General features: G+C 39.6%; 1 protein-coding gene across 3 annotated transcripts; it reads right to left on the bottom strand.

The window, feature by feature from the left end:
• Positions 1 to 26,461: 26,461 nt before the first annotated feature.
• Positions 26,462 to 67,563, bottom strand: ccser2a (coiled-coil serine-rich protein 2a). 3 transcript variants are annotated; one of them, XM_061040029.1, is made up of 11 exons: positions 65,697 to 67,563; positions 65,400 to 65,611; positions 52,907 to 53,000; positions 49,827 to 49,935; positions 49,506 to 49,686; positions 47,009 to 47,074; positions 46,757 to 46,879; positions 43,726 to 43,872; positions 36,155 to 36,239; positions 34,643 to 34,682; positions 31,633 to 31,827 (listed from the first exon to the last, which is right to left on the bottom strand). In XM_061040029.1, the coding sequence occupies exons 1-11, from the start codon at positions 67,138 to 67,140 to the stop codon at positions 31,767 to 31,769; spliced, it is 2,562 nt and encodes an 853-aa protein (XP_060896012.1). In that variant the 5' UTR covers positions 67,141 to 67,563; the 3' UTR covers positions 31,633 to 31,766. The 3 variants fall into 3 exon arrangements, with proteins under 3 accessions (XP_060896011.1, XP_060896013.1, XP_060896012.1); XM_061040030.1 differs by lacking the exon at positions 34,643 to 34,682 and having other exon boundaries at positions 31,591 to 31,827; positions 65,697 to 67,559; XM_061040028.1 differs by lacking the exons at positions 34,643 to 34,682; positions 36,155 to 36,239 and having other exon boundaries at positions 26,462 to 31,827; positions 65,697 to 67,551.
• Between the last annotated feature and the right edge of the window lie 4,526 nt (positions 67,564 to 72,089).

Raw genomic sequence — 72,089 nt, 5'->3', positions numbered from 1 at the left:
CTTGTTCCTCTCTCCTCGTTCCTCTTTCCTCCTTTCAGTTATAAGAGCTTTGGGACGATCCTTATCATGGCGGGTCTAGAACTACTTCCGGTTCGGCAGAGGAGCGAGGAGCGAGGAGATAGCATTTAAGAGAACTGAGATGCATGGAGTGAGCGGCCAGAGTGATCTCCATCACAAAGGAGAGAGAATCTTCAGTGTTCACGTAGCGGTGACCTTTGATCCAGACAACTTTCTGTCTGTTAATGTGACTTTACAAACAAAAGTGATACATTTGGGCTCCATGGAAACGGTAATCTGGGGGCCTTCAAACATCCAATTTTCGAAAACCACAAGATAAAACAAGGTGTTTTAAAAACAAAAACGTCCCACCACTTAAAGCCATCAGCGAAAGGTAAAACTCCAATAACATTTAATGCTTAAGGTCAGTTGCTCTTTTTGTCTTAAAGGTTGTTTTAGTGTTTCCCCTGACTCTATTTTTTTGTAATTCATCTCACATAACCTCTTGTTGAAAACTTTATTAGATATTTGTATTGGCCTTAAACACAGCAGTGTTCATTTATTCAAAATGCTCTTGGGAAATCATTTTTTGGGAACCTGTTCTCATATCATGTGAGGTCTGCAATTAAAGTCCCGCTCCAGTCTTTTGGGTGTTTCATATTTCAAAGATCTCCGAGTTATTTCCTCAAATTGTGGATAAACTAAACAGTTTAAGAACTAAATTAGATAAAATTGTTTAATATATTTTACAAAGTTGAAAATAATTATGCCAACACTACGTGGAATTGCAACTGTTTTTTTTTTTGTTTAGTGACCTTATTTTAGTGGGGGCGGGACTTCAGTCATTGCTAAAACTGTATGACTTTTTCATTGATGATTTACCTGGACTAAATTTGATTAATCAAACATTTTCTGGTTTCTCTGTTTAATTTCATGATGATTTACATGATTAGCATATGTTTCGTTGCTGTTAATGCTAGCTAGTTAGCTCAGTGATTGCCCAGACTAGGGAGACAGGGTTTCAAAGCCAGGGTGGGCCAAAAGCAGGCTTTAATGTCTCAAACATTAAAGAAACAAATGAGCTTCAGAGTGAGTTTGTGCTGTAGCTAGTTGGAAAGTTCACCTAGAGGAAGACCAAAGCAAAGTGACTGCTGCACAAAATGACAACTACTGTGCTGAAGACTGACCATTGGTCTACCACTCAATGTGCAAACCAGCCTCAAGTCAAGGAAACACTCACATCAAACCAAAAGGGCTGGTGCTGTCTTATTATGAGCAAGTGGAAAAAAACTCGACCCTCTCAAACCGCTCCCTCTGTTTCATACTGAACATACAAAATGCAACAGAGTCACAGTGGGTCTCTGTCGATCATGCCTTGTGTCACCTCAGCAGCCACCTGTCAGATATCTGCTGCAGTCAAAGATACAGCGAGTTTGCTGGAGTATGAGAAAAAGAAACAGATAGCATACTTCACATGTCAGTGTCGGGCCCACTGTAAGCAGCATGTGTCCTACATCCTGTGAAAACCCTTGTTGATGATGAAGACCTTTGTCAGAGGAATAAGTGAAAAGAAGCCCATCAAAATGCCACAAAGTGCAAGCAAGAAAATCCGGACTGTTCCCATCAAAATATCTTTAAAATCCATCCCAAGTCCCAATTATAAGATTTTGACAACCTGCATCTGCTTGTTTTCGATTAATTAAATGATGCGTAAAGATCTCTGTCTGGAGGCAGTTCAGGGATTCAAACTTTAATCCTATTATGGCGGATGAAACAACGTTAAAATCTCTAAAATAATATTAAGACGATGTTGATTGAAGATTGTTGGTTAAATGAAAAATAAGATTCAATAATTCAATTTTAATCCATCCTACTAGGGCTCCAGGATATTTAAACATTGTTTTATTTTGTACTTTTTCTGGGATCCTTGCACATGTTGGTTACTTGACCTTTCACAAAGCCACAGGTGCTTTAGCTGCTATTTGCACATGCAGCTGAACTTTATAAAAGTAAAAGTTTCTCTCCTCACAGTTCTTGGTAGTATTTTGAACAATACGTCTCTGACTTCAGGTGGATGAACAAAAGAAGATTTCAGATATCTAGCTGGCTACAGTAGCTTTTGAATTGATCATTTTGGGGCAGATTTTAATCAGATATAGCTGGCCTATAAAAGTTGTATTATCTACATGCAGCGCTTTTGTTGAATGTGGCCTTTTTAAGCTTTAATTATCTAAATAATTATTTTTAAAAGGGGAACAACAAAGCATTTGAAAACTTTAGTTATTTCGTGCTCGAAAAAAACTGAGGATCAAAATACTTAACGTTTGCAACCCAACAAATTTGATTTACAATTGTTCTTTTTTTGAATTGAAGAGTGTGGTTCAACTGGTTTGATACAGTAGCGAAATAAGAACTAGTGTTGAGTCTGTTACTTCAGATTTACATCACCCCATATCACATATGACACAAAAACTTCACTGATATTATGAAACTTTAATGTCATGCATGAGATGCTTCAAGAGAAAAATGAGAGAAGGGGAAAAAAACAGCAATGTGAGAGTTGTTCCAAAACCTTCAATACTGCAAAGAATTTTAATTTAATTTATTTAAAAAATATATAGATTGACATACTTTATTAATCCCTGAGGGAAATTCTAGTTTAAACTCAGTTACTGAGAGACATGCTTCTCACACATATAGGCCCCAAATACACACATGCACAAACAGGACCTATTGACATGCATTAATAGATGTCTCAGTCAAAAGCTGCTACACAGGGCCAGCGCTATTGGGGGTTTGCGCCTTGCTCAAGGGCACCTCGGCAGTCTATACTCAGGAAGTGACCTGGCATCGCTCCAGCTACCAGACCAACTTGTGGAATGTGGAATGGGGTATCATCCACCATCATTTATTAGCCCTCCAACAGGTTTCCGGTAGGTTCAGAGCGTAATGTTAGGACCAGTCAGCAATCAGTGTTTTTCCACCAGTAAGTTGATTTTTCAATTCCACTGGTCTTTGAAGGAAACTCGGTGTCGGCTGATAATCAAGTTGGGGTAGCAGAATCCCATCCGGAAGAATAGTGAAGCACAAGTGGATAAATAAACTATAAATGAACCATTGGCATAAATGATATTTTGTTCCCATGCAGGAGGGGAAGATATACCACTTTTAAATTGAATTACCACTTTTTCATTCTTACATGAGAGGAACAATCTGATCTGTTACTTCTCCCAATTTCCCCAATTAAATGTCTCTACTAAAACTAACTCTGGATAGGTTGTCACTTATAGTCATTTGGAGATCGCAATGCGAATGTGAATCTCTTTGCCGAAAAATATGCATGTCACAAAACACTTCATTTGGCACTCTGAGAATGACAGACAGCCAAAACACTGTTGCCTACAACCATCTCATTAACTCACTGGTGATTTAAAGCTATAGTTTGGTTATAATTACCCCGTACTTTTGCAAGGCACATTATCTGAGCCAGGATTAGATTTATCACCCCGAGTTAAACTCCCTGGGTTGAGCGATGTTGCCCCAGCAGCACATTATTTCCAATTTCTGCAACAAAATAGTCTGTTCAGGGTATCAATAATTTGTCAGGGAGCTGTGTTCTGTGTTACAGTGACTCCCAAATTATTCCTTTGAAGTGCATTGTGAAGCCGTTGCTTTCCAGGTCCCCTGACGATACTCCCCTCCATCTCCATCTCTTATTGTCTCTTTGTTTCTCCTCCTCCCTCTCGCTCCCTCTCTTCACAGATCATTATGTTAGAATTATTGCTCACTGGTGCTCCGCTCCACATCTGTCCTTTCGTTCGAGTTCGGGTGGCCAACAACAGGAGTGTTTGGAGTCCCTGCGGGCATAGCTGTGCTGGGGCAACTGGCTTATGGCTCACCAGCAAACCCCTCCCTTTGTGTTCTTTTTTTCTTTTCCACACGAGCGCCACAATCTCCCACTCGCTCCTAGACACACATACTTCACTCATTAGAACAAAAGGAAAAACATGAGGCAAGCGTTGTTAACTGGCAAAGCATTAAATTATCAGCAAGAGCCATAAAATTGGAATAAGCTGACTTACACAGAGTGGTAATTAAAGCGGGAGGCTGTCATTTGAAGTTTACTATTTCATTAAACAGCAGCAGCAGCGGCACAGTCACAGAGGCTGAAGGAACGATGAGGGGGCAGCCAGGAAAGACACAGGCCAGAGACGACTTCATCTGAGGGCGTGTGTGTGTGTGGGTGAGAGTGTGTGTGTGTGTGTGTGTGTGTGTGCAGGTTGTAAGGAGCTGCTCCAATAATGGTACACTGGTGATTCCTTGCTGCTGATTAATTAGTGAAAAACTGCACACTATTTCATTAAAGCAAGTTTGCTTGCCCTTTGTCCCATTAGAGAGCTGCTGCAAACTTAAATGGGTTTTATTAGCAGTTAACTAAATGTTGTGCCTGGACTGTAATTAAACACGTCCATGTTTATGAACATTTGTTGCCAAATTCGTAGAAATCAGCATTTAATCTGATGCAAAAAAAGTTCCACATGCCATCTTCTGTTTTAGGTTACCTCTGCACCTTGCGAGATGAATACTGACAGTGAGTCATCTGGTTAGGAGATTGCTGAATCATGAGAGCAAGTGTAACATCTCTTATTTACACAGATCAACAGTAGAGAAGGGATTATAAATCATTGTGCATCTGCCGGGTCTTGAGCTCACAACAATAACTTAGGGATCATTTCAAGATCCTCAGAGATCTTACAGCAAAATTCAGAAAACCAACATCGTTTAGTTAACTGCTGTCAATATTCAGCGTATTTTTTTACATCATCAAGATGACATAAGTATGTCATGTATGTAAGAAATTGATGTTCTAAGATTTTTTTTTCCCATCGACAACAAAAATGAGGATAATAAAACAAGGTTATTAATAATCCTGTCTTTGACATAAAATACTAAAATCAACCTCAATACAACACAATGTGATGCGATACGATCAAATACGGATGCAGACACACTGTGATAAGCTAAGATAAGCTAATATGCACAAAGATAAGAGAAGATAAGATATACACTTAATAGTGCCTGTATGGTCATGTGTCATTGCTGCATACATTAAGTTGCTTCTACATTATTCGTCTACCATGACATGTTTCACATTTTACTCCTGACGATTGGAGGTTCATTTAGAAAGAATTGGCAGAAGCTGATTACAGTGACACCTTTTGTGATCAGTTTCTAAGAAAATAAAATGTCCACATTGATTCTTTTCACATTATCTTGTGAGTTTGAGGTCAAATATGCAAAAACAATTGCATGAATTGGAAAGTTGTGAGACATAAAGCTGGTTCTAAATTATAACGAGTACTTTCAACTTACTGTAGTCACTATCGGGAGTCTTGATCCACAATTCCAGTAGAAAAGTTTGTTTCAGGCATGATAAGGCTGATTTTCTGGTAGGAAAAAGAAAAGCAACTATTATTTGGCAAAAACAAGAGTCCAGCAGCAAAGCTCATTATGGTTTGGCTGCATTTCATTCATATTAACATTTAATCCTTTTTTAATGGTCTAGGAATACTACAGAAAGTGTTTACTGGCTGATGTTTCAGCAAAGAAAGTTTCTCAACTTAATGTTTATTTTTCATTCTCCTCTGTATTAACGGCGAAAACAGTCGTTTCACAAATAATTGACCAATTTAATTATAATCTTTTTTTACACGTTTATCAATAGAGAAATTTAATTAGCAACTTCATGTATGGCGTCATGCATTTATAATTGGAGCGGAGCCCTCCGGTTGCCAAATCTATCTTTGTGAAATAGCATAATATATTGCAAATACAAAATACTCTGAAAATTCTAGCTTCTCCATTTGACAGTTTGCTGCATTATATGTCTTAGTTACAGGTTATCTTTCAGATGTGAAATGGGAGGGGAAATACGAAAATGTAACAGTGGGCCCTTTGAGATTTGCCTCAATTTTAGAGACAGAAATAATGAAATAACCAGCACTTAAATCGAGCAGTCAGTTAAGCCAGTTTTTAAAGGAACGGTGTTTGTTTTTTTCATTCCTTACAATTCTTGCCATCTTTTAGTTTTCGACGATAGTAAACTAAATAATTCCGGGGTTCAGGATTGCTTAAATGTCACCTTGGACACTCTGATGGGGAAAAAATGTTCCCAAAAATAATTTTAAAAAGTTAGGATATTGATGATCAGTTTTCAGGTGTTCTCAAATGTTTGGGGTTTTTGACCATTCTCTTGAAATGTATTATCGTGGACAACCTTGGGGTTAATCAGAAATTGGATAAAATTGTGCAATTGGACAATTTTAATAGGCATTGTTATTGTTTTCTGACGTTTTTTAGACCTAAACTTAATTCCATTTATCTTGAAATTTCCTCCACAAAATGTAATTCTTTAAGAAATCTTCTGTACTTATTTTTGTTGAAGCAATTACCAGAACATAAGGAAGCAAGTGTTGTGTAAATAGTTAAGTCAGTGCAGTACAATGGAAACAAATGCTGCTCTGCGAACTGCCTCTTCAGGGGAACTCCTTGTCTCAGGTTTTTTGAGGACATATACTCTTTAGAGGTGAGAGAAAATGTTTTATGCAGAGTCAGACCAATCAGAACCTTTTACTTCAAATGAAGCACATTATTTGCTCACATTTCTGGTAAGCTGTTATGCAGCAGAAGTTATGTTGAGTTGATACACTCTTAACCACCGTACACTTGAGTCTCCTTTCCCTTTTTTTAAGTTCCGCTTTCTCTGTCAAGACAAATATTTTCTTTTAAAGATTCAACACAACTGAGCGAAGAGTCGCTGGATTGGAAGACATAATTTAATGCACATGCGGCCGCTACATCGCCCCTTTGCCCTCTGTGGGAGAGGCTGAGTGTGAAAGTTAGGGAGATGTCGTCCCAGACCTGCGCTGCTAAATATTTCAGGGACAGAAGTTCGCCTTGTCTCTCTGCATCAGTTCACAGTGGCCCCTCGTGCTCTCGCACACTCGCACTAACAGTACAGACAAAACAGGCAAACACACTCTGGAGGACAAACTGTATTAAAAAGCTGCAGTCGACAGGTAACCTTTTTCTGCTGCCTGCTGTTGTTACAGCAACTTCACACAGACGCTCCTGAGACGCAGTTACGGTAAGAGCCAGAGGGAAGCAGCCAGGGAGTTAGGGGAACGTGAAAAACAAACTATTTCATACAATGTGAAATGAAAGGACAATGTGAGAAAGTAACTTAACAAAGTGGAATTCTTTTGACTTATAATAAAGAGTTAAGAGAGTTACATTCTTACTCTATTAAACATCCAAAACTACTGGTGCTGCCTAATTTTTCCAAGCACACAAAAAAAAATGCAGGTCAGAGAAACTAAGATGGTATAGGGTTGCACATTTTTTTTTGAGTAATCAACCAAAAATGTATTTACAAAAACAGATTACGACATGGGGAAAAAGTATGCAGTCCTTGAAAACTTCAGTATGCTTGAATCCATATAAGATGTTGCACAGCTGCTGCTGGCCTGCAGAACATCTGGATATGTCAGTGTATTTTCTTAATATTGTACAAATAAATAAATAAATATAGTCAAAACGGATTTTCCCTATGTCTTTTTTCTATTTCACTTCCAGCTCCATCATCAGAGCCAGTGATGCGTGTAAGAGTAACACGAACAATAATTTGCACGGCATCTGTTTAATTTTTCATATTTAATAAGAAGAGGCAATACTGTGCTAAACAATTAAACTGCACTGTTATTAATAAAACACAGCATAATATCAACAACAAGACAGAAACAACTGCTGCACACTTGTACATATAATCTTACACACATAAACATGTCCAAGACGCTTCAGGAACATGTCCATTGGAACAAGAAGTCAATGCTGTGCACAGACGTTAAATTGAATCTGAAAAATTACCTTGTGTAGTTATGTGGAAAAAACAAATACTTATTTTTCATATAGGCCTACTTCATTTACAACCAGTTGATTTCTATATCGCAAAAAATGGTGACTAGCAAACCAGGCTGGGAAGACAATTTGGCTCTGGCATTCTTGGCTCAAACCAACCCTCCTACAAAAGGTGGAATATGACATTTCTGTACACCATCCCTGTGTGCACTTTTAATAGGTCCTCCACAATACTCCCCCTAATCGTTAAAAAACAAGTGCCATAGACACTTTAAACGGTGTGTGTTCACTCTGTTGACTGACTCTGTTGTGGTCAGAGGAGACTATGGAGTTCAAGGTACAGTATGGTGTTCTTTGAATGACTTCTTTTAATGACCTGGTAGGTTGTGAAACTGAATGGCCCTTCTGGGATTAATAAAGTCATCTGAATCTGAATCTTTCTCAAATATTAATACGTAAAATGTAAGCAATCTTTTTTTTAAATCTGCCAGAATTCATTCTATTTTCAAATGAAATACATTTAATATGTATGTATTAGGGCTGTCAGCATTAACTAGTTAATCGCAAATAATAAAAGTCTAAAATGTATGCTTTAGTTTATCGTGATTACCGGTAATCGCTTTGCTATTTTGTCCCTTTTGGTGCACCGTGGATAAGCCTCTGCATTGTCTCCCTGTAGTCACAAAGATGGAAAACAACAACACTGCTGCATCTTTAAATGTTTACTTTCACTTAAAAGAACTAGACTGCTCAGTTGACGCATCAAAAGTAATACCATATTCACTTTATTCCATCAAACATTTCCCTTTTTTACCCGTCCTCTTGATCTGTAATATGTTCCTAATGCCGTACCCCTTCAATCTACCAGAAGGTCCTTACTTTCAAAATAAAAGCAAGTTTACATTCAAAGAGAAAGTACTCGTATCTTAAGACAGTACAAACATTCAAAATAAAAGCCAAACAATTTTTGGCTGGTGATGGCAAATGTTTTTGGATAAATCATACCGGCCCCAAAGTATGTCAGTCTGAGAAAATGCCCAATCCAGCCCTGCATACAGCCATGCTAGCTGTTCTGTAAGGCTGCTTAGTCACAGATGCACTTTGAGTGAAATGCTAATAAATAGTTTATATGTGTTAGCATGATAATATTCAAAGGATAGCTTTAAACACAAACTACAATCTGTGATGATTGGAATCATTTTTTTTTTTTTACTTCCTGGTTGAAAACCAATAACCATGATGACAAAAATAAAGTCTGTGTGATTCTTCCTCTGGGAACCATGAATGAGTAAACCAGAGTTTAAATAAATAAAGAGTCCTTTAAATAAATGTGGAGATATTCCAGTCTGGTACATTGTATCTACTGATACCGTCAAGTAATTAAACTAATTTCACAATATATTTGTTGTTATTCGAACCATTTTAAAACATTTGTTTGAAAAATTACTTAAGTCACAAATGAAATCACAATAGCTGAGGACTCCCTTTTCATGCTCTTCTGAAGCTTCCCAGGATTGTGACAAAATCATCTGCTGCTTTGTGAAGCGAGCTGTCCACTTCATATTATGTAAGAGAGAATGACTCACAGACAGAAAGACAGAAAAAAAGAGACTGAAATGGAAAGACACAGGTGCTGAGTCATTGTGACCCAGGCAGCAGAGGTCATATCAACGAGTCACTATAGCTGAGTGACTCCTCTGTCACTCCACATGCCGACAAGGAAGATGCTGAAATGTCTTAAACAGTCTTGATAGGGATTTCCTCTGCAGCCTGATGGAGTTGACACTTTTCCACCTCCGTGCCATTTCTGTGAGGGCACTTTTACGCCAAGCGTCAGTCTACATCAGTGGCTCCAGCTTTTGCCGCACAGGCCCCACCTCAACCTTTCCAATGTGTCCTAGACCATTGGTAGTAATTGACAAAAATGTGGAAGGCCAGGGCCAATGTGACAATTGAAAAAGTCTGCCTAAATAGGCTGTCTGGGGTGAAACTGGAGCAACTGATTATTAGAAATTACAGCTATTTCCTCTGGAACCCATTTCAGCTTTTTTCAACCCGAGCTGAATTCTAAATTTGGCACTCGTTGAAAAACTATGAATACGCCAATAATCTGATATTCATGGCCTTTCTTACAAGACATAAATCCAGCTGACAAGCGACTGCATTTATTGGGGTGTTCATGATGTCTCCCTGACCCGATGGAGGACATCCAACTACATCCTCTATATGTATATGAATGTGATGAAAAACTTTGCTTGTACTAATCCTTGACAGAAAACTCTTTTCACCGGAGTCCAAAATAAGAAATATGTTGCCTATCTGTCATTTGAGTCTTTTAACTCGTTAAAAAAAGATTTTTGTGTTGATAGCTTGCTCTCATTGAAACACAACCTCAAAAAACCTTACTCCTTATGTCTTTGTAAACACTTTCAAAACTTGTTTTCTGCTATACAGCCATATAAGACTCTCACTGATTTTGTAATGAAGTATTTAAATCCAAAAATATTTAACCACCATAATTGTCAAATAATTGTAAATGCATTAATATCCCTAATGCTAGGTTCACTGCAATAATCAGTAATAAAGGTTTGGTATACAGTTGAGCAGAATAGCCGCTCAGTGGATGAAAGAAACAGGCAAGGTCTCCTGCTTTTTAAAAAGGTGGTTTTACTTTGTACATGCCTGAAGAAATATATTCATACACACTTTGTTCAAGGATGTATGAACTCTTAGATTCTCAGTGTTCCACTTTTTCAAGCCATTGAAGTGAGAGTTATTTTCTTTGCTGGCTCAGGCAGGGAGTCATTTGCTCCCTCTACATCTAGCAGCTTTATGTTTTAGCCTCCAGGGAGGCAGAGTTTCATTATAGCCAAAGCCCAGTTTAGCATGTTTGGAGTGGCTCCCATCGATCTGTTTGGCCCTGGCAGACCAGTGTCCGATCCTTTGCGTTAGAGGGTCTCAGCTAGGAGCTAAATGGTTGCACCTGCTAGGTAATGAGGGACGCTTGAATGTAACTACTTTTATTTAATTCAGGAGGGCCTTTGTGTGAAAATATTTTGATCTCAAGGACCTTTTAATTTCCAACTCTCTGTTTCTGGATCTCTTTTTTTTATCTCCTCGCCCCAATCTCTGTAGCTCGTTAGATACAGATTTGTTTTATTGCTGATGCTGATGAGTCATAACCTAGTAAATTTCAAATGACTCACCTGCAATGCATAAAAAACAAGTAGTCATTTGTACACATTAAAATATAAAGGCACGTTGTCTTATTTTGTTCATCAAATACCCTCAGACACGAAAAAGTATCAACACTGTGTCAGTAAGAGCAAAAGACCATATAAGTTCTTTCCCAGAAAAGCTATTTTTAACTGAGGCCTGAGATTCTGTATCACGTCTCCTGTCAAGCATTGTACTGATTCATCTGCAAAATGGAAAGGTGGTTGGCAGATGTGTACCAGCAAGAAATCACTCTGTGATTGTGTATGTCCATCACACAACACCTTGTTTCCTGGTCTCACTCAGGAGACTAGAGGAGAGCAATAGAGTTGCTGTCGGAGTGTGTTAGTGAGTCCTGGAGCTGACACGACAATGTCTCTGAATATTGGACAAGTCTATTATGTGCTCTGAGACAGAGGAGGATTGTGCAATGACATCTGGCACTCAGCAGACAGAGAGGGAGTCTCTATATCACACAACAGTGTCAAATTTTGGAGCCTTCTTCTGATTGCACTTGCTTTTTTGGGGGGGGGACAGATGCTCCCCTGTGAGCCTGGAAGCTAGAGATTAAGCACCTGCACTTTTTGAAAGCTAAATAAAGTCATCCTTATCGTGGTTAGCAAAGAAGTACCCCAGGAATGTATTCTGGGGCCACTTCTATGTACAGTGTAAATAAACCATATTCAAAAAATATTTTAAATTTGTAAACATTTGTGTCTTATGACAAATTATCACATTGTATCATCAGCATAAAGACGAACTGCAAAGGAAAATACTTAAAACTGTTTTTAAGTGTGCAAAGGACGATGTGTTTGTATATGTGTATATGTTTATGAAGGTATATGTTATACATTTTTTGTTTTGTTTTTATGTCTATATTTGTGTTTTTTATTTCATCGTGTAGGGAACCACTGGAAAAGAGATCTCAGTCTCCTTGAAACAAAAAGGAAAGAATAAAAAATACTCAATCTGAGCTATGGGCCAAGCCTCCGCAGGGCTTTAACTATGGATCACTAATGAGTTCCCAGCCGTTCAATGGTCTCTCAGGCAGCAGATGTGTTTCCAGACCCCACTTAGACAGACACAGGGAGTTGATCCATGGAGGGGAGGAAAGGCCCCTTGGAGGTGATGGAGATACCTGCCACTGCAGCAGCACCGTCTGATCTGTTACTGACAAATACTCTCCGTGGGACATGAATCTCCTCCTGATGCCTCCAACAGAGCTAGGCTGGACGAAGAGAGAAAGACAGAGGGGGAATGTCCCAAACGGATTAACATGCAGAGAAAGTGAAAAGATATCCTGATTAATCCAAAGTTTCAAGGTCAGAATCATCTTTTTTGTAATGTGGCCAGTTAATCTCTAATAAACAGCTTTTATCATTTCAAAGACAATTAAGGGGTTGTTACATGGATAAAACCCATGAAACTTACTGTAAGATAAAGCTGACATGATCTGTAACAGTTTGTGGCTGCAAGTGGCTTTTCTGCTAGCAGGGTGCATTTAAGGTTAAGCGTTTCAAATAACCGTCTTGTTGTAAAGTATTTTTACCTTAATGTTTGAATGGGACTTTGTCTTTAACCCTGCATGAACATACATAATGCATTCATTCCTGTAAAAATTGCAATCAAAGCAACATAATCATTTCTAGCTCCATCTACAGTATTACTGGAGAGTACCAGTATCACATACACTGCACTAAATATAAACACAACACTTTTGATTGCCACTGTCCTGATGTTACAGAACATTTTTTCATGAGTTGAAATCACAGATCTAAGACTTTTCTTAGTAAACAAAAGTACAATGTCTCTCATTGTGTCCATAAATGTGTTTAAATTTTGTTATCAGCTGTAGTGGAAAAATACTATCTGTCTGTTGCCTTCATTTGACCTTAAAAGATTAGGGTGTTCGTGTGTCATTTAGCAATTAGAAACTGTTTCTCTGTATGGCCTCGGTCTGTATCTCCAACAGGAACACTCCTCAGGATCTGGGTACAGCATGACCTTAGATCAGTGCCCTCCTGACAAAGGAGTTTCTGTTGGTGTTCTTCCGTACCAGGTGCCTTATAGAAAGAAGCTTGCATAGATAAATCACCAGGAAAACTAGCAGAAGGCGTAGTCACTAGGGCAAGCTGAAACCAATGACGATGTATCACTCATGTATATGCAAAATACCTACACCCTGTGAAAGTATAAATATGCTCTGCAACCGGGACTGCCCCAGGAATCTGTGATGCACTTGTGACTGATGTTACTTTTGCAGCTGATTTCCCCTTTTTTATTATATGCAATAAAATACACAAAGACAAAAGACTTTGACTTGAGATCTTTTATTACCAACAGAAAAATCCACAACATAGCACTCATCCTTTGCCAAGCCACCAATCTGACAGGTGTGGCAAATCAAAATCAAAAATCAAAATGCTGCTTAGACAAAATGATTATTGTACAGGTGTGCTTTAGGATGGTCATGGTAAAAGGCCACTCTGAAGTGTTCAGTTTTATCTTGAAAAGAGACACTTATAATTAGGCACTGAACTATGGATTTCACAGATGCAGGGTGGTGGGAGAGGGGGGTGGGGGTGGAGGCAACCACCAATTGTGCAGTGTCACACATCTCCTGTGCAAAGAGTTGATCAGTTGGTTGATTGTAGCCTGGAATGTTGCTCCGCTTATCTTCAATGGCTAAGCCAAGTTGCTGGATGTTGGCAGTGTTGTCTAGTGGTGTACAGCAGGAGGTGATGAGAATGCCATCACATTAAGTGCTTAAATGTCCTGTGAGGAGCTTTCTGTTTGTGCCAGTTTGTGGCGCCCCCTGCGGAAAAAGCGACACATCCTATGTCTTTGCTCATCTTTTGATGTACATCTGTAGTGTTATTTTTAACAAAAAAGTCAAATGTATCCTTTGACTATCTCTTCTTTGAAGTGGAGATTTTTAAAATACAATAATAAAATAATAAAATAAAAAATTACTCCTACACCATAGCAGCGATTTCAGGCATTCATTACAGACATATAGACACAATCAGTCCTGTAGCTGATTTCCTTTATAGCTCTTATAGAGACATCAATATTAATTTCAGTCTGTTTCATAACCATCTAAAACTCTTCACAGGAGCTTTAATCTGTCTCAAAGTTAGTACTTGAAAAGACAAGGGGTCCTCAAAGATGCTTTCAAAATTGCTTCCAAAGTTGCTACTGAATAGGACATGAATGTTTGTAGTCATTGACAAGTCTATCCATACCACAGTGATGAGAGATTACACTCACACTTCAAAAGTCAACCTCATGCTTATGCTTTGGAGAAAATTAGCAAATTACTGAGGATTTATCATCCGGTAACCGTGAATGTCTGTACAAAATGTCAAAGTAATCTATCAAACAGTAAAGTTCTGCTTGCACCAAAGTAGTATACTGACCAAGTAAAGTCATTTCCATCTCTTAGAGACACGCTAAAACATACACAACTGTACAAATAGGGGAAAGCTCTTGATCTGTAACAAACAACAGAATGTTTAGTCTCTTTGGTTTCATGCTGGCATCAGCGCCATCATTGATGTGATCATTAAAAGAAACCAAATGCAGACCATTACTCTTGGAGCACAAATGACTCAAATGCTGCCAAGTCCTCCCACAGCCAGAAAAGATTTCCTTTCATTGCTTCTCTTATCAAAGACAAAAGTAAACACCTTGCGTTTGTTTTGTTGTCACATATCCTAATCTTCAAATCAAATAGTTTTCCAATAGAACTAATCCTCTATAGACTCTAAAGCCACTTTCACACATGCACTGCACTCCTGAAGATTCCTAACATTTGTCTGGGCTATTTGTATGTGTGTGTGTGTGTGTGTGTGTGTGTGTGTGTGTGTGTGTGTGTGTGTGTGTGTGTGTGTGAAAGTAAGCGTGCACAAGAAGTCAGGGTGAGCTGATGTGTAAACGCAGCAGGTAAGTAAGTGTGGAACATTTAATGTATTAGGAACAAGTGGGTGATTAATGACGTTCACATTGAGGTAAATGTCATCATTAAGCCTGGTCCACACTAAAATATTTTTTAAATCAATCAGATGGTGCTGAAATATGGAGGGTAAATTACCCTGTAATTTTTAATTTACAAATTACAGTTCACAGAGGATTAAAAACACAGATGTCCTCCGCATTCTGCAATATAACAAACTACCAGAGGTCCCATGGTAATACTAATCCAATGCAAATAGGGTTTAAGACTCCTCCATATGCTTTACCCACCACCAAACCAAATGAAGTATTTTCACTAGTGTGAATGTGTCTGACTTAGACAATCTCTGTGAGGTGCATGTGTGAAAGGCATTTCCAGAAAATTTCAGTTCCTAACTGTCCTAAAATTACGTTGAAAATTTCCTGTGTGAGTCCATGTGTAAAAGAGGCTTTAGGGTGACCCACAAAGGACAGGTTGATGAAACTGAAATCAAAGCTATCCAAATAACTTTAAAATAACTTTAACTATTAAAGGAATGAATCGATTGATGACTAATTTACCTACTTTTTACTGCAGGTTCTCATCGCTGCATTGGTATATCAATACCATCCTGTTCTGTGGTTCTTTTACATAAACAGTGATTCTCTTTAAAGCTCAATGTGCTTGTGCTGCACATCTTTTTGTGTTTTTCTCTTCATGTGGTTATAGTGTCTGCATGTCTGTAATCTTAGCTTGTGTGCGCTCCAGTGTCTGTGGGTGGCTGTGTGGGTGAGTTTAGTTATATTATCCTCAAAATAGAGGAAGAGGAGTTTGGGTTCATAAATGCAGGTTTGGAGCTTTAGATTGAGACATCAGAAGGATTATAGGCCGAGACTGTAAAGCTCCATGCAACACATTTACTCACATCACAGTCATTCACTGTGATCCATTTTCAAAGTGAAGGTTTCAGATACACGTTGGAATTTAGAGATATGGTCGATGTGATAAAGAAAAGTGAATATGTTCATACACAGTCATCTATATATAAGGTAGAGGGCACACAGTTTGATTGAAATTGATATAAAAGACAGATAAATTACAAGAAAGTCCTTCATTTCAATCAATGATCGATGGCTACTTGGCAGCAAAAATGTCAAAAGCTTTCTATATTTCTGTTTGTCAATGAAGGTTCCTTTATTCTCTGTTTACATGAGGGCCCGATCAATCCTGTTGCTGATGTTCTGGTTTCCTTTTGTAGCTCTTATAGAGACATCTCTTATAGCCTGATTTTTGGGTCCAATACTGATATCGATATTAGGAAGAGAAAAAAATCTGATACCTTGTATCCGCCGATATCTTTTTTTGATCTATCTTTGATCTGTAGAGATTGATAGATAGGCTAAAGATATATACATTTTTGCATTGATCCCTCAAATGCAGTCATCAAATACTTGTGGAATAGATATATATATGAATAAAAGATGGTCTCTCAACAGGAAAGTAACTGCCCATGTTCTTGTTATAATCCATATTGCGCACTCTGCTGGTATCTGCGATAAAATTAGCTGATACCGATAGTCAGTGGATATGTTAATATCGACCTATATTATCGGCTGGCCGATTAATCGGTCGGGCTCTAGTTTACATTATTCTAAACTACATTTCTTTAGGGTTTGGGCTGGTTGTCTGAAAATGTTCTGTGACATTTTATTTGACCAATTGATTCTCTGACTTGAGGAAATTTGCATATAAATCAATAGTGAAAATAACGGTATAGAGTATTGGAGCCTTTGATTGAACTTACCCAGGTACAGAACACTATATAGTGAATGATATGAAGGGCTGCTGATCAGTTTGATGCTGAAGGCAGGTTTCATCCTATAGAGAAGCCTTTGTAGTCCCAATAACAAGTAATAAATGATTTACCAGTAATAAAACACATTACTATTGTATAGCTCATTTGTTGTAGAGTGTCGGTTTGGTTTTAAAAGGTGGTTTAAACACAAGAAAGTAAAAATCAGTTAAACAGGATTTAATTAAATCAGGATAAAAATGACATTATAGTTTCAGTATAATGGTGATATAAAAAACACCATAAACACTATGTAAATCATCTATCCTATAAGCCAGATGAAGTATTTACGTTTTTTTTTAACAGATAACTGATACTACAGTATGTTCACATACATTTAGTTTGCAGTCTTTGTTTAACGCTGTATCTAGCTTTACTGTAGCAGCCTATAGGACAAGTCAGAGCAGTCTGTTGTCAGGGGACTGAAAAATGAAGCTGAAACTTGATAAAAGAAGGGGTCTGTATTGGTCTGTTTATCTGTGTGTGTGTGTGTGTGTGTGTGTGTGTGTGTGTGTGTGTGTGTGTGTGTGTGTGTGTGTGTGTGTGTGTGTGTGTGTGTGTGTGTGTGTGTGTGTGTGTGTGTGTGTGCGTGTGTCTCATAAGATGTGTCCTGTGATATCTGACCAATCTGAGATAGATAAGTCCATTAGAGTCTAGTTGATAACAAGGCAGTTTCACATCCATGGAGTTTTGTTTTTTTCATTCCGAAGCCGAAGATTGTTCTTGTGTGAGACAGAACCCTGCCAGGCTTTAGAAATGTGCAGAGTATGTGGCATCTCTGGCAGGTCTTGACGTAACCCTGGATGTGGACACTCATCTAAAACGCACTCGAAGCCACAATGGGTTTGTTTAATCCTCCGAGCAGTCTGACACATTCTTTACAACCGAAGGCCAACAGAGCAGCATCTGGGCTAACATTCAGCTCTCAAGGTTTCCATTTTTTGCTTCCTCTCTTTTTTCTGTTGTTTTTCATACCTGCCCATATTAATTCAGTCTAATGACTGATGTCTTGACGTATGAGCCAGAGTTCTGTCCTTAATTAGCTTCTTGAGACAAAGCACAATTGTTTGCAATTATGATAGTGACAATAAACTGTGAACTGAGTTGAAAAGAAATGCAGCCTTTTTTATTTAAAGACGTTGAAGGATTAATACAGGAATTGTTTTGCTTGAATAAGATAGGTATTTTTATTACATGTGGTTCATTCACCTCACATTCCTGTGTTGCGATTCACGAAGTTGAAATATTTAACAGCGCCAAGTCATGCCCTTTTAGACATTGCTCCCATCATGCTCCAGTGTTACAGACACATCCCTGACCACCTTGTCTTGTTTCATTTTGTGCAGACGGTCCCCCAGCCATCTGTTTTCCTCTCATCAGCCTCCTTCCAGACAGGAAAAGTCTAACACAATAAAAGAAAAGAAAAAAGGAACGCTTGGTTTTTTTTTTCATGTGGTCATTATCAGAGCACGATACCCGACACTCAATTACGGCCTCTACACTCAGCCAGATACTCTGCATAGACTTGTGATTTATCCATGCACACAGTCTGACATAAAATAATAAATTCTAAAGATGAAAATAATCAGACTCCATACTTACAAAAAAGAAGGAGCAGACTGTGACACTCCAACAGATGAGAGAAAAATCCTCTGTAGTATTCAGTAATGATGGAGGGTTTGAGTTTTAAGCTGAAATCGGGGGCTTAATGAACACAGTTCATACATGTTCATTTTAATGGTGAATGTAATAAAGAGATAGAACTCTCCTGCTTGACAAAAGCTGTGGATGTGATCATTTTTCTTTTTCATCTCCTGCAATCCTGGCTTCTGATAACTGTTGAGTAGAAGAGAGTTGAAATACAGTGGGTGGACTAAATCATTTAAACACATTCTAGCCACTTTTTTCAGCTTTGCTTCCAGACAAATAAGGCAGCCAATTACAGTTGGGAAAAAAAACTCATCAAGTCCAGGTCATAACCAAACTGCAGTTAAACATAGTAAAGGTGGGTAGCTGCCGCAAAGCAGGACAATGCAGCCATGCAGAGAGAAAGAGCCAAAAAGTATTGTAGTTCTGCAAGTGACCTTATGAGAGTGACTGCAGAGGAAAGTCCATCATTGTTATTCCCCATATTTAAATGCCAACTTTACAGAAGAATTTCAAAGTAAGACTTAATAAAGACTATTCTGTATCTGTGAATGTGAGATTTTCAGTTTAATAAATAATCCACTTCTGTCAGCTACCAATAAAAAAGACAGTCAGTATTTGGGAAACCCTGTAGGTAAAAATAAAAAGCCAATTATTTTAAACTTTAAAGTTTAAAGCTTTTGGCTAACCCCTTGCTCCCCATCCAGCTCTACCGTCTTTCAAAAAGGCAAACTGGCCCTGAGAACAAGGCTGCACTTGAAGCCTCAAAACACCACATGCCCCTCACAGCAGGAGACGTTCCCTGTCAGAAAGGGAGGAGGGGGGTATCTCAGGAAGTAAGACGAAAATATTGTGTGAATGCAACAATGGATTGAATTCAAGGCCCTATAAGGGTTCAAGACCCCCAAAAATATGACGTTAAAATTGTTCAAGTCTCATCAAAAGGTTGTTTGGAAAAGGGTTAAACAATTCAGTGAAGATGACGAGTTTTTAATAATGTGACTGTGACAATGCAGGGTTCAAGGCCACATCAAAAATAAAGGTTCAAGGCCCGATAAAATGTAAAGGTTCAAGAACCCGTTAAATATAAGGTGAAAAGCGTTCGAGGGTCAATAAGGGCCAGTGTGACCGCTCTGTATAGTGCTCAGGCACGGTACACTTCCTTGGCTTTGGCACACTTGGGAGAGGTGTGCTTCAGCACGGTACACTTCATGCACGAGCACAAGCACGCGGGTAAACAACGCTGACAGCCTTCATTATGAAGAAATCCAGAGTTTCATGGCTGTATCTGACTAAAATGACACAATATAAGACACAAAGTAGCTGTCATGCTCTGTGTTGTTCTCCGATGTGCGGCTGCGGACTCGTCCACGTGTCTATTTTATTTTTTTATTTATTTATTACTGTGTCTGATTAAAATGGCTTAAAATAAGCTGTAAAGTCAGAAAAGTAGCCGTCATGCTCTGTGTTTTTCTCTGATGTGCAAACGTGGACTCGACTACGCATCTCTTTTTTCTCTCTCTCTCTCTCTCTCTCTCTCTCGTCCGCCTGTTTGTAAACTGAGCACGCTTCATAATAACATAAAGCATGCATGTGTTGTATTAAGACGTTATGTACAAGAGGTAATCGTGCTTAGGCACGGATAGTCCTGTGTAGTGTGACCACGGGCCGCGCCGGCCAGCGGGGGAATGGCGCTGTGGGGGGGCAATCGTGCTTGGGTACAGCACGGTACGGATGAGATAAACTTATAAAAAAATAACTTATAGGGCCTACACAAACAAATAAGAACAACTCATGAGTCGACATACAGCGCACTCACAGCAAAGTTGTCCCGTACCATGCTTAAGCATTATTATCCCGCCTCCCCCGCTGGCCTGCTCTCACACTGCGCCAGCACTAACCGGGCCTGAGCACGGTTACCTCTTGTACATAAGGTCGTACTTTAACACAAGCATGGCTTTACGTAATTATGAAGCGTGCTAGTTAGTTAAAGGTCCCATATTATGCTTTTTCTGGTTTTATATGCTCTTTAGTGTGTTTTCCAAGTGTCCTGTGCATGTTTAGTCACATCTATGTGCAAAAATTCAAAGTCCGCGGAAACGCGGCTTCTCCTACGTCCTCCTGTTAGCTGCAGCATTAGCCGCATTTAACGCTCGGTTCTAGCCTCCCTCGATAAAAATTTGTCAGTCCGACGTCATTGTCAGTGTGAGATCACTGATCTAAGCCCATTGGCTCGTTGTAGCAAGCCCAGCAGCTCATGTTGCACGCCCATTAACTTCTGTAGCACGCCCACGATATGCCGTAGCCTGCGGTAGCACAGTAGTGCTAAGGTGCTAATGTTTATGCTCCCCTCGGACGGAGCCAGTGGCTGCATTCCCAATATGGTAAAAGAGGCGGGACATTTCCGAGACGCGTGCTGAGCAACTGACCAATAACGACAGAGCGGATCGGCAGACCAATCAGAGCAGACTTGGCCCACGTGGGGTCTAACAGTGGGGGCTCAGCAGAGCGTAGCTGACGGACTCAGAGCGCAGAGGGAGCAAGGAGGAGCAGTACATGAAAACAGACACTTTTTTCAGACTTTAGCTATTAAAAACATACAAAAGTAGGTACATATGTAGGTACAATATACGAACCCCAAAAAGGGCATAATATGGGCTCTTTAACAAGTCAGGTGGACTCGGAGGAAAAAAAAGGATGCAGGTCAGAGAACAACACAGAGAACAAAACAGCTATTTTCACTGAATTTATGGCTTATTTTAGTCATTTTGCTGTGAAAAGGCTATATGAGTTAAGGCCTGCAGCTGCTGAAGGTAGTGCGGCATTAATCAGAAAAAGAGGGGACATTTTTCCCTCAAGATTAGGTGGAGACCAAATGGAGCAAAAATAAGTGCATTTTGAGCTCAAATTACATCAGGAGGCAAGACAGATGCCTCCAACGGAATGCTAATGTTGAGTCTCTTTATCTAGAAGAAAGAGTGAACAATTAAAAAGGCAACAGTTCGCTCACAAACAAGGTGACAACATCTCAATGTTTTGTTCACAGCCTTCATTCCTCTGTGACCTTAAAACAAAGTTCTTGTGGGTTTGAGTAACCTAAGCACAATCACAAGCATTGCCACATATGTTGACTTCTATTAGTTTGGATGCCAATTAGTAGCTTTTGTCAGCTACCAGACCTGTAGGAAAAAAAAAACGAGGTCTGACATTTTGCTCCCTGATATGCAACTTTTCAAAACAAGGTTCGACAATTACCAGAGATCAAAAGAGGCCAAATCATCTGTGCCCAACTGCAGGAATGTCAGCCTTAAATAAATCAATGGAATACAAATAATGACAATGAGCTGAATACAAACAACCCGTACCAAAAGAGATCAGACAAACAAGTCCTGTTAATGAGGTCATGATGATGTCTAAAGTGAATACCTTATAAAACAGTTTGATTTAAAAAAAATAAAAAAAGTCGACTAATGTGACTTCTTTTTATTCTGATTTGTTTCAGTTGTGTTAAAGTTTTATTTGGTACTGCCATCATAAGACAAAGTTTTGATACATTTAATAATAAGCTAGGGTACATTATTTGTCAAATGAAATAACCCCTTTCCTGCGATCTCTTCCAGGACTTGGAGCACAGAACATTTGATTGGTCAAATAATCAGACTTTTAAGCCTAACTTTTTAAGTGCAGATTACCCTTTGATCCTTTTAAAAGTTGTCCCTGGGACTAAAAGTCCCTGGTGCTTTTGGTGGAAATGCAGACAATGTCATAACTTATATATCTTGAATCTTTGCTCTGAGCAGATTCAAAGACCTCAGAAACAGGTCCCGTACTAACTGTGTTGATATGTTTGTCAGGTAAGGCCGGCCTTCCCACGCAGACTTTAATATTTTACTCCCAACCTACACAAGGCCATCATTTTGTTCCTACTATTTTTTGTTGTTTGCCAAGCCAACAAATCCCCTTGACAGCAGACACTCTGAAGCGGTAGATGGGTGATCTGTAGGTCATTAAAGGTGATCACCGCTGTGTTGTTCTGACTGATCAGGACAGCTATGCATAGCAATGAGCTTCTGTGTGTGAATTAAAGCATCAGAGTGAGAGGGTCCCGTCCTCAAGGAGGCAGAAGTCAAACAGCTGTCAGGGGATCCAATTATGGTCATGTTCCTCTGCCAACCCACGGTGCGCGCTCCGATGTTGTGTATTCCCCTCAAAACCTTCCATCTACACGCAAGTTAAGCCGTCTCGCCTGAAGCATTTTTGAATATTTGAAAGTATTGCCGGAGGAAGAGAACGAGGCTGGCATTTCTCCTTCAAGAGAAGCGGAACGAGTACCCAGGTGGCAGAAATAGTCTAAAAACAAGTCAAATACAAAGAAGGCCAAGACAAAAAAAGGTCCCTGTGTGTCATCGCTTAACTATTTAAGAAACTCTCTTGCAGGTTGTCACAGCTGGTTTAAGATTTTAAGTAACAGTGATAGAATGCTGGATGAAGGAGATGAACTGAAAATGCAAAAACAAATCCTTTATTAAAAGATCATCTGGCTCCAACATCTGGTATTTTCTCATTCATCTCTGTGGGACAGAGCGCATTAATCATCAGTGACAACTCCATGGAGGAGATGTAAAGACTGAAGTCTAATAAAATGCATCTTTTCACCATTAAAGTCCTCCCTAACAAAGCCTTAGGATGCACTTATCCAACATAAGTCAATATACAGTATCTTAAATAACTGCACAAGGACTAGACTTGCATCTACCTCCCACACAGCACAGATAACATAAAGAAGATCTTGCAATCAACAAGGAGATGAGGAACAGGAGAACCTGTGACATACACAGACAGTGAGCTGGATTCATGCAGCAACCCTGTTAAAATGACTGAGATGTAAAAATACCAGCTGCCAGGTTTGGCCTCAGCAAAAGTGTTCCTGAACACAATCAAGAACTGTGAAAGTACTCATTAGACCAAGTATAATCCCCACATTAACCCGGCTACAATACACCAGGGATTCAAATCGCACGCTGTACAGTCATCATTAGCGGTGTCCTGTTTACCTTTTATGCATCACTTGTGAGAAAACACACTGTGTACAGTTACAGAAACAACGGCCCAAACTTTTTAAAGCAAAAAAGTCCCAACTCTCCCAACTACTGTCCATCTTACAAATAGCTACTAAGTACATGTTCACTCCTTTCTAACGTGATTCAATCAATAATACAGTAACATTTAGTAAAGATAACAGTCAGGTTTGAGCAGATTTAACCATGTGACATTCAACACTGCACCATGAGAAGTTGAGGAGACTACCAGCAGGACATGTCTACCTTCCGTATTAGACTGAGATATGGGATTATTTTTCCCAAAAGTGAATCCCCACTAAAAAAAAACGTTCATCCACTGCAAAGTTGTAGATGAGTCTTTTGAACAAGCAATGTTTTTTTTAATCAAAAGAATCTGTGTTTTCTTGTGTAGAATATGAGCTTTAAGGCTGCAGGCTGTCAATATTCGCTATGGTATCACATACAGCACTGTACACCAATGTTTAAACTAGGTTGGTCTACAGTTTCAATTTGCATTTTTTTACCCAAAGTAGGCACTTTCTGGTTTAAGAGAAATATTGAAGCATTATTAAGAATTTGAAGATCACATCATTTTTATATTTAGAGACTACCTTGTGATCAAACCTACTCTGCGACACTGATGCTATGAGTTTACATTGAGTTCCTGGGTCAAGTCAAGTCTGTAGGCTTCATCACTTGTTCAAACTCAGCCAAATTGATACAGTCAGATTTGTGTGAGATAGGCCTACTACAGTCTGTGACTGGAAGTCATGCAGCATTTAATTATTACATTACACACATTAAGCTCAAAAATACTATGATCAAGACCTTAACCAGGCAAAGCTGTGACGGCTGTCAAAGCTTAAGGTAAACAATGAATGAGGCTGCAGTGAACAGCATAAATAAAATTATCACAATGAACAGCATAGCAAGCCGCAACATTGAGCCCTTTTATATATGCAGAATAACTTGTTTTTCCATTGGTTTGATTCGTGTTGAGTGCTCCAATAACATCGAAATAGCAAGACGACAATAGTGTTTACATCTCTGAGGCCCCTATACAGATTTTTCTTCTTCTAAATTCAATAAGCCAATGGAGTATCTCCCTAAACAAATAAAACGACAAAAACAAACCAATCACGAGGCCATAGCCCATGCCTCAAAAATCTATTCAGCACAACACACAAACACTGCATATAACTGGACAGCCAGCAGCCCCACTTCAGGCAACAAAGAAACGTAGGCAATCTATAAAATGCAGGTTAGCACAAGCAGCAGAATCTTACCTTGATGAAGCTGCAGGGTACTCAGTCCCAACTTGAAGATCTGTTTGAGGCCACAGCTTAAAGGCTAACCAAAGCGCCGTGCAAAACAAACATATCTACCCACTAGCAGAGTGGTGATTATGAGGAGAACTGATTGACAACCTTTTTTTTTTCTCTTTTTTTTTCGAGGGGGGGGGGGGGGTCATGTATACATTAAGCAACCAATCAGTGGAAGAGTAGTAATAAACTGAATATCTGTGTAAATCAAAATGTCATTGTAAAGCTGGGAATATCTAGGTCAGGAGAAATGTGATCACATATAGGCTATTGTTTAATGAAATAAGGATATCTATATATCTATATTTTATATCCTTGCCACCAAACTGCTACAAAATAGGAGTAAAACACAACAAAAGTAGCTAATTTGTCTCTTGTTTGAAACCAAGTTAGCACCAAGCTAACTCACTTGGTACTAAATGGACATTTATATAATCTATATACACACAGATGTGAATGTGTGTCTTTCCCGTTCTTCACATTTGTCTACATTGCCTGAACTGAGAATAACTAATCTGCTAAATGTTAGTAGTGGAGTTGAATTGTGGGTAATGTAGGCACCAGTTCTTTGACCATGTTTCAGTAGTTAATCACCAGTTTATCTGTCCATCACATCCACTCACATCCATGACTCTGGCAATATAATAAGTTCAATTAAAAAGCATTGTTTTAAAACAAGTATTTATTGGTAAAATCAAGTCTTCTTGTGTTTAAATAATTCACTCTGTTAGTATGAGGCTTGATTTAGAAAGAAAAATGAGGCGCATAATAAAAATTAGCCTACATATGTCATGATAGCGTGGAAACCATTATTTTTTCATACTACTAAAGGCTGCATGAAAAGCAAACTTAATGTTAAGGGTGTTACCGTGACAACTCTTTAACAGGAGAAATTAGCACTTTCCTCATTATTAATCACACTACTACTCTACAAAACCTCTATTCTTTAAGTAGCACCGTGCGGCACTAGAATAAGAATACTTTTAAGCTTCATATACTGTGTATATATTTAACAGTTTATATTAAGAGAGCTTGGCTTCCTTTAAAGACAAATTTGTGCACTCCATCTCCAACCTGCACATTTCCAAGTTAATGACAGTGTCGTGCTTCTCCTCGCGCTCGGCTGGCTGTCCTCCACCCATGGTCTCTGAAGCACATAACCTCATTAGGAAGTGGACTTAATGCAAGGTGTACTGAGGCTGCATGGTTTTGTAATGCATAGAGATGAGTAATGCTACCTTCTTTTAATTTATTCTGCCACAGGAGACTTTGAGATATTTAACACAAAAGATTCATATCCTTGTCTAAGTACCACATCTCCGTTTGCACTTTTTTTGTTTCAAACTCCCTTGTCAAAATGAATTGTGGTCCCCATACAATCATGCAGGGGACCTGAACATCCCTTAAACATGAATGATTCTGACCCTGTGACACTAAGAGTATTATATGGCTGTGTCGTTGTGAATAAATCTAAGAGAAACACAAATGTTTAACAGAAAAAAGGGTGACTAGTTCAAACTGTTCAATAATCATACTTTATTTCCACATAAATACAACCAGTATACAGTGAAAACAAGAAAAACAACAAGAATGAGGTTCCTCTTTCATCTTGAACTGAGAACAGCAGCTTTAGATTGTTGTGTTTAAGCAATTGTTGGGGTCAATAATGCAGATCAATAAACAGCTCCGACTTTTTACAATTGTACCTCCCAGGACCAACATTTCTACCTCAGACCTCTTTTGTAGAACATTTATTTACTCCTGATGTTTAAACGTTTTTTTCTTCAGCTCAGGATTGGAAATAAACACACATTGAGTTTATTGTTCCGACATGTAATCAACATAGGTGGAGCCATTAAATTAACCAAATATGGTGAAAAGGTGAATAAGCTCCAACAGAAGAAAACACCCTTGCCAGTTTTCGTTCAACCTTTATTGCTTTCTTTCATTGCTTCCTAGAAAAATATCATTTTGCAAATATAGACACACTTTCAAAGAATAACCAAATGTATTCTTATTCTTCCAGTCTCGCTCAGCATCATCTACTAACATCACTTAAAGTGCTTCAGATTAGAATTGACAAAAAGCTTTACCTGCCTTTTTTCATTTGCATAAAAGGTCGCCAAAATAAAGTGTAGCGTTCCCTCATCTTTTTGCCACAGGCAATATTGTACAGAGTGCTGGAGACAGTGCTTATCAACTGGAAGCAGCTGATATTGGAGATTATGCAGTGATAATTGGAGGAAGTTTGCATATTTTGGGAAGACGTGGAAAGATGAACAGTTACACCGTGCTGTGCTGTGCTGTGCTGTACCTGCAAAAACCTTAAGCTTTTAAAAGGAAATTCAGCTATAATGAAAATGACAAAAACTAGAGTAATGGATTCAAAACTGCTGCCAAAGATCATCAATGGACTGCATCAAGACAGCAAAGAATAATTCAAACTGAAGTGAGGAGTTGCTCTAAAAATAGACAAAGATATATTTGCAGTTTCAAACATGTATGCACTTTAAAACTGTACTTGCTACAGACACGTAGTTATAGCAATGGCATTTATTTGTGGTGTGTACTCCAGAGACAAAGATGGAGCTTTGAGTTGTTAAGCCAAAACAATACGCTCAAAGGTGCTAAAATGCAAGAAACAAGGTTTCTCACAATAATGGTGTTTTCACACATGCACAAAACTACTAGAAGCTTGAAACTGCAAATATGACTCAGTTGTTTTTTTTTCAGAAATGTGTCTATATGTTTAAAATGTCAGTGGATTATGTGGTTACAAGTGTCTCAGCTGATGTGCATATTTATTGTGCTGCATTAAAACTTCATCATGGACAGAAGGTTGTAATGCCTATGCTGTTCCGAAAATTACAATTCATCCACTCCTTATGGGGGTTTTCCTGTTTTGCAGTGCAGCTTAATAATTTAGTGTTCTTTCCTAACAAACTAAAGAGAATCAAGATTCTGATTTGATCGATTAAAGTTGGAGCAGAGAGATTTCAGTTGTGGTTTTGTTATCGCGTAGCAAGCGGGCGCGGCTAGGAATGAGTGAGCATTTGGCTAGACTGCTAAACTGAGCGGGTGTATTGATTTGGAGATAGGGATTACAGCACGGGGAGAGAAGGATGGCGCTGCCCTGCTTTGCCTGGCAGGGCTTTGCCTTTGGCCTATGGGCAGATACATCTCTCATACTCACTCACTCACTGACACACACACCACACACACACACACACACACACACACACACACACACACACACACACACACACACACACACACACACACACACACACACACACACACACACACACACACACACACACACACACACACACACACACACACACACACACACACACACACACACACACACACACACACACACACACACACACACACACACACACACACACACACACACACACACACACACACACACACACACACACACACACACACACACACACACACACACACACACTCTTCCTGGCAGGCAGAGGTGTCTGGAGATGCACACACACTCACAAAGAGATACACAAACACATTCAGCGGGCAACATTGATTTCCTGTTTGGCATTACAAAGCATTGAGTGGCACAGCTAAGGGGATTGGGCCAAAGTGCACACAAACAAACATGTTAGGTATTCTCAGTCCCTCTACTCTCCTAGACACACCTGCATGACATTTTGTGGACAAACATTCGAAAGAAAATCTGCCAGAAGCCTCTAGTCACAACAGCGTCTTCATGATTTCATCTCGTCATCTCTTATTCCTTTGCTTTTGCCTCCTGCCCTGTCTCATTGTTTTTCCCTGAGCGTATTCCTCCCTCCTCTGAATGTATCGCTCCGTCTTGTTTCCATTTTCATTAGAAGGATGTTTTTTTTTTCTCTCTTGCTTCAAACAGTGGTGTTGACTGCTTGGCTGGTTTGGCACAATGTTGAACCGTCCGACAGATAAACACATTTTATCAGCAGCACAAATCCACTCAAACACACACAAGACTGTACCACACTCCAGGGTAAATCAGAGACAGCTATCATTTTTTTTTTGGCTACAGCAAATTCATAAAGCAATCAAACCATTACAAAAAAACACACACACTTGTACTGTATGCACTTTGTAGTAACATTCAAAGTGTGTGTTTGTGTGTGTATCAGTGCACTTCTGTGCCAAGTGGGAAGTGAGAACTGATGTGTGTGTTCACTCTGAGTTTTGTGTCTCTTTGAGTTTTGTCAGAGTTCCCTTACATGTGTGTCTGTGTAACTCGGGTGTCCGGATGTATCTGCTTGTTGTGTGTGTGTGTGTGTGTGTGTGTGTGTGTGTGTGTGTGTGTGTGTGTGTGTGTGTGTGTGTGTCTCTCTCTCTCTCTCTATCTATCTATCTATGTAGGGTGCATTATTGGACGCAGTAGACCGGACAGTGCCGGAGGCGTACACCAAGCGGTCACGCGGCGTGACAGAGAAGAGAGCAGAGTTGCTGTCAGAAGGCCTTTTTAACACACTGCTGCTCTCCGTTCGGGGACATTTCGTTTGACTGCAAAAGGGCTCCGCAAAGAGAAGATAAACACAATCCTCCAAAAGTCCCACAGAAACACCGCTAAACCCCCCAAGGCTGCCTACCTGAAAATACAGTGCTAATACCTTTGATGTTCCCGACGAGATGTGCAAGAGAGCGAGAGCAGAGAGCGAGAGCAGAGAGAGAGATAGAGAGAGAGAGGGTTGAACAGGACACACAAACTCAGTCAGCCAACACACACACACACACACACACATTGGGAAGCAGCTTCACTTGTTTAATAAATCTCTCTTAGCTGATGTGTCAGTTGTTGAGAGTGTAGTAAATTTCCTAACAAGTTGTTTAACTGACTTTTTCTTAAACTTTCTTAAAGTGCAATTTTTCTCTGCGTTTGACAGTTGCATTTTCTAACATCAAATTGAGATGATTTACATGAAACACTCTCTAATTTGAATTACTTGCAGATGTTTTTGTGTTATGTTTGCCTTGAATTAGTGGTGTTACATGCTGTCTCCACTTGCTTGCCATACTTTGTTTTTCCATCTAAAAGCACAAAATGTAAGCCAGGAAAAACAGTCACTTTCCAGAGTGTCTGAGCACCCACTGTGTGTTTGTGCATGGCTGTGAGTCCGCCAACATTGTACCTGAGTATTTCCAAGTATGTGAGAGCTTTATTACTCCGCTCTTTTCTGCTGCATGATGGAAGCGAATTCCCGACTTGCACACTGTATAAACTTATATATATCCAACACCAGCGTGGTAATATTTTTATAAGCCTATATTTCAGTCTGGGCTGCAATTACACAGAAGGTCCATCACCCCTTTTGCTAATATGTGCTGGATTCAGAAGTTCACAGGAACTAGAAACACTGATGCACCTCTCTGTATGCCGCACCTCGACATCTCTCATCTCTCAATTTCACACATACACACTCATAAAAACACAAACACACTTATACATATATTTTTATCCTGGACATGACAGCTCCAGCACACTTTGACGCATTTGCTCCTCAGTCTCCAGCCACCACTGCACTTGTACTGTTATTTTTTTTCTCTCTTTCCCACTTCTTTTTCTTGCCTCAATCTTCCCCCTGGGCTTTCTAATATGCTGCAAATGTCACATTCATGTCACCTCTGTGTTTAAAGCCAAATGCACCTGTGTGTCAGAGGGCACAGCTGTGTGAGAACAAGTGAGCTTGGACTTTTAAAATGTGATAACAGCCGCAGGCATTACAAACGAACATAAAAAGTAGACTCTGAATGCTTACACTTTCTTTGCTGTACATCTGCAGCATTTGTGCACAAGGCTAAAGCTGCACATTATAGATAAATACAGCTTGACCTGAAAGTGTATGAACGGCTTTATGTTGACGTGAAGGAAAGATCCTGCTACATACTATATTTTCAGTCAAGTTGAAGTGGTAGAAGCTGACTTAGAAACAAAACAGCAGTTGCACTGAAAGAGTCATGGGCATAGGAAGTCCCTGAATAATGTCTGTAATATAATAATGACTTTAATGTAATGTTCCTTTGACACGCAAAAGTCAAAACAATCACACTGTGTTATGGCTGGGAAAAGAAAAGAATGAATTTAGATATCAGAATGATTCCAGTTTTAAGTTTTGAAGTGTGGGTTGAAGCTCCTCAGGGAATCTTTGGCTTGGGGAGGCACGAGCGACTCAGAGGGATCAGGAACTTAGCTGACTTCAGGTTTTTCGGCGTCCCCTGGTCGGGCTCCTGCAGGCTGGACTCAGTGCTCCATTGATTCCCGCAAGGCTCTGATGCTCGGCGAGGCTGAAGCAGTGAAGTGCGACAAAGACTTGGAGCGTGTGCCTGAGGTCCTGTGTTAAAGCAGGGAAGGCCTCTGGTTGGAGGGGGCAGCTGCTTGCTGTGGTTGGCCAGTGGGCCAGAGAAAGATCCCGAGCTGCCTGCGCCCCCTGGCTTGAGTGCCGGGAGAGACACGCGCTTGTGAAGGCGAGGAGGCTGCAGCATGCGAGGGCACGTCGAACCAGCAGCAGGTCTGGGAGTGATAGAGTTCTGCAGTTTCACAGCGGGCGTTCTCTCCTCATGCTGTGCTGCACACAGAGCTGCTGTTGCTGGACTGTCTCTATCGGTTACCCCCCGTAGAGCCTCAGAGTCTAGGCGGTGCAGGTGGGTGCCGAGCGGATGACTAAGCTCGTCCAGGTCTGCTGTCCCGGGCACGTCCACCATATGGTCCTTAAGGGGACGGTCAGCATCTATCTTGGTTGCTTCCTCTGATCTGCTCCGTGTGAGGTCACTGCGGTCCTCGGTGAGGGGAGGTTTTACTATTCTTCCCTGGTGGAGGTGCTCGCTGAGGCAGGGGTTGAAGGGCTGTAGTATTTGAGGCTGCAGAGAAGAGAAGAGATCTATTAATGTTTTAAAAAATGTGTAATAGTTACAGTCAGGTTCTGAGGGGGGCAGGACATGCTTTTATCATGTTTTAGGATACACTCATTCTAAAAGTCCATTTTTTAGTATCTTTGATCCCTGATGAATCAAAGCTTTTGAATAGTTTGCAGTTGGAGAGAAAAATCTGAACCATAAATCCATTTGAAAAGTTCTGCCTTTTCATTGACTTGTTTATTTACTCTTTAATATCAAAGCCTGTTCCCACCGCCAGCAGCTTAACCATTCCGAGAATTGGAGAGGCAAAGTTACAGAGGAAGCCCTGATTCAGCACTAACAAACAAGCAGAGGAGAATAACCTTGCCTGGAATCTAGTGAAGTCTTTGATTTGTTTTTTTTTTATCGCTGTTTGTAGAAAGGCTTCAAAACATTCAAACTGAGCACTCCGACGCCTGGTGCCAGCATAAGAACGTGCTGAGCTGTTAACCACATGAAACTTAGACCCACCGTGGTGTTGTCCTACATTAGGGGACATACTGTACAGGGTATAAACACAAAGTCATAAACATTTGATTAAATCCTTCAACAGCCCTGCAACAATGACTGTTTTAGTGAAGCTTGTTTTGTCAAATATTTGTGTTAGAGAGCTGCTAATTATCCAGCACAAGACAACCTGTAAGAAAGTTTAGATTTTACAGGTGCTTTTTTTATGATTCCATTTCAATCATGATTCAATCACAGATTACAGATACTTTCATCTGACGTTATCAATGAAAAAAAGAAATGTAGATCACTTTGTTTTTACAAGTTGTAACACTATGTTTCTAGATAATATTTGGTGCCTTAAGATCACAGCTCCACATTTACAGAAAGGCAGCAGAATATGAGATCAACAGTCCTTATTAGTCTGCACAACCACCAGCAAGAGCTTGAGGTGTTCAGGTCAGAAATTGAAGTCAATATTGAAATATATGAATATATTATTTAGTAAAAAAAAGTTCATTTTCTGGATAGCTTATGAACTCAGCATCTCTAAATCACTTGATCCTATTACTAATTTTAAAGACAACATATGTGAGGCGTGCATAAACAATTAGTCGGTTTAAACCATCAGGTTTTTTTTTTTTAAACATAAAAGATCTTCAGCTTCACAAAACCCAGTTTAAGCAGGAACATAAAGGCTGTGAATCAAATGGATCTCAGAGGACATCAGAATATTTAGCTGTGCAGGTCAAGCTGTGTCGCCTGTTTCCACCATCAGTCATTAGTGTTGTGAGAGGGAGTGGATGTTCGAGGCCACAGCTCCATCTCCTGGTGCCGTGCCACAATGCCTCCTCTGAACTAACAACAAAATCCTCCCACAATCCTCTCACAGTCAGTTCTCACGTGCAGCCAGAACATACTGTTTTTAGATTTCAAAGTTTGCCTTTAAAGACCTCTTAAGTAGAAAATGTTTCTGCGTCTTGCAACAGCTGTGATTAGTCTGTCGCTCAAATCAGCAGCATGTCATTTAGCCTCTTTTTTAAAAGCTGTGACATACTGTGTCTTATTCCTGACTCACACAGTTCAAAGCTAAATAAAGACCTTTATTACAATCAACAAACAGTAGGTGTCAAAGTAAATCAACAAAAAAAAGTCTTGTTTTCTCAGAACACAGCAAAGCCCACTGAAACATCCCAGATACTTTAAATTTGTCTGTAAATTTGTGAGGAGAAAAATAAGAAGCTGACATGTCCTTTGCAATAAGAATGCTGGGAGACGTATATGACACCCTTAATTGCAAAGCTGTGTGTAAAGCCAGCCCAGCTGTCAGTGAGGATGACATGCAGTAACGACAATATAGAGTTCCTGTAACAATTATTTACATCAACAGCTGTCTGCTGCAGAAACTAATAATTAGCATAAATTCTTTCAGCTCTTCTTTGCATCGCCAAGGAGTAAATATCTGGAATCTCTCAATCACTTTAACACAACGAGTAAATAACCAAGAAGTGCACCAATTATGAGCACCTGGCAGATGTCAAAGCCTAAAATTACTATTCTCATCTGAAGCCTCTCTCCCCTAGAAGAATGGCGGTGTGATCAGAAATACACCATGCAAGAATCTGAATAAGAGTGTATATCCTCCACATTATGTCTGCTTGAAGACAATGTGAGTGCAGCTCATAAGAGCAGATTTGAGTGGGAAACACTGTTGCACTCTATTTCAAGGCCCGATCAGATTTCATACTATCATTGAACAAAAATGATGTAGGATGTGTGATAACACAGATTTCTCTTTTGCTCGCTGTGCCGCTTGGTCTCTTCCGATAGAATGAGAGTGAGTACGCAGGACAGCAGTAATACACATTCATGTCCAATAGGATAAGGGAAACCTTAGAAACTCATTTGAAAAACACCTCACATCCGAATGTTTCAGGGCAAACACTTTGAATAATAAAGCAACTGTTTGATGAATAAAACATAGAGAGACAAATCCACACAGAGATTTACCACCGCATGCATAACAGTTCATACATTCTTAATTTGATTGAAAGATTAAAAAGAAAAAACAGCACAAAAATCAAACTAAGAAGAAGAAGTCAAAGAAAACACGATACAAAATGACAATTTCACTGACACAGTATCTGTAAGCTCCAGGGTATACTGAATGTCAAAGTAAATGAACACAGGATTAAAACTCAAAATCAACTCAAAAGTAGAAACATGCAAACGCAGATGTCCAAGAACATGCCACATGACGCCAACCCACAGCCCAGCGTGCAGGAGCAGAGAGCTCCATATTGACTCCATGTTAAAGAAAGGGTTACTGTACCACGCTGTGTCATAGAAGTACTGCACTAGGTGCTCCACTCCTTGCAATAGTCATTCATTGACAGGAGGCAAAGGTACGAGAGAGAGAGAGAGAGAACATGGGAGATTCGATTTCAGATTTTGAGAATGACAGAGTAGAGGGAAGTGATGAGGGGGAATGAAGGGTTAAAGGATAGAGGGAGAGATGCAGGGAGAAAAAGAGAGAGTACAATTCCTGCTCATTTGAGAATTTCCAATGTCTATTTTCTACTCTAGAAAGCTTTAATTCCGGCAAGTACCCGTTTCCTGATTCGTTTAGAGCAGCAGCTCCCAGTGGGTGCTGAAATAATTAAAGGCTACCTCCCTTTGTTGCTCATTTTATAAATATGATGGCACATTGTTCTGACTATATCCAGACAAGCTCAAGTAAACTAGCCTTCCCCCCCCTTCTTTTTTCTCTTCCTTTTGAAAGACAATCTTTTGATACTGTGTTTTTCTTGTTGTGACTGATGAGGGAAAAATATGCTTGAATTAAATTCTGAGCTCATATTTGTCTAAGTTGTTGATAAACACAGGAGCACTGCAGAGCAAATAAAAATTCAAGATATACAAAAAAAAAAACCTTGTGCTACTGTTTTCACCTTGTTGATACAAAACTGAGCCCCGCTGGGATAAATCAAAGGAACAATACCCGGGTATTCTTATTTATTTCTTTGCTCTGCACTCTCTCACAGAGGCACATTTTCTGATGTCTATTTATCTGTCATCTTTCCCTCTACCTGTCTCCCCTGATTGCTACCTTGTTGGTATACTGTGAAGCAAAAAGCTTTGTTATGGGACTCACTGAGATAGGTGAGCTTGTTGTGACTCCGCTGTCATTGTTTATGCACTCTTATCTTTCTCAATGAATTCAGTGAGTGAAAGTTTTATAGAACCCGGGAGAATGTTTCATACTTTACTTTTTTGTATCCGTGGCAAAGATAAGATTATAGTCCTATGTAGTATTTGTCAAATACAGAATATACATCCTCAGTGAAAGGAACTATTATGCACTTATATTATGCTTACATTACACTCCTTATACACTCCCCTATTATGTTTGATTGTATAAAAAATATAGGATTGGAGCAATGTGAGGAAAAGAAATGCAGGTTTCTGCAGGGTTTAGAAAATGATTTAGAGCAAGACTTTCTGACTAAAGGCAAACACACAAAGGAGAGCGGAAACGATAAAAGAACAGCATAGGAAACGGAGTTCAGTAAATTACAAGTGAAGGGACAAGAAGTTAGACAATGTTTAGTAGAACAACAAAGAGAAACTACTTTGCGTGACACTAATCGTGTTCCGAATTAATCTTAAAGGAAACAAACAGCTTCTATTATCATGTAAGTGCTTCTATGGTGGAACACTTTTCAGTATTTTAGAGGGTTTGAACGGGAGGGAGCGCTAAACTTTCCCATGCTATCTAGCCACTTGTGACATGTTGTCTTATGAAAAGATGCAGAAGAGGCAGCAAAGGATGTTAGTGACTCACTCTGTCTGCGCTGGGGCATGCTGGTACGGGTCAAGCCCTGGTGCTGTGCCTGCCACGGGGACAGCAGAGGGGTGGGCAGCACACCCTAAGCAGAGAAAAAACACAAAGGACAAAAGGCATGACATACCGCAACACACACACACACACACACACACACACACACACACACACACACACACACACACACACACACACACACACACACACACACACACACACACACACACACACACACACACACACACACACACACACACACACACACACACAGAGGCATGCTAACATAGAAAAACACTCTCACAGGCATAAATACATTGTTAATGAGAATTAAAGAGCAATTACTACAACAAACAGGCCAACATGCACACGTGTACTTACACACAAAATATCAATTCCATGCTTTAATATAAACACATGTAAATGAGAGAGAACTGAACCATAACATGAAGTCATAAATAGGTGGAAAATATTTCCTCCCACACTGTCTGTGTTTCTATTCTACTTCTTTAGGCCACATGCATGTACATAATGCTTTTACTGAGTGAAATACTGAACCCACACTATTTGTGTTTTAAGGCAACATAATTGTCTGAAATAGAAAAGTCATGTTGGGCGGTTCAGGGAACATTTGGAGCTCTACCAGAATTCAAAAAAATGTTCTGTGGATTGAATCGTTTTTGGATGCACTACAATTAAAGCCATACATGTGTCAAAGGACAATTTGAAATTGATCCCAGTCTTTTTCAGGTCAATATCTTCAAAAATGATCACAACATGCATATGCACATATCTAAACCAACATGCTAATAGGTGGTCAGCTTCAGTGTGGTTTGAAGTCAGGAGGGGTGTGTGATTCCTTCATTGATACTTATTCCCTGCAGCCTTATTTGCACCTACATGTGATGTGCACACGACTCTTCTACATACCGATCCAGTGGTTTGTCAGAAAGTCACTAAGAAAAGTTTAACAAATAAGCCAATGCACAGACATAGAAGTGTACTGGTCACACTTTGAAGTTTTTTTATCTCATCATTACACCAGGACATTCTGAGTAGTAATAGAAGATTGAAGAAAAAAAAACGGGTCTCGACACGTTCTGCCATTTTAATGTGTTTGAGTCTATAAGACTCAGGAGGATGTTTTCCCAACATTCACACCCGTTCACATAGATGGCAGATGCTGCTATGTAGTGTCCATCAGTATTAACTAATCCATTCATTCAATCATTCGCTGCCAAAAAAGAAGAGGGAGCAAGGACATATTGGACATGTGGTTGCAGGAGCTGGGGATTGAACCCCCAACCTTTCAGTTGAGAGACAACCGACTCTACCACCTAGCCACAGCCGCCCCAACAAAAGGACACTAATTATCCAATTAAATATCTGCTACCTGGAGACGCTGAATTGTCTTTATGTTGTTTCTCCCAGGGCCAACAGAGTTTGTTTTCCTTCGTTATGTATTTTGTAATGTTTTTTTACAATGAAGTAGAGTCAGAGGTATTTTGAAGCATTCCTAGTGCCTTGCCTTTAATCCAGTATAGAAGAGCACTACAGAGAGGAAAACCGTTTTCATAGGTGAGCTAACTAAAATAGACCACCACACAGTTTCTCCTGTTAACTTTAATAAGCTTAACATTCATTCAGTTCAGGGACTTTTACCTCCAGGTAGAAACACACAGGGTGGCATCCACGCTGTCTTTCCACCCAAGAGTGCCTTCATACACATGCATCATCCCAGTTCAAGCACAACATCGAAACAAACTTCACTGTAAACAACATGGTACATGTTCACATCTCCCATTAATGGGGCGCCAGATAGCCTAGCAGTTATGCGGCCCCATGTATGGAGGCTATGGACGTCATCGCAGTGACCCATGGTTAGAATCCGGCCCCCAGACCTACTCTCCTCCAATCATTTCCTGGCTCTCTTACTGTCCTATCTAATAAAGGCAAAGATCGATGTTAGTGACTCACTCTGTCTCAATCTTTGTTACTCAATCTACTCATGTCTCATTTTACTGTTCAACAAAAACAGTATATTCCATGCCATTTCCAAACACATATGCTCTCTAAATGAGACACTTTTTGTTCAGAAATTTAGTTTTCAGCCTTTACCTAAGCACACAAATGTTTCCCTGAAAAAATACAAGCTCTTTTCTTGACTCCATACCAATCTTAAGGTTAGGCAATTCAAAGATCCTAGACTCCTATTGGAGAGGCAAAGTGGAGGGGCAACAGGGCCATCACGATGGACTAAAACCTTATCAAACGCTAACTTTCCCTCAGCTCTATTGAGAGGGCAGCTGCTCAAATGGGGCTCTAATATATAAGAGAGAGGCACTGAATCTGGAAGGGGGGAGGTGAAAACTAGAAAGTAGATGAGAGAAAACGAGAAGGGGAAGGCAGTAACTTCCCAGCAGGACCAGCCCTAGCTATTTCAGAGCCCTCCTAGTGCGACTGCTGGAGGAGAGAGGAATGAGTTTCCCTGATCTGCTCTCGTTCATGTCCCTCCCTGAACACCAACACTTGTTTCAGCAGGAGGTCTGAGCAGAAGCCTCCTGTAGAGGCGTCATTTGCAGAGAGGAAAACTTGAGGTGATGAGAACAAGAGGGCATTTTGGAGGGCTCTTGAATGATTCTGACAGTGTCTGGCAGCTTTATTAGACCTCTGCAACAACTTAGCCTGTCAAATTGTACAGGTTCCATCGCTGTAAAGATTCTCCAGTGAAGGCTGACAGAGCTTCACGGGGGCAGTGAGACAGAAATTGGGAAAGATAGAAAGTTTTCTTATTCGATCAATTTCAACAAAACTTCATTCATACATTTCTTGCCCACCCTCAGAAAGACCCTGGGCTGGGTGCCTGGTAGAAGTACCTAGATTTCAATAAACACAACTTTTCACTGGAAGGAAAAATCTTCCCTATCCTGTGGTTGCACTCACGGCTACCTTGTGTTGTTCGTTCTTGCACAGTTGGGGTGAAATTGCCTTGAAAACCCAAATATAAAATCGTACAACTTCTTCCCAGTATGAATGTGTCTTTTTGGGTATAATGTTAGTGTCGTCAGACCACTGTAATGCAGTCAGACGCAAGTTCTTGATTCTTCAATACCACAAAACAATCTTTTTTATTTAAATGATTAATATCAAAAGTGAAGAAGCTTTAAAAAAGTTGTTGTTGAAATGAACTGATTTTAAATCCAATCATATTGTTGTTTAAAATCTGGTATCCAACAATCCTAGTCAAAATAAAGCTCCAACTAGTGATCAGCTACCCTCAGATTCATTTGTGCCAATTTAGTAGTGGAAGAAAAATGCTTGTTGAAATTGTTTGGGTTCAGGTGGGACATGTTGCAAACACAGGTATTGTGTCAATTATGAGAACGGCAGATTGACCAAAATTGTGAATTATCAAAAAATAACGCACTTTTTTGTTTTGCCTATTGTGTCTGCATTGTTATCGCATCTTACATATTTATCTCTTATCCTGTAGGCCAAGTCACAATAATGGTTTCCATTTTAAAAAGAAAAGGATGATCAGAATCGCTTTCAAAAAAGAAAGAAGAATTATGTAACATGTCCTTGTTTTTTTTCCAGTGTCTCTAAATTTCACTCCAGTCCTATTCTACCTTCATACGGCTCAAGAAAAGCGAACATTTACTTCATGTAATTTGGTTTTCAGAGGGGGGGGGGGGGTGTTCATCAAAAGGTTGGCGCTTACAAAGGGTTTAAAAAATATATTGAAAAGAACTGGAGTGAAATGTGGCTTATGAAATAATAAGGAATAAAAAGGAGAGTCCAATGATGGAAAAGAAATAAAAAAGAACAGCTGTGTTTGAATTATCACTCCCCAAATAAATAGCAGTCATACCAGTAATTGTATTGGTGGTACGTTCACTGGAGGCCCATCTCATAGTGAAATGGACTCTCAGGATTCGTTAAGCTACGTCGTCTGTGCAGAGTCCCAACAGCAGATGGTGAAACTTGGCAAAGTAGGACAAGTACTTAAAAGTCAAGTTAAAAGTTGTTCTTTTCCATCCTGCAACGTTTTCGTAAAAAAAAAAATAATAATAAAAAAAAAAAAAAAAAACAACAGTATTTAGCAGGAACCAGGATGCTGTGCCCTTAAGACGGCCTCTCCCTGCTTGAATCCGCTAATCCACTACACAGAGCTCCTCGTGCTCGACTTCACCTAATACCGCAAGTATAAGTGCGATGTCTCATTTCACTGACTTTGGCGGTTAAATCCTCACCTGTCCAAGCTCACTCTGCTGTGCGTTGTGTATTAATGAGCGTGCATGTGTAGGTAAGTGTGTGATGGTGTGTGTGTGTGTGTGTGTGTGTGTGATGCAAGGGGGCAGACAGAGGGGATGTGGGTGGAGAGGGAAAAGTCAGGATCTGAGAGGTGAAAACTTGTTCTTTCAACGGGCAGCTTAACACTGATCACTAACCTTCAATCCTTCTTTCTGTCCTTTCCCTATTCTCTCTCTCCTCTTTTACTTTCTCTCTCCCCTCCAATGGCAGCAAATTGATCTAATTACATCTGAGGTAAGAAGAACAGAGGTTATGTCAGAGAAAGAGACAAACACAAAGGGGATGAATGAATCAATGGAGCAAGAAGAAAAGAAAAGAAAAATAGCAGATTTGGAGAGCAGGAGCGATTAAAAGACACGGAGGGAGGTGGGGTGGGAAGAGGAGGAGAAGAAGAAGACGAAGTAGAGGATGTTTAAAAAGCAAAGAGAGAGAGTAGGAGGGGAACTGCAATTATCTTTTTTCCGTCTGCCACTGATGAAACACTGCCTATTGTGTTGCCATTGTCGCACCGCTGCGGCTCATCTGTTTTTGTTTGTTTATCTGAGTTATTAAGAAGGTCGCCTCCCCAGTCCTCAGTCTGATGAACTCATTGTTCAGTCACGCTGAGTGTGCCCTGCACTTGAGTACAAAAGATATGTGGGGCACATCCCACTCACAAATGTACGCACACAATCAGGGTCTCCTGCTCACACACAGAACAGAAAAACCATTAATAGATGCACACACAAACACTGCATAGTTTTCCAACTCCACATCCACAATGACTACAATTATAACGCTCAGATGTATTTGTTGTCAAAGGACGAAGAGGCAGAGAAATTATATGTGCTGTAGGGACTGCTCTGGGGATCTATTCAAAAAAGATGATTTTTCTATATGAGAAGTGTTTTCTGCTGTCATATTACACATGCAGTGTGTCCTGTGTCTTTATCTTGTGCATTGGCAGACAAAAATTATTTCATCAGGCTTTTATTTCCTGAGCATGCTTCTGGACTCAAAATTGAATTGGAGGCAGATTAAAATGGAAAAGCTGTAGGAGCTGGTGCCCAAAGCAGTTGGTCAGGATATGTTGCCAAAGCCTTCCTACAGACTGAAGAGACATTAGGAGATAAGTACAATCCTGGTCTCCAAAGAAAAATTCGATAGAACAGCCTATAGAGAGATAGCCCACAATCTTTTTTTGTTCCTGAGAAAAAGAAGATGGGAATGAATGGCTCACTTGAGGGGAATATATTAGCCTCATGAATTTTAAACTGTGCAACAACAAATACGTTTCCTGAGTGAGAGTCCGGGGCTCAAAGGCCACAAGTGCTCTCTTTTCCCCTGAAGTTTGTGTTCAAGTAGTTGGCAGGACTCAGCCAGGACTTCACCTCTAGACCTCCAAGTGTCAGTGTATAAAGTTTACCCTCAGGGCAACTGATAAGGAAACAAGATATCAGCATTAAAGCTACAAAAAAAAAAAAAAAAAAAAAAAGATTAAAGCTCCTGGCCTCTAACATCGAAAAGTATTCTTGGCTGATCCTTTCAGCTTAGCACTCAAAAATACTTTCAGAGGGCAAGAGGCACTCCAGTTCTGTGATACGGCGGCACTTTAAATGTCAGAGGAATGGAAAAATCAACAGAAAAGGGCATATCAGAGGGCCAGAGGGAAGGAAGCTAGAAAAATGACACTAGGTAATGAATTTGGGCCTGTAAGTGTGTGTCAGAGATGTGCTGAAAAAGTTAGATTAAATGAATTCAGACTCAAGGAATGTTCGAAGAGTGTGGAGAAAAATACTAATACTTTTGAATAAAATGGCAAGAGATAAAAAGAGCATCACCGGAAAGAAAACATTGGAAGATTTTGGTGCAGCTTTGTATGAGAAACACTGTAAACCCAATCTTACTGAGGGTGCAAAACCTGTCAGAGCGACACCCAAAGCTTTGATACCATCCAGGAATAAGAAGAAACACAGAGAAAATAACAGCCCTTTCTCTGTGTTATATGTTTACCGGCTGCTCTCTTTTCTTGTTTGCTTGTCAAAAAGCGAAAACAAAGAACCTAGAGTGCTGCTTTTCTGGAGCAACTGCATGCCCTTCAAAGCAAAAGGTAGCTTACATAATGTGTAAGCTGAAAGACACAGTGCAGGAAAAAGCCCCCAATTGGGTGGTGGAATAGAAAGGGAAGGGAGAAATCAGGGTGGTAGCAAAAAAAAACACATTGAAAAGAAAAAAGGAGAGAAAAGCTCACATAGAGTATTAGTGTATTCAAAGTTTTAGTGAGCTAATATACACCAGGTACAATAGGTCACAGGTACAGTGCATGTTGCCACCATGGAGATGATTCTCACCGTGCACAGCTAGCCTTGCTTTGATGGTTGCCTTGGCAACTGTTAAACCATATGCTCTTGTGGTAAGCAGGGGCCTGCTGTAGTTAGTGAGCCTTGCAATTTTTTCAATTATTATTTCCTCTGTAGTGGATGTGTTCTGAATTTTTTTAAACACTTTATTAACACATTTAATACATCCTACAGGCCAGACCTAATTTCTAACAAGTATTATTACATTTATCAAAACAATACATGAATACTACTACACATCTCTATGGTGTCCTGTCTGTAATCTCCTCATACAGCTCATGCTTACCTCTTTGTGAGAGTGCGAGTGTGTGGAGCTGAGAGCAGGTCAATTAGGGGAGTGTTTACTAGGCACCCTGCCTGTGGCACTCCTGCTACTGAATCAATATTTGGCTGCCACACAGCATGCTATTATGGCATGATACTGAACACATTGAGCACAAATCTACCCATCTCCCACTTCTCCCTCTGCCTCTGTCTCCTTCCTCCCGCCCATGGAATCTCTCTCTCTTTTCTCCCACAATTCTTCTGAACATCTCTCTTTCTGTCACTCCTGCACTATACCAGTCTCTGCTCTTGAGGGTATTAGGGTGTGAGACAGAGAGGAAATCTTACTGACAACCTAATAAACTGTACTGCAAGGAGAAGACATGATGCAGTCAAACCATCCTGACAAGGCAGGACAGAGAGAGGTGGAGGATAAATAGGAAACTGGCTGACTAAATTAGGCAGAGTGACTCAGTAGCATACAGGTCACATGCACCAGTGTGTCAAAATGTGAAGTTATAAAATAATATCCTGAGACAAGGTGAAAGACAAACATTTTAGGTTTCACCAGTTTGAGATTGTAGAGGCGGAACTAATGTTGAAAGAAAGCACTGGTCAGGATATTTCTGTACAGGTGTGGTGTATGTTTGGACTCACAGCATGGCTCATTGGTCTCCAGTACGTCTGGGTGGTCTTGTCATAGTGATTCGGCATCCGTTTGTCCGTCTGTCTGTCGCTCTGTCGCAGTGACGATGGAGCCCTCTGGTGGTGGCACTGACACCTGAACTGCCGGCCTTGACCAGGCTGAGACGGTAACAGTGAATGAATGAAAGGAATCTCATTGGACAATAACTTTGTTCCTTGCTTGCTGCGCTTGTCACCCAGAATAAAATACATCTTCCTTTAGCTCTTCTTCTTTAGATTGAATGTAAATAAAATCTGAAGAATAACATACAGGTTGTAATTTGTACAGGCAGGCATGTTAATGCCAATTCAGAAAAAATCCAGCCCAGGTTATATATGGCTTAATAACCTGGATATGGGAATTAAAAGATCCTGCAGTAAAATAAACTGTGTGACATTTACTTTAAGCACGTTCACCTAATACTGCCTCCTTTTTCATCTGTTAAAACAACTTTGACCGAATACTACATTCGATTTATTGGCCTTTCTCAAACCATTAACTCAATCTAATATTGAACTAGAATGTCAGAGCAGCTAATGGTGTGCCTTTTTTTTCTAAATTCAGTACCAAATCTCCTACATTCCATGTTATAGCAGAGCAACTTGTACTTGGCTTGAAGGACTAAGGCAGAATCTGACAGAAATTGGTTATTTTTGCCAGCCTTTGCAAAAAAAACTTAAATAAAGCTCAAACAAGCAGAGTGCATAATCACGAGCAGTCTGCCTCGACAGCGGTGGAAGCAGCAGTATCCCAAAACTGCATTCTGTCAAGGAAGACTGAGAAATCGGTTTTCTTATCTTTGATGGCTCCACTGTTTTTCTCTTCCATTACTTCATTCTCTCTCCTTCTGTCCTCACACACACACACACACTGTCTATAGCTTGGACTTTCTCTCCTTCACACACAGCTCTTGCATTGTTTGCTCATTACTCCATTATGTTCTACTCCGTCAAGTGTTCCTGCCTTCTGTCTCTCAGCAGTTTCTCTGTAACGCTTCCCCTCCATCTATTCACCTGACTCTTTACCAACTGTTATATCACTCTTAAGTAAAAACAGCACTGTCTAAAATCCCTAAATATCATGACAGATGACAGGCAGTGTTATTTAATTGTTATTTTCTTGCACACACTAAATGTGTTTGTGTGTTGTTGGCCTCATTGTTATTCAGTCCTGAGCTGCAGGGACATTAGAGGCCATGGGAACACAAACCATCCTCTGCATTCCTCCAACAGAACTACGGGTGCCCACGTAGTGATTCAACACGGAGTCAGCAGAGTAAAACTCTTCTTCTTATCTTTCTACATCCCACAATGTCTTCACTCTGTGCGCCTCTACACTCATTAATGTCAGGCACACATCTGAAAACATGTCCTAGCTGTTTTTATACTCCCTGCAATTGTTGAGGCCAAGAGTGCAGCAATATTTTGCAGGACTGAAGAAGCTGCCGTGGGTAGGTGCTAATTCTAATTGGAGAGACATTGTGCAGCAGGGAGGCTGGCGGACAGGCCTCCCTTTGACATTTTGGTATTTTTCAATATGGCGGGGATTTGAATAAATGTCAGTGAAGCACACGGCTGTTTGGCTAACAAGGGTGCTATGTCGAGACACTAATGAATGTTAGAGTGGAGATGGAGCAAGCTAAAAGCGAACAGAACGGAGGTTATTGGTAGGCAGTCGTAGCCGCTGAGCAGCATACAGAGCAGACACTCAACTCCCTCTCTTAAGATGTAAGGACTAGGGAGCTATAATGTGCCTTCACTGACAATGCGGAAGCTGAACAGTGTATAACTGGCCTTTCACAAGGTGTTATTTCTTTACTCCCCCTTTGACTTTCTTTGATTTGATTAATAGAAAATATTGATCCTTGTTCACTTTGTTCTTCCTTCTTGATCCTGTTTATTGTTGGATCTAATAATCCTGATATATGTACAAACAAAAGATATAGGAAGGCAGTACCTGTGGGTCTGATCGAGGTGGACTACCATGACTGAAGCTACATGCTGGCAGCACATGGAAGCTACATGAAAGCAATAAGCACACGAGTATCGGGGTCTTTACAGCCCTTGAGGAACACACGTTCAAGGAACACTGGCCTTGATCTAGTAAAAAGCTTGCATTGATATTTGACTAGTTCGATATGGTGGACGCAAGCCTTGATCTTTCCCTTTCTTTCATTTCTGAGCCTCTCCATCATATTATACTTTTTAGAGACTCATTCATTGGTACAGTACTTCAGGTAGAGTGAGTCTTTTAAAAATGTGTACAATATTTCTGACCTTGATGTTCTCATCATAAAGGTGATGCAGCTATCTATACTACTCAGGAGCTCATTGATGAAAGAAGCGTTTGTGTCCTTTACCCATGTCTCATCTGATCAACGACATGCTATATTTACAGCATGTTTATACTTACTTTGTCGAAAAATGGAATCATGTTTTCCCATGTTCTGATTTCCTTGTCATTCTTTCTATAGATCATATATACCACACTTATTGCATAGCTGCCTCGTTTGTCTTCCTGAGATTTCTATGTTTTACATACTTCCTATCAGAAATGTTTTAATAGATGGGTTTCATTTGGTTGTCTCTGAGGTAAAAAATTATGATTTGTACATGCCACCAATCCCCTCAGCCCTGACCTTCTCTCTGTCTAATTTCACTAATGACTTGTTATTCACTAAACCCTTTTTTTACTAATAACCTTTCAAACATCAAACAGCAAAAACCAGCAGCAAAAAAACCTAATACAATACTTTAATAGAATAATTTTCAGTCAGAATCAAAGCAAGATATCTGGCTAATTTACGAACAGTGAAAATGTCTGAGTGCTTTAATGAGGTGGGCAAATGTTTTGACTTTTGGAATGACTTTACCTCTTAGGTTTTGATCCAGTACATGTAGAAGTGTCCTAATCACAAGGATTGCAAGTTTACACTGTGTATACATTTCCTAGGCATATTTTTTCAAACTTTTTCTAGTATGAGTCCTGTTCTGAAATACTGACCATTTGTTCCTGCTGATGTTGTTGCTGTAGTTGTTGGCACTGTAGTGTGAGCTGAGCGATGGTCTTGTCTCGACTCCTCAGCTCCTCTCTGAGCCCCTGCACTTCCTTAATCAGCTCCCCCAACTGAGAAAACACACATAGGAAACCGTTAGGTGTAGTGGACTTTCACACACGCACACACACACTTGGGTATGGTACCAGCACAACCAATCAATCATCACTGTAATCCTAGGTAAAGGTAAAGTTTCTTACTTGTATTGCTGTGGTATTGTCTTCAATGTCCTCAGGAACTTCAGCTGAAGAGTCTGTATCCTCAAGCTAGACGCAAACAAACAAACACACACAAACACACACACACACATAGGAGCAGGCATACACACATACACAGAGAATACAGTGAGCTGGATCAATGACAATTGCCTAAGGGCGGCAAGGCTGAAAAGCAAAATTTAACTGCGATGGAATAGGATTGCTCTTTAGCACATTCACACAGCTTACCATGAACTGTTGGCCTGCAGTATTAAACACCCTAAGCAGAGTCGCAGAGTTTGTTCTTAAGTATTAAATACATATATATTGCCTCAAGTACATGCTTTTAGATCATGTGTATATAAGTGAAGCACTGGTTGGTTTTCTTTTTTCAAAGCAAGTCCAGATTTTATTGTGTGCATGCAGACTATTCAGTAACCAATTCTCTGTTCAATCTGTAATAAAAGAAATGAAGCAAAAAAATAATCCCAATCACTCTTAATTAGATCCAACAACTAAAACTTAAAATTGGTATAATGAATAAAATAAAATGTAACTGAAAAACCAACATATAAAAGTAATGTAATCAACATATATGTGGATTTATTTCTAATGATTGATGAGCAGACTGGAGGGGATGACAGTTTTTCAGTCTTAAAACTTTTAAAACCAGTCTTTTTTTAATGATGGTAATTGTGATGTTATCAATGTTGTTCTCAACTACCTGAATTTTAAATTGTATTGAAAATCTTTCTAGCACCCACTTTCCATTCAGGTCAGGTAGATGAATTCAGTTCGAACCAGCATTTTTAAAAAGAGTTGCGTTGGCTGTCTGAGTGTTGGCACAATAAAGCAAAGATTGATCAGGACTCGGTAAGGCTGGAAGCTCGTTTTACAGACACTGCCTTGAGCTCGACATAATACTAAAAAAGAAAAATACAACAGAGAACAAAGTAACAAATGGGCCAACAGAAATATTTTTCCCCTTAAGGCTATGCAGCCAAAGTGTTTGGGTAATTACAGTAAGCTCTATGAACATATCTAAAGGAGATGCAAATATCCCTTTTTATGCTATAGAGGGTAAAGTGAGTCAAGGCATTCAAGATAATTTTAAATTACAGAGCATGCAGTGTGAAGGGCTTTCGCTCAGTGCATTTCAGCAATTTCCTTGATTGGGTTGTGTGTTTGAATAAGTGTGGGTTTTGTGTGTTTCTTGCTTATGCAATGGCACATTTCTATAATGTAGCTGACACGTTTTATTTCTCCATTCTCCCCCTATCTCTCTCTCTCTCTCTCTCTCTCTCTCTCTCTCTCTCTCTCTCTCTCTCTCTCGTTTTCCATTTAATTCTCTGACTGTCAGTCAGACAGGAAAGATCTATTAAGTGATCAGTTTCACAGGAGCACAAACACATAATATCTTCAGGCCAACATGCAAGCACAAATCATATAATGTGAAGGAGAAGAGAAACTTGAAAAATCCAAATGTTATAATGGTAGGACAATATAATGGCTACAGAACTTATAAAACCTATACAACATCTGTTTCTTTGTTCAGACTGAATTTATGGAAAATGGTAAATCGACATGAGCTTGTAATGAGCTTTTCTAGTCTTCAGAACACTCAAAGCACTTTTACACCGCATGTCACACCTACCCATTCACACCCATTCACACACTGACGGCAGAGGCTCCTCTGTAAAGTGACCATCAGAAGTAACTAATCCTATTCATGCACATTCATACGCCTCCGACAAAGCAGCAGGAGCAGCTAGGGGTTAAGTGTCTTCAGACATGTGGCTGCTGGAGCTTGGGATCAAACCCCCGACCTCCTGGTTAAGAGACGATTGACTCTACCAACTCAGCCACAGCCGCCCCATGCAAATAACAAATGAACCATGCGAAATAGAAAAGAACCATGCCATGACATGATTCAATTTACCAATGAATTTAAATCTATAAGTAAAACATTTACAGTTTGTGCTTACTTAACACCTGAGGACAGTTATAAAGTGTATTTTTGCAACCATCCCTCCAGCAATACTAATACAAGGCAGTGTCAGGATGCATTCTGACTTTCCTACAGGGCTTTTAGGTCGGTTGGCATTTGGGCCAACAAAAATGTAGTTCAACCAACACATTTAGGGTCTTAGTGGATTCTTAGGCATTTTTGTCTGATGTGGCCTCATTATAAGACAAAAAAAAGCATTGACGGTAGCATGGGCAGCAGATTTTTTGTGTTGAACATTTTCAAAGGGTGATGCTAAATTATTAGAATGATGACTCTTAAAAAAACACTGACCCTAAAATATTAGGATCAGTGAAATATGAACATGCATGTGTTTGTTTGGGTGTTTATTTATGTGCACACCTAACACGTGTTTTCTGTGTAATGTTGTCCTGAGCTACTGTGTATGCATGGATTTATGTCAGTGTGTGAAAGTTTTGGTGCAAGCATGCACGTTTTTGTTGATTCATGTCTTTTTGCAAATATGGGCCTTACCTGCAGCAGCGTTTTGAGCCTGAGCAGCTGGCTCTTCAGGGAGCTACAGTCCTGACTCATATGTTTGAGTGTGATTTCATCTAGCGCCGACATGTAGCTATGCTGCCTTCCTTCAGAAGGAACTGACTGTGAAGAAATCCTTGAAGACCTGAGACCATCATAGTGCTGGAAGACATTGGACCTGAGACAGGGAGAGAAACAGTCACAGAGGGTCAACAGAGTGAAAAACAGAAAGTTGTCAAATTTATTGAGTTTTAACTTACTTGAACTTCTTTTAACTCCTTTAAGGCAAACTTTTTCATCTTTAGAGGCCTAACTCACCTGCTTTCATTGTGGATGTGTTCTGGTCCACTCCAGCGGTGGGGTTTACGCCGCTGTCCCTGCCGACCCGCCCTCTCTGAGCGCTCAATATGGGACATCCTGTCAGAGTCTACAGAGACAGAGTTATATAGTGAGCCAAACTGAAGAAACTAAAGAGAATGTCAGAAACAGAGAGGATGAGATTACTAAATAAAACAGCATATATACGGTGCTATCTGTCCTGAAATTTTAAAGACAGTCTTTGTGATTTACTATAGATGCAGTGTTGAGAATAAAACCCCAATTCTGTTTCTGCTGTTATTTCTTGAAGCGAAACTAGCACATGTTTTTGGTTGAAGATGAACAGTATTTTCCAAAGGTTACAATTTATTTTTCCTCTATTTTTCCCAACCTTCCTTCTGCCAACACTCAAAGGTTCACACACAGAAAAAAAGAAAAAAAAACTAAGAATCAATTTTTCATGTCTTCTGGTAATGAATACTGATGTGTACATACCAAATATATCCAGAACATCTGCATATAAATCAAAATCTGATACATCTCCTTCCCTGTCTTAACTCCTGCACTTTTTCCATGCAAACACGGGCTGCCACACACACAGTGACGTGCCATTTCATTTTCAAGGAGGTAAAAGGACACAATATTTGTTTGCTACACTCAATTGCATATAGCTGTGAAATGAACCAGGACTGCAACAGAATTGACAACTAACAGAGCGCGACCCTCCGGAAATCAAAAAGACCCTGACTTTTATATGCCAGATGGTCTTTGGAATGAGAGAAAGGGGGGAATGAGAGAAAATAAAAGAGGGATCAAGAATTACTGGAAAGATTGGAGGACCCCAGGCCAGGCCATACAGCAAAAGTGGTTAAAATACTTTACCCTTAGTGTCACCACATAGCACAGGAGTTGAACTGTCACATTCCAAGAAACCTGAGTGCTTCCAATAACTCCTTTCACCTCAAGAGAAGTCCTCCAAAAAGAAATATAGCAAAAATATATTCCAACTTGGAAAAAATACATCCATAAAGGCAGATAAGCTCAGACGGAGAGCGGAGAGAAACAATTCCTTGTCCAGTCAGCTGGTGAGCAGTTAAAGGGCCAGAGAGAGTTCCCAGTTCCCACCCTGCCTGGGTCCCTGGCTGGGTCTGTCTTTGTTGACAGCTTTGTTTTTGTGGATACTCCCTAGGAATTGGAACTGGGGAGAGATGACTGTGGTGGAGGGAGAGCAGCTGATGTGGCTGTTTAGTTTCCAAGCTTAAGAGTCACCAGCTGAGGCAGGCATGGGAGAAAAACTGTGGCCTCTTTCCCGTCACGGGGCCTGACAACTGGATGAAAGTATGACATGAGGCCCCTTCTACCCGTCTTTTCTTTTTTTTACTCTTCTTCTCCTCTTCCTCTCTTCCTGTTGTGTGGCAGTGTCAGGGTGTCTTTGGGAAGGAAACACCCTTCCGTATCCCATGTCTCAGGGCCTGCCCCGTGGGCTGGGTCAAGCTGGACACTTTGGTGTGTCTTGCTTTCACCCTGCCCCACTTACACTAACCATGACATAGAGCACTAAAAATACTGCTTCCCAAAAAGGAGTAGGAGGGGACGAGACTCCAGTTCACATTCCTATGGTCTGAACATTCCCATGTGTCGCTCTCTCTCTCTCTTGCCCCTCTCTTTCTCTCTCTCTTGCCCCTCTCTTTCTCTCTCACTCTCAGAAACAAGTAGAACAATGTTTACACACTAAAGAATTACATCAGAGGGGTAAACCTGCCTCAGTAATGTATACCCAGTTGAAAGTTTATTAGCTACACCTAGCTTAAACTAATGCATTCTAATCAACAGGCCCCAGGCAAATTCTGCTTATAAGAAGGTTGTAAAATTCAACTTCTGGGTGTTGATTCAACTTTATGGTCTTTTTTGGCAGTTGTAGTTTATATCAATCAGGGTGGATTGAATAAAAGAAAGATCTCAGTGTGAAACGGATCATTATCCAATGGTTCCACAATACACAGTTTCCAAAATGACCATAAAGAAAAATCAACACCTCTCTGAAACCCTTTCAATGACAAATGAACGTTATGACCTCCATACATTCAGGAGTTTTCCTGCAGGGATGTTGCATCAGACCGCATTGCAAAGTGTATCGTACAAAGTGGCAACTGTGCGTGTACATGTTCACACGAGCAAATGAGTCCTGTACATAATGAATTATGCAGTGTCTGTTTCTACATAACACGTCTGTCAGGGTTGGAGTCATCCCACATTACCTCACACACATTAGCCATGAATGCTTCTTTGATAGAGCTGCCATCATGACTGACAAGAGGAAAAATCACTCCTCGAATTCATTTGAAATCATGATAGGTGAGGTCAACATTCCTCCCTCTTTATTCTTCTCTCCTTCTCTCATCCATGTGACACACACCAACTGATGCATCCATAATAACCTTGTCAACACTATTATTATATGGAAATAATGTGACCTGATTACCTCTGAATCCAACAAAGAAACCATGTCACTGATTGGTAATTGATTGCATTTACAAAGAGAGAGTAGAGGACTGAGAAAACGCTCTTCAACAGATGTGCTCTCAAGATGAGAGTGTGTGATTTGATGCTGGATAGAGAAGCTATTAAACTAATCATGCTAACACCACACTGCCTGCTGTCAAGAATACAAAACCTTAACTGTGCAACTTGTGCTGGTACCATACACTTGTGTTTGTGTGTATGTGTGCGTGTGTGTTAATCTGGTCATATAAACAGTGTAAGATAGCTGGCCTAATGCCTCTCCAACACCCAAAGGCAAAGCATGATTTAAATTATTCAAACCCTTATATGCCATAAATGGATATTGCTGGAAATAGTATGCTCAAACCTTGGTAACACATTAATTTACAATTAAGATCAGAACTGTTTTGCCCTAGGTGTCCGCTTATAAGAAAATAATGGACGGCCTCCAGCTAATGAAACTGAAGCATTTGTCATGGCCATAGAATAACCTTACAAATTTGAATCCTGTGGAGGAAAACTACAGTTCTGTTAGAAGTAGTGTGTCAGTGTGTGTGCGTGTGAATTTGTGTGCTGACCGTGCAGTCCATCTTCAGGGAGGTCCACATCCAGCATGAGGTCATCGTCGTCCAATTCTCCGTTTCCCTGGGGGTCCAGGTTGTTCAGGATATCCTGAGAACCCCACAAAAGAATCACAGGTAAAGCTGACTTCATTGTTAGGCATTAGATAACATAACAGGCACATTATAGAAACATTATGAGAGCATTAAAGTCATTTTATCATATTGCCTCAGGGAGAAAGTGTTTTTCTCTGCTAGACCCACTGCTGGGAGTGAAATATCCAGACCTCAGGGGCCAGATACATAAAACTGGGAAAAGATTCAGAAACAAACAAAATGAGCACACCATGCACAACAGCTCAAATATACACAGTACTGTCTTTCCCTGCATAATAAAGCCTTAAAAGCTTATTTTGTCACATTGTTTTGCAATTGGAGAATACACAAAAAATAAATCCCATTCCTCCAATTAACTGCAAATGAATGTTCACATATCCCTGTACACAATCTTTGTTTTGGCATATTTCAAGATCCGTCTTCTGTTCTGGTTATATAAAAAAAAATTCCAACACAGTCGTTAGAGATATGAGATATTAATATGTGTGGAAATAGAACATAACATCAGGAACAATGTATACAAATGTAGTTTAATATAAACACACTATTAACATCATTCACCATTAGACTAAGTCATTCTCTATCCACTTATTGACTTTAAAGATTGTTTTTATTTTTATTAATTACATTTTTGATCAAACTAGTTGCACCTTGACCTTAAATGTATTTGTTGTTTTTTTTCTTTATTGATTGTTTTGTCATTTACAACAATTAATTAATACAGCAATATCTATTTAATGGCACTGTTTCCCATGACTCCCACACTCCAAAAAGCCAAGCAGCAGATTTCTCCATCCAATAACACAAAGATTAAAAATTGTTTATAGAAAACCATCCCTTTATTATAAATTATACGTTAAAAAACCTTCCAAAACAATTCTCATAATAGCCGCACAATATGCAGTTAGTCTGTCTGCTACGTCGCTTTCTACCAAATACTTCAAAGTAAACCCAAAAGCAAAGGAATGAATCAATAGTTCAAAGCTTTTAGTTTTCAAGGCAATTTAGTGCTTCATGAAACCAGACTGACAGGGCTTTGACTGGAAGACACAAGCATAAAAAAACCTCATTATAGAAATGCTCACATGTTGCACAATCACTGACTGCTACTCAGAGTTTCTCACTGTATTAAGAAGGAATAATGAAGGAAATAGTATAAACAAATATATATATATATATATACATGGCTACTTCTTAATTACACCAAGACGTGGATGGAGTCTTAGTTGTGTGTTCACATCAACCTGTCTCATCGGTTGGATTCTGGCTTATTCTTGTCTCTTATTCCTGTTGCTCTCTTCTCTCTGCTCTCTTCTCTCCAACCTTACAACACCCATCTTCCGATTCTCAAGATATTAAGACATAAGGTCAGACTAGTATTTGATGAGCTGTTTTTCAGAATATTTCTGCATATTCTCACTGGGAGGAAGGCTCTCTTTTATATTCAGGAACAGTCTGCTCCATGCCTATGCAGCTCTGGTACATTTATAAAAGAATAAATAAATTGGCATTAAAATGTGTGATTCTTTCATTCTGCACCCCTTCATTGGCGCCAGACATTTTGAGCCTTGAACCTTTCAGCTGTCTGATGGCTCACCTTTATATTTGTGTTTAAAAGACTCGCACCCTCAGTAACCCAAACACATAACACAGGAAGCGGCACGGCAGCAGCTGAAAGTCTCCCATCAGTGTCTACACTGTATTAGTTTAGCCAGAGAACTTATGTGCACTATGAGGTGTGCGGTAAATCTCACAGCTCAGTACAAAATCATACACAGGTGTGTTACTGGAAAAAACTCAAAAGAAGCATTGATAGGGTCACGCTCCTGCACATAAGCAGGTACAAGGCTGTTGTAGAGAGTGGCTGAAGTGGATCAAATTAAAGCACACATGTCTGTTACAAGGATGACTCAAAAAGAAGCTCTGTAGAAGCCTGTTTGGACCCCATGTGTTAGTATCACAGTTGTCTTAAATGTTTTAGCTAACATTAAAAAAAATGCCAGTAAATAAATGTAGGGTAATGATTCACTGAGGCTGTGTCCGAAATCACGCGAGAGGAGCGACCAGCATGAACACAGAAACTCAATAAAGTATATATTTGGAGCGTTTTTACTTAAATCTATGATCGGTTTTAATAAAGAGTAAAGATCGTCAATGTTAGTGATGTTAGTCTGTTCTAATGATGATGACAGACGAGAGACCAGAGTCTGTGAGCTTAAATAATTTAGTTTTGGTCCGAAAATATGTCTCATTATGTGTAAAATTCAATACTGTATATGTATTTATTATTTGTAAATGTTTCGTGAAGATATACTCAGTATAATATGAGTTATCACTGAAATTCATGCCGTTATTTACCGTTATTTATTGATCCTCTGCTGTTGTTAAGTTGCGCATTTCAGATGCGAGACAACGATGACGTCACTGTCCGAGGCCAGCGAGTGAGCGAGTAGTGTCCGAAATGTTTTTTAATTTTGCTGAGTGAGTGCACTATAAAGTCCACTGCATGAAACTCACTATATAGTGAGTAGGGAGTAGGGAATGAGTGAGTGATTTTGGACACAGCCTGAGATTATTTAATTACTGCTATTTTAAGAGTCTCTTTCATTTCAGTTGTAGACAACGTGACGCATCACAAACGTTTGCTGGTGGTGACTTATTCCAGAATCTCCTGCTTGATGATATCATGACTGTTGCATTCCATTGTTTTCTTGCATTGTCCCCCATAATATCCAAAGCAACTTGCATCTTTGCACTTCTCACTACACATCATGAGTTAACTAATCTTCTGTAGCCCAAGGATCCTTCAGTATCCTTGAACCCTCAGTTCGCTGCACTACTTGAGCAAAAACCAGCTTTTACCCTTGTAGTACTTTATTGTCCCTGCTTCCTCATTTCAATAATATTAGTTCCAACTCACTCAAGATTCATCCTTTTTATCTCAATTCCAGAAACATTCACAGCTAACAGTCTCTGTCCCTGCATTTCTTTTATTCTCTTTGTTACAGTGTGTAGCCTTTGTGAAAATTACATTTCCCACTGGCAGGATGCAACAGCTTGGAGCACCTAATTCTGGATAATCTCTCAGCATAAGAATAAACGACTCAGTTTATGTGCGTACAATGTATGCTGTGGATTGGATATGTCCACTACAGTCCATAACTATTTATATAGTCCAAAGTACCTACTGTATATAAATAAGGAGAAAGACTCAATTGTATACTGGCCAAGGTTAATTACTGAACTGACATTAATGGTCACATATTGTGTAAAATGCACTTTACCATGTTTTTCTAACATTAATATGTGTCCCTAGTCTGTCGTCAAACCCCTCAATTATGAGAAAAGTCCATCCTTCTCCATCCTTTGCCTGCTCCACTGTTCAGAAAATCTGTGCTCAAGCAGGCTGTTTGGAGAGTTTCCCTTCATGACATCACAACGGGAGGAAATCCCTCCCCAAGGTGGGTGACACTCCCAACAGCTAGGTGTTTGTTCTGCCCTCAGAAACTTTTTACCAAGAAACTTCACAGACATGTTTTGGGCAGCTCTGAGACTTATTTTAATGTATTGAAAAGGAGGAGAATATGTGACATTTAAAGTTCAGTGTGTCTGGTGTATTTATTAGTGGGATTACGTATCACAAATCCCAATAGTTCTGATCCGATCACGGATTTTGATCACGGATTGGTTTATCGGATCAAACATAAAGGGAAAAAAATGACATTTATGATAGAAAGCTACACACAACCTAAACTGTGCATTTTAACATCATCAATATACATTTAAAAGCTTTTCCATGAATTTAAATAATGTATCACATCCTCTTTGGTTTTCCCTATAGGCTATACACATTGCTACAATTCCAATATTAATAGCAGCAGTAGTTGGGCCTGAAACCTGAACTCTTTTTTTTATTTGGAAAGTGCTTTTAAAATCGGAGTACAGCTGGCTTTAATATAAAAAACTGTATCATCTTAAAAACAGTATTTATAAACCCCAAGCAGAGACATCAACTTCACAAACAGAAAAAATAAATCTCTTGGTGAGTAACACGTTTGCTGTAATCTACTGGAATCTTTTGTAATCTTTTTTGGGATCATTTTTCTTGTAGGAGCTACAACATTGTTGAACTAGTGACAAACATAACACACTGCACATTTTGTTGATGTGTGTGTGTCTGTGTACCTACAGAGTGGGAATTACATGTTCAGTTCTTGGACCATACACACGCAGTTTATAGCAGACAGATTTATGGTGTTGGATCATTCTGTGCTCCAATAACAAATTTTCATGACCCTAACTTCTGATCTCTAAAATGAAGTAGAAAAAAGCTAATCTACTACCAAACTTTTTCTATTTCCATATTTATATAATTGAATGAGAAAGTTATTTGAAAGTTATTCTACCATAAATAAAAAGTGTAATTACTATTTTGTTGAATAATAAATATCCAAAGTTGTACACAAGGGTCTGAGACTTTGAAGTCTGAAAATGTTCTGAACTGTTATCTAAATGCATTTGAACAGTAGCTTAGAGCAAACTAAACTGTAGCTGTTAGTCTTGTTCTCGCTGAGAGAATAATTATCTGACTTGTAGCCGTGCCTGAATTTGACACATGACATGAACATTTTCGATCCATCTAAGAAACCAAAGAGGTGCTACACCATTCCAAACCCTGTGGCAGCACTAAACACAGAAACAGCAGAGTGAAGGTCTTCCAAAGCGCCTCTTTTCACGGCACAATCTCTGCTTCTACCGTATAAGCTTAATCTTTCAACAACATGTCGAGCTCAAATCCTGATTAATAACTTCAGAGTAACTGCAAACATTTTGAGGCTGAACTTCTCTCACTTTGACAGTTTGCCCTTCAGTGATCCTAGTGTCGGCAACAACAGACGTGTACAATGAAATAGAGGCTTATTACAGAAGGATCTTAATTCTTTCTCACTGCTTTCTTTGAGAGAAACTGTGTGAAATCTCTGGTAGAAATTGGGTTGAATGTAAATCAGTTAATACAACACTCAAATCTGCCCAAAAAGGCTAAGTTCGTAGCACGTTTTTAGTTCAACTTCAAAAAACTTTCAATTTCAATAAATCAATAAATGTAAGGCAGAAGTCTACACTGTGTGCTTATTTTCTCCACAGGCGTGTTTGTTTATCCTCTTCTCCTTGGTTTCACATGAAGAAAGCCACTTTTTTCCTCTTTCTAACTTTGACACAGAAATGAAGTGTGAATAGTAGCACAGCACCAGGGGTGAGTGTGTGCACGTCTGTGTGAGCGTATAGAGTTTGTATCACTAGAGAGGCATTAGCGCTGTCCCTGCTTAGCAGTATAATTCTTTTTACTCTATATATTGGGACTCGCCGTTGGTTTTGATGGAGGATATGTCCTCTACCTCCAATCATTCCTGAATGCCATTACAATCCATTTACTCGACTCATTTGCAGCTCTTGAACTGCGACCGTTTTTCAACAAAAAGTCCATTTTTTAGCCTCTGTCTCACCATTGTAAGATGTGTGCAATGCAGGATAATCTTAAGCTACACCCACTGCAAAAGCCTTGTTGGTTTTATTGGCTTTCAGGGGGATAATTAGGCGTGTGCTGTGAGCACTGATTGTTTGAGAATGGTATGAGTCGTGAGAGCCCAAACATCCAAAGAGTTACACCAAATTAGGGGCAGATTACCAGAAAATCTTCATTAAAAAAACAATGATTTCTTTTGTTTTGATTTACATCTTTGCCTTGAATAGGCATAATGTCAGGAGTAGAGAGAAGAAAAGCTACAGGGAAGGTATGTATTAGTATAGACATCTGTTTTTTTTTGTAAAAGTACAGTATCATGAATCACTGTCTACAGAATTCTATTCTTCTCTTCATGTTACAGATAATCAAGCCAAAGGTTTGCAGATGTCTCACAGTCAAAGCCTTCACAGGAATGGGACACTCTGCACTGTGAAAGGTCAGTCAGCTGGTATTGAGAAACTCAAAAAATAAATTATCTTTTATTTATCATAACCTCTCTTAAACAATAATAACTTGTCTCTTCAGCTAAGTGCTGTGAAAGTCCCTGTTGCTGAAGAATTTAGAGTAAAGGGTCATGTTTCTTTACTTTTGTTTTTGTTCACACTCGACTTCACAGAGTGACTCCATGACACGTATGACTGCTGGTCCAATTATTATTTCATTATTGCTACAATTAAAGGTTGATCACTGCCTGCTTCAAGTTTCACTTGAAAAAATGGATGTTTGCGGAATTTCTAAGAAGAGTTTATTTCTGTTGAGTTCTGTGACGCAGAGGCAAACATGCAAAGAGGGATACTGAGACAGTTTGCAGGAGGCACACAGAAGGAAATAAAACACAGCAAGAGAACCTCAGCTCAGCAGTGTGTTTTTAAAGCTTATGCTCAAGATGAAAAAAACAACGACCTCTTGCCATACCATATATATATATATGGTAAACAGCAATACAAGCTGATAATGCAGCGACATAGAAGAAACCTAACTTTTCACATGAAATCCTTAGGGATAAAAAACAGTCTGAGTCTCCGACGCCAGACAAGAAAACAACTAAGGTCACCGGGCTGTCTACCGATATCACTGTTGTATAAGAAGAGACTAGTTTGAAGAGTGTTTGTTTATTATTATCATTTATTGAATTTAAGAAGGTATACCTGTTTTGTCTAAAATATCCTTATCCAGGCCGTTCCAAAGTCCAGGCTTAAAACTAAAGGTGACCATGTTTTTTCCATCAGGGCCCTGCGACTTTGGAATGACCTCCCTTAAGGGCGATAAGGCTTGCAGAGTCAGTCACCGCTTTTCAATCTATTCTTAAACCCCACTTTTATACACTTGCTTGTATGTCATGTCTTCTTAATGCCGCATTATATTTTATTTCTATCTTTTCTCACTTGCTGCTTTACCAGATTCTAAAATCCTCAGTGTCCTTTTGTTGCTTTTACTTCTTTTACAGAAGCAGCTTTTAGTTATTTTGTTGCTTTTTCTACCTCTTTATTGTTGCATTTATCTCCTTTCACGGCTTGATTATGTCCTTGTGATGTTTGGCTTACATATGTCGGTTGTGTTTTTTGACGTATGTGTTCTTGTGTTGTCTTTGTTTTTTTGGTGTCGTTTTGGATTTTCTGTGTTTGGGTACTCATGTTTTGTACAAATGTTGCTTTTGCTTGAATGTCGAAGCACTTTGTAAACCCGTGTTTTTTAAGCTGCAATTTAAATAAAGTTGTTCATATTATTGTTATTGTGTTATTTATTAAATGTGAGAATGTTTTGTCTTTTGAGAGCGAGAGGCATAAAGAATTTTGCTTGATAGCTGTAGAAAAATGAATCTAGAACTCTGCAGATCATCAGGGAGAGAAGACACATTTTTAATCAAATCCGGGACACTGAATTGCATCCGCACCGTTTAATGTCGTAAGTAATGGATGAGAATTTCAAAGTTGAATGAAAGAGAGATCCATAAATAAATAAAAAAGTGTTTCATGAAAACAAAGTTTCTGTAATGTCCAGATAAATATGAAAAGTCAGAATTTTATACTCGTGTTTGCATTAGAAGTGATATTAACATTTTACCCAGGGTAAGGACACTCAAGGATACGTGTACATTATTTAGTGTTTTTGCTCACTGACACAGTCTAAATACTTAGATTGTCACTTTTTCCCAGTAATTCACTGCATGCTGTGGTGAAACTTTCTGGTCCAACGTAAAACGTCTTCCTATGAAAAAGTAAAAACGTCAATGCTCTCTCCTATTTGATTACAGTTCATTTGAATCATTTACTTAGATTAGCTTAAAATGCACAGCCTATATTTCTTTTAACCCAGTCTAAAATGAAACTTAAGTTATGTTATATTTTTTTGCAGTACACCACTGTAGCAGCAGAACTGTGGGTAAAAATAATAAGCAAGAAAAAAATATCCAAATAACTGATCAGTGTTCATCGCTCCACTCTTTTCAGTTAAAGTTGTGTTGTTTTCATTTTTACAATCTCTTAATACTTCATTGTGTTTCATTTGAGGGGCAGTCAATGGAAGATTTAAAACATGTGAGGGCCTGTTGAGTCACCATTCAGCCATGAAAGACAACACAGTTATGTTCTGGGTTTTAAATAAAAAATCAAAGGCAGTCATGGATGGTTATTATAGACAGAAGATACATTTGGGAATTATTCAGACTTCAGTCTTTACAAGCATTAGCTGGTATTGCCTATCTGGTTCTCTATTGAAAGTTCTGTAGACATCAAAAGATGGACATAAAAACACTGTTTACCTTAAAGGACTGCTGCTGTCTATTTAAAATCAAGACCAACAAAAGCAGCTGAGCTACAGGCCTCATTAAAGCAGCAACATCTCCGGTTCACTGGCAGCATGTTCCATAAATGGATAGGCACTCTGCAAACAAAAGGCTTAAGCACCTCACTCATTTAAACACTAATGAATTGACCTGGCTTCACCTCGCTTCACAAACGCCCTAAATAAGAAGCAAAGTAAACAAATAAGGGATAAGAGGCAGAGGTACCTCTGCAGCTTTGAGGAAGCAACTGGAGAAAAACCAAAGGATTAAAGAACCAACAGGATTTTGGAGGAATAAAGAGGACGAAATAATAAGACGACACAGGTAAACATTCAGGCTTGAAAGGTTTCATGCTGTGAGGATATGAGGCTGTAACTTGAGGGAAATACATTTCTTCTAATGAGAGAAACAGCATGGATCATAAAAACAACAGACCAGTTCTAAAGGAAATGGGTCCAGCCAATAAACCTACCAAACAATTTAAAAATACTGCACTCGTTTTATTTTATGTTACGTTTCCTAATTCCTTCTCAGTGCATGATAAATAATATGACATACTGGTGTTGTGAGTTGATTGTAATATATAATCTTTTAGAAATAGTTGGTTGTATGTTTTATATATGTGGCCCTAATATTTGGTTACAAATTGTATATAGACGTATATACAGTAGAGAGCAAAGATAAAATGTGAGCTATAATTGAGAACACAGAAGCCTCACAAATACTGCAAGAAAAATTAGACCCAAACTGCAAATGCCATCCCTTTTTACACACAAATAAAACATCACAAGCTTCACAGAGCTTATATGTCTTGCAGGTGTATTGTGTTGAATAGTAACACACTGCTCGGGTGTTTCACTATTCCATCTTAAGTTCTTCCCCTTATTTTATGTATTTTTGATTGCTTGTGAGCAAAATAAAAGAAGTCATCTTCAGTTCTGTAAAATACTTAAACCATTTAAGTTGTGTCTTGATGCACTGCATTAAAAATTGCACTGAGGCCAGGAGAACATTAACAGCCACTTTGAGAAGAGGCCCTCCATTTCACACTGCCAATTTTGTAAAGCTGGTACTGTACTGCATGGTGCATCATGGGAATGTTATTATCAGCTCAGGTAGCCCACTTCTTGATTTTGCACAGACGCATAAGAACGTAGATAGTGCCATATATAGCCAGAAAAACACTGAGACACACAAGCCAGAAGAACATTGGCAAGCACCTCCACATTGTGATGTCTTAAGGATGCACAGTGCCTCCAAGTGGACTGAGCATGTCACTGCAGTGTGGTAATATAAAAATGCAAGGAGCTGACCTATCAACCACACATCAATACCAACAAGTAACAATCAAAGACATGGATGGTGATATATAAATACTATGAACATAATTAGCATTCTGTATTTTTGCTTAGAGCTGCAAAAGCACACCATACATTTTATAAAAGAATCGGATCAGGACTTACTACCCTGATTTCCTTTTTCTATGGCGTCTAATTCAGAGTAAAAGGCTTTTTTATTCTTTAACCTGAACAGAAGCTTTAATTGCAACTGTGATACACATTGTTAGATGCCTCATCTTTGACTGTACAGACCAAACAGATCATGTAAGATAAATCCAAAAGATTGACTTATCATTTAAGACATTGACGCTACGTTGTGACAGGATTATATTTGTGGTTTTCTTCAGTGATTAAGAGGAGCGATTTACTCAGTAAGAATGGGGCAGAATGATTAAGAGAGATGCACACGGACGGAAAGCAGAAAGCAGAAGTAGGGGTGGGTTAGAGGGAGCTCAGTGCATCCAATTACAATAAGTGTGCTCATTTCCTCTAATCAAATAGCACAGTCAGCTATCTCAAAGGCAGGTTTCCCATAGAGCCGATCTTCACACATCAGCAATCAGTCACTAAGTCTCTCTCTTTCCCTTTTCTTGTCATACCCTTTTCCTCCATGCTCCTTTTTTTTCCTCTCAAGTTTCCAATCACTTTGCACATGTCATAACACCATTCTCTCTCTATACAACAAGGTTTACCTCAATTTCTTTCTTCTCTGACAAGACACTCGAAACTCAAGGAGATTTTACTTCCCACTGTGCATATAATTAGAAAGAGCTGCTAGAAGGTGTAATGGGAAGATTTTCTTTTCATGCGTTTCATGGAAAGCTTGCACACAAGCTCATAAAAATGCATTCACTCATTCCTCTCACCCAGGATTTCTAGTGGTTTGTCCTACATTTGCCATAGGCTGTAATAATGGCTGCCATTGCTTCTAAACAGCCTCTGGTTACACTTACAAGGGATACTCATCCTGTCTTTAAACACAAACTGGGAGCCCTGTGGCTGTTTTGTCCTGATAGAATAGAATAGCGATGGGTTCGTCTTTACATCCTCCTAATCTGACTTTTAATCCTTATACAAACAATACAGAAGATAACCAAGATGTATGTGGACCAAGAGATGGCTAAATACACAAGCTATGGTTTGTGCCATTGTTTCTAGTCTGTTTCATAGAATGTCAGAAAAGCTACACCGTATGATGACAGTCACACGCACAGCACACACACAGACACACACACACACACACTCACTTTAAGACATGTTGAATGACTCTTAATCAGGTACACATGGCTTAGGCACGTGTGCTGCACTTGTACGGGCAGCAATGAACACAGACAGACAGAGTACCACACACATACACACACACATGCACACACACAAACACACACACACACAGTGCTTTAGTAGTCGCTATATATCCATTATTTAGGATAAATATGTTAAAATGTCAGCGACTGCAAGCTTGTGTCAACATCACATGGTAAAAGTAGTAAACACACTAAGCTTATTTTTCTTCTAATCCGGATCATTTTAAGCTCTTTACAAATTCCGGAGCTCAGATGCCTTGGTACTGGAATACAGAAAACCAAAGCAAGGCCAGCGATGCAATTAACACACTGTTGGTGGCGGGGTCAGCATTCCTCTCAGGGAGACAGAAGCCTTGGCATGAAAGTGGTAGTGAGAGCTGGCAGAGAACTATAGCCAATTTTGCTTTCCCTTTCAGCCTTTGTTCTGCTCATTTTATCCCTAATTATAAAGGGAAAGAGGAATTATTCAAAAGGGGAACTGGTTAATGGACTAAAGAGTACAGAGCAAAATGTTAACAGGCTGTAAGTCGTGAACAGAAGCCTTGTATGGATCCTACAAATACTTAATACTGTGTGACTTGATAATGGCCAAGAAGTATATGAGCCAAATAAACTTTTACTAACTTTATAAGTACTCTTACTGTTTTCATTTGTACATTGGCAGTGTTACTGTGCATGGCGTACAAACTACTTTGAAAAAATAACTATTAAAAACTTTTATTATTTTTATTAACTTTTTATATAAACTATTTTCTTTGTAGATCAAAGACTAGGATTATAAAATTGCACTGTGTCTGATATTTTCATTTTTAATGTGGAAAAATACCATACATCTATTTTATAAAATACATTAATCATACTACAGGTCATGCAGACTTATGGTCTATCACAGCCATGGAATCTCTAAGAACTGTAGGCTGGGGTCACAGTGCCATCTTGTCAGTATGCAGGGGAAATCCAAATGTGACTCCAAGAGATGATGTTAAGTGCATTGTTCTTAAACATTGACTTTGCATTCCTACATTAGTTGAGAAATTCTAAGTTCTTGTAAGAATGTAAATGTTTGAAACTCTTGTCATTGGTACCAATGAGACTGTTGGAACTCTACATATAAAGTGCATCAGAAAACTCTCAGGGAGTCGCAACCTTGACATTTTCTTCAACCCTCTCCGTCTAAAAGATATTGTACTTGAAAATGTGCCCACTCCTCCTTCACACAAGCTGTACCCGTCCATTTTTTAATCATTTTCTTTTACTAAGAAACCGTATCAACAGTAGGGAGGTTTGGCTACCCCCACCCCTTTCTGAAAGATGCTTTAGAGCAATCAGTATATTAATTAAGCAAAAAGAAATATAGAGTGACAGTACTTTCTTATTTTACTGCAAAAAAACAACAACAACGAATTAACAAAGGTAATGTTTTTTGACTGTGTGCATTTACCATGCTGTTGAGCTCTGAGTCATCATAGCTGTCATGTGGAAGTGTCCTGGGCCCACCAAGTGGCTCAAGACCATCCTCATCCCACATGTAAGTTCCACCAGAGCTGTTAGAGGGAGACAGCTCCAAAGATGAAGCCTGAGGGCCATCAGCCTGCTCCGAAGACAACATCAGTGGCCCCTGGGAGTCCTGCATAGGGCTATCATCTTTATGTCCTGCATAAATTATATAAACACAGGGATGAACGCTTAAAAAAAGTAACAAACATCTAGTAGAATTTCCTTTAAATAGAGTTTATACCTTCCAGATCCATAGTGTCCCAGTCAAGGGTCTCATTGATAAAGCTTTGTAGGATGGTTTGAGTTTCCCTGTTATCTGTCTGGTCTCCATCACTAAATACATCTCCCACGCTGTCAAATTCATCTAGAAACTCTTCACTGATGTCGACTCTTTCTAAAGATGAGGCTGAAGATAAGGACATGTCCTCTGGAGTCTCGCCTGCTGCCTGGCTAGAACTATGCATACGCACACCATTCTTTCCTCCTCCATATCCAGAGCATCCATCACTATCACTGGGTGGGTCTGCTCGGTCAACTTCACCATACGGCTCATTGTCTATTGTTTTTTCTATCAACCCACCACTCTCAGAGGCAGTTGAAGGTTTGATATCACCTTTGACCCTACCTGGAAAAAGAGGCTTTTGCTGCCTGGCCTGTCCCGACCGAACAAGCCTGTAGCCCAAAGACCCCCCACTGCTGCCCAATGGCTTGGTCAGAACACAACTGGGGAGCAGAGGCTTCCTCAAAGCCCTTGGAGTACTGGGTGCTGGAAGGATCGAAAGAGTGGGCAGAGAGGAGGCAGCTGGAGGGGTTCTACTGTACTGAAATCCTCCAGGTCCTCCACTTCCACTTCCTGGACTTCCAAGGCTACCATTCATGCCTCCAAGTCCTGCACCCACTCTCCCATTACTCAGCTGAGGAGGTTTAAGGAAACTACTCCTACGAGGTCGTAGCTGAGTGTTTGCTAGAGGCTTGGCTAGCTCCACAGCCCGGTTGAAGGAGAAGGAGCGTTTCATAGGTTGGCTGGTGGGTGACGGAATTTGCTTGAAATGGGTGAAGCTGTTTGAACGCACCATGTTGTCCAGTGCCAAGGTCTTCAGGCTGTCACTGAACTGGGACAGGCTGTCCTGAGAACTGCTTCTGGGAGAGGTGGAGCCTAAACTTGGACCCAAGAGGCGGGATTCTGACCCTGTTCTTGCAGGAATACTGGAGCCATTGAGGCCAATTTTAAGGCTTCCATTCAGTGGGCTTTGGCCTAGCTTGGTCCCCACTTTGGAACTCATCTTCAAGGATTGCTTGGGAATGGCGGTAGGACTGGAGACAGCTACAGTCAAAGTACCTGACCTTCTCATCGTAGGAGTTGCTGGAGAGCCATTTTTTACCTCCTTTGTCAATGTAGGAAGCTGTTTCTGAGCCCTATCTTCTCCACTGTCCACAGGGTTTGTTGGGGTAGTGGGGCTGGATAGTGTTGTCCCCTCATCTTTCTTCCATTTCAGGGTGAATGGGGATGCACGGATCAAACCATTTTGGCGTATTCCTGGGGGAGTGGTCTTACCATCCTGCGTAGGAGTGGTTGCTTGTGTAGAACCATTGGACAAAGGGCTTCCACCACCAGTCGTGGAGCGTCCACCAAACTTAGGCAATCTGGACACCATGGCAGATCTGGCAGGTGCTTTTTCTTCCATTAGATGCCAACAAAGGCATGGGGGGCATGGAAACACACACAACTAGGGAAAAAGAAAGACATAATTAGAAATGAGAGGATTTTAGTGTCAATGATAAGAGGCAGGACACTGTCAAGCAGGATAATAGGCTGATGGATTCCTATAAAACAAAAAAAAAACATCTGGCACATTTCTTGGTTTTCTAATGCTACCTTAAACTGAAGATATCACATAAAACAAATCAAACTGATTTGCCTTACCATTTTCATACTCTGTCCAGAACTGTGATCCAGCCTGTTCTTCATGTTTGAATATAAAGTAGTTATACAAGCTAACATTTCAAAATCCGTCAAAATTTCCTGTTCTGTACGTTTCTAATACACAGTCAGACAAAAAGGACACACATTCGTAATGGTATTAGAATTATCCGTATTGACAAACAGCAATGATGGTAAGAGTAGTCCTGTCTACCTGCACGTCCGTCTCCTTTTCAAAGATCACTGACTATGAAGAGCATTAGGGATTAATCTAGCAAGCTTAAAGGGTAAAATGAGGCCTTATTACGGGAGGTCTGCCTTTCTTCTTTCTTGTGGCAAGTGAGAGACACAAAAGCTTCATTAGTCTCTGTAGTACATAGCTGGTACATAGCTTTACAGCTACAAATTTCATCCCACGTGGTAAATAGGATGTACCATCCTTGTTATAAGTAATTCACAGTTCTTTGACTATATTCAACTTAGAAAACTGAACTGAAGTAGGTTATAGATCACTAGAATATCCCAAACAGAAAGGATAAATAAAAGACAATCATAATTAAAAAGGTAGATAGAGACTAGTCAGAGAATTGAGAACTTTTCAAAAATGATACAACAATTAGCTGGCAAAGGTTTTTAGGGGACATTGCACCAACAGAAGAATAAGCTTATGCCTAGGGGACAGGGGAGACCAGCGCTGGGAAGGTCACCACTACACTGTTGATAGTAAATGGAGGATGAAAAACATGTAAAACCAATTGAGGGAGAACATAGGCCTGATATTTTCTCATTGTTATGTATTCAATTTTAATCAGCCATGTGGCAAGTGTGCATGTGTAGCTGGTGCACCTGCGTGTTCCATCCATCTGGCTTATTCTGGGAGATTATGAATAGAAAAGTTACTGAGCTCCAGATGGCTGGTGCAGTAAGCAATAAGTGACTCATCTGCATGAGGAAACATAGCAGTTAATAAAAGTAGATTGCAGACTTGTCCCCAAAAGAAAATAACCTATTATTGCATCAATTAATATGCTCACAGCTACTAATTAACGTTCAATACGGTAAGTTCCAGCTGTATTGATGATCCACAACAGTTCAACTACTTTCTCCAGTGTGAGTGGATCCCTTGATTAACCAGCACACACAAAGACTCAAAGACAAAAAGGCAGATACTGGAGCAATAATCCACTGAACTTTTGAATGGATGGGGGAGGGGTGTTGTGAAACAATGTGGGTCTCGTATTCTGGAGAAAAAAAAAACTGTGTACAACGTTGCCCCACATTCCCATGCACAGACACACGTGTCTAATATCAAAGTGACACACTCACTGTTGCCACAGAAGTGTCTGGCTTTGCCACCATCCTAATCTGCCTCATAAACACACATTGAGTACACACAAAAACACACAGTTCTATACACACAAAATCAGGTCAGCATGTGCAGGCATGGCAACCAAAGCCTCTTTGCCCCGGGGAGGGGGTGGTGACTGTGTGTGTCTAGGTTTATGTGTGTTTAATGGGAAGAAATTAGATTAGAGAGAGAGAGCGACAGTAAACAGTCCAACAACCTCTAGAGTTTCATTCATAACCAGTGTGGTAGATCACTATTACAGAGCAGTAAATCCATACACAGCTGTAACAAATGTATACTCATCTAGGTCATCTCACTCATCTCCACGTCACTGAAAGAAATCTGTCTGCTGTGCTGATGTTTTGGATTTGACTTAAATCGCTTTTTAGAAATCTCCCTATTGAGCTTCTCTTTTTCGTTTATTATACCTCAACATTATAGTATCAACATTAAAAGCCAATAATAAGATATGTTCTGATCGGAAAGTCGTAGAAAAATTAACTGGCATGTTTATGAAAGAGAAGTAACAAAAGGGATTGGGTGACATGAGACAAGAACAGATGTCATGAGATAAAATATAAAACTAACATTTAAATATAGATCCTAAAAAGGTATCTTCTTAAAAGTGACCTTGAACAGTACACTTAAGAACGTGGTGCCTTTGCAAATGGTTTAGGAGCTACCGTTTCCACTCTGAACAGTTCAATTTTCTATTGGAAAGTCAGTACCCAACTGATGTCACATTGTGCAGTCTGTGTCTAAAGCTGTATTGCCTGTATTGATTTTTCAGTACTGGTGCCAGTACACTTATCAAGTTTTTGTACCAATCCCAATTCTGTTTCAGATATTGCTCAAAGTAAGGTTGGCAAATTTGTTGAGTACAAACAAATGTATCAACAAAATAACATAGGTGGACATTTAATTTGAAAACATAGAATAACCTCACCAAAATGAACAGTTTTTCACAAAGGCATAGTTTTAGTCAGTTGGACTGACTAAAGCCCTGCTCCCAATACTAGAACAAAGACGCAGGTCAGCAAGGAAGGACGTCAGACAACAACATCCTAACGGACTGACACACATTCAGAGGTAGGGCACTAAACCGTGCAGGCCATCTGTCAAAGGCTCATATTTGAAATCCTGCCCCTCCCCCCAGAGTAGAGTACTGTAAATAAATATACCAGAGCTTCACTTACAAGGCCTGCACCCCTGCACTAAACCCCACCTTAACCAAGGTACACAATGGGTTTTTTTCTGGCTTAAGTTTGATTTTGAAAAACAGATGAAACCTTGAGCGTGTGAAGGGATGGATACTGTAACAAAAACAGTCCAGGAAGAAACATTCTGAGTTAAATTAAAGTATTGAAAAGCTAGTGTAACAGGGAGAGTGAATTATGAACCCTGCATAGACAGGAGAAACCCTCAAGCAAGTCTAAGTTTGTTGATCTTATTTCAATGGATTTGACTTTCAGATCCATGGAGATAGCTTAAATAATTTAGTTTCTAAAGGAATTAAAGCCTTGCATGAATTCTTTACTGCACTGAGAATTGGTGAAAAGCAAAAATAGCTTCCAACCTGTGTGTACCAAAAAAAACATTAAACAGAAATCGACAGACACCTAAGAGATGCTTATGGGAGCTTCATAAATGTTTTGTGTTATGCCACAAATTAACTTTGAGTATTATTAAGTGCATGTTTAGTTTGGCCATGTTTTCAATTTTAATCAACATGGACTAAGAAGAAGCACAATTTAAGAGAAGACAAGACCAATAGAGGACATGAAATAACTATAAAAATACGATATATAATAAAGTGACATTAACATATAATGTCAAAGAGAGACAAAAAGGGAAGAGAAAGTGAAACATACTTCAGACATTTCTCCTGCAAGACCAACTTGGCAGTGATCCTGGCGTGTGAAATTATCAGGAAGATGAGATGACATCCTTTCCTACTCTCTGTCTTACAAGGAATGGGAGCTTTCTGTCGTTCTGCCAAGAAGGCTATTTGGGATTACGTTATTTCCAACTCAGAGGACAGACAGACAGAAAGCACCTGGCAGACCAGGGGGGAGGCTGAAAAATCTGATTTAAGAGTGAGGTTGTTCATAACTCCTCTAGCAAAGCTTTCACTTTTGAACTGTGTGGGCACACTCACTACAAAGATGCATTCTTCAGGGGTAACGGGATGGATCCAGATAGGGTGGGACAGTAAAGGGGGGGGTCAATGATCTATTGGGTCATTGAGGCTATGCATGAATGGAGGTGCCCTACTACACACAGTAAATCGCCAATCCTGCTGTTTATCCCCACAGCCGATCTGTACCCAACTCTCAATGCTCATAGTTCCATAGTTCCCAATCATTACAGCCTCAGCAACATCCCACAACATAGTGTTAGGCTACATCCCCATTTTCTCCCTCATCTTTTCCTTATTCAATTTCAAAAGATTGAAAGGTAACATGTTACTTATTTTTTAAGTACAAACAAATCATGATGTATTAGGTGGATTTGAAAGATGCTATAACCCCATCAAAAAGAGAGCATGCTGACAGTTTGGTGTGTTTTTGCTGTGGCTTTATCAAGTATATCACAGCTCATCATTGCAAATATGATGCATCTGTTTATTAAAAATATTTGAAAGAATACATTAACCTAAAAAAGTAAAAACACCTGCATGCAAATGCGAAGAGGCTGCACCACTATCATTTGCAGGAGGGTACAATACCAAAGAACATCAATTTGCCTTTTCTCTGTCTGAAGGACATGTGGTTGTTCTGCTGCCTTATGAAGGATCAACTTGACAAACTATGGAGTTAGATCAGTCTCATATTCACAAATGCACACAGAAGGATTCACAAATGTATTTCAATGCACACACAAATATATTTCATTCTATATAAATGTAAAACAAATCCACAAATAAAAAAATAAGATTCACAAATGTATTTCTGATTCACACACAAATATTTAGAATTTTGTATATATGTAATAGAAATCAACAAATATATAAACTGTTCTGTCTGCATTTACAAACTGTTTGTCATTTGTGAACCTCACTGCATTTGTGTGTGGGATTTTTGAGACTCCCCTGCCGTGGTTAGATTCACAAATGCATTTTTTTCAGCAGGGAAATGTCTGTAGCCAATCAGATGTCTCCTTCCTATTCAGCCAATCACAGTAGCGTAGATTCATTCATTTAATGTGATCACTTTAGTGTTGCATCTGCGCATACAGCGATTAGCCTAGCTATCAGACAATCAGAGCAGACAATGTAGCTATCAGGTAAAAAAAAAGGTTAAGCGTGAGGGAACTCTCCTCTAAAAATGTGGATATTGAAATGGTCTTTCTTGAGATACCACTGT

This window comes from Labrus mixtus, chromosome 6, assembly GCF_963584025.1.
Source record: "Labrus mixtus chromosome 6, fLabMix1.1, whole genome shotgun sequence".
NCBI classification, from domain to species: Eukaryota; Metazoa; Chordata; class Actinopteri; order Labriformes; family Labridae; genus Labrus; species Labrus mixtus.
Note: the sequence above shows the minus strand (reverse complement) of the source record. Positions and strands in the feature narration are given on the sequence as shown.

Coding starts and splice junctions, on each gene's coding strand:
- ccser2a (XM_061040028.1), bottom strand. CDS start 67,140: ATGGAAGAAAAAGCACCTGCCAGATCTGCCATGGTGTCCAGATTGCCT. Junction 53,001..65,399: donor ACTCAGAGCTCAACAGCATG/GTAAATGCACAC, acceptor TGGGGTTCTCAG/GATATCCTGAACAACCTGGA. Junction 31,828..43,725: donor GGAGACCAATGAGCCATGCT/GTGAGTCCAAAC, acceptor TCTTCTCTGCAG/CCTCAAATACTACAGCCCTT.